At 43.4% G+C, this 72,089-nt stretch overlaps 2 protein-coding genes and 1 pseudogene across 4 annotated transcripts; all 3 read right to left on the bottom strand.

Moving 5' to 3' along the window:
* Positions 1-40,030: 40,030 nt before the first annotated feature.
* On the bottom strand, positions 40,031-42,113 carry LOC100276578 (uncharacterized; annotated as a pseudogene). The gene has a single exon (NR_159931.1). The product of NR_159931.1 is annotated as an uncharacterized protein (transcript).
* On the bottom strand, positions 41,678-42,115 carry LOC113633878 (uncharacterized; the record flags this gene model as incomplete). The annotated part of the gene is given in 2 exon segments (NM_001150333.1): positions 41,678-41,718; positions 41,720-42,115. Coding segments are annotated over 2 exon segments (241 nt in total), but the record flags the coding sequence as incomplete, so codon positions are not given.
* Positions 42,116-42,752: 637 nt separating this feature from the next.
* On the bottom strand, positions 42,753-49,684 carry LOC103654090 (tricalbin-3). Of its 2 annotated transcripts, XM_008680890.4 has the most exons (8): positions 48,842-49,684; positions 48,487-48,728; positions 47,694-47,712; positions 46,913-47,142; positions 44,104-44,213; positions 43,919-44,017; positions 43,294-43,744; positions 42,753-43,142 (listed from the first exon to the last, which is right to left on the bottom strand). In XM_008680890.4, the coding sequence occupies exons 1-8, from the start codon at positions 49,561-49,563 to the stop codon at positions 43,054-43,056; spliced, it is 1,962 nt and encodes a 653-aa protein (XP_008679112.1). In that variant the 5' UTR covers positions 49,564-49,684; the 3' UTR covers positions 42,753-43,053. The 2 variants fall into 2 exon arrangements, with proteins under 2 accessions (XP_008679112.1, XP_020408276.1); XM_020552687.3 differs by lacking the exons at positions 46,913-47,142; positions 47,694-47,712 and having other exon boundaries at positions 48,842-49,682.
* Positions 49,685-72,089: the final 22,405 nt, after the last annotated feature.

The raw sequence follows: 72,089 nt of genomic DNA, 5'->3' as shown, positions 1-72,089 counted from the left end.
TGGCTACTTTGGCGAAGCTGAAAAGAAACTTGTTCGATTTGCTGGAGAAAAAACCACCCTAGCGCCGAAGGATGATGAAGTGGTGGTTTTCAAGAGTTTTTTCATAACAGGATTACGACTTCCTCTGAATGAGATGATTGGGGAAGTTTTGAAAAATTTCGAAATATATCTTCATCAACTGACCCCTAACGCCATTGTTAGGCTTAGTGTTTTCATCTGGGCCCTCCGAAGCCAGGGGGTGAGCCCAGATGCCGAAGCATTCTGCCGGGTGCACGAATTACACTATCAGACGAAGGCCAGGGCAGACGGTCTACATGAAAATTTTGGCTGCTACAATTTTGCATACCGCAAGGATACGAAGGCTCCAGTTCTTAGCTACTGCACCAAATGGCCAACCGGTTGGAAAAGTGAATGGTTTTATATCAAGGCTGATGAGAAGAAGAGGGGGAAACTGATGACGATGGTCATGAGCCCGCTGACTTTAGGCTTCGGAATGACCAGACCCCTATGCAATATGCAGATAGGGTCAGCATGCCAGCTGACCAAGGTAGAATTCAGGGTAGTGGCTGAACAGATCAGCACCAGGGACTTGGTGCAGGAATACTTAGCCAACCGGACGTACCCAACGTCCAGTGATTGGGTGATGCCGAAGATGAAAGGAACAAAGAAAAAATATGAACTTGTTCAATTACCTTATAAGTTTAAATTTGAAGTTCAAGCAACCTTGTAAAAAATGACTGGAAATGATTGAAACTATGTGTAATGAGAATTTGGGGAACTACACCAAAAAAGAAGACCAATTAATGACAGCCGCCTTCGGCACCCGGCCAAAACGAAGGTTAAACTGGGTAATGGACGCTCTAAAATTTGAATACCCTGATTACGAGCAACTCAACAAGGGTGCCGAAGGGTCAAAAAGGAAAAGGATTGTTAGTATTCTGAACAGACAAGCTGCCAGAATGGTGAAAGAAGATGAGAAAATTTTAAAGAAGAGGAAATCCAGTCCCGAGCCGAAGGTGGTGGCTTCGAAGAAATGAAAGGCTGCAACTCTAGATCCGAAGGGTGGAAGAGGAAACTCCTTCAACACCCCTTGCTGCCGAAGTAGAAGAGATTTTAAAGGTAATGACTGAATCTTTACCTATCAAGCTGCTAAGTCCTCTGGGACCAGAACTGATGAAGCTTTTACAGAAGAAGGACAAGCCCTCAACTACAAAAAAGGTGGATGGGCAGAAAAAGCAAAGGATCGGCACCGTAATGGAGGCCATTGAACGGACACCACCATCGGCCCCGGCCAGTGTCGAAGCAAACATTTCTGCCAAAGCTGTAACTGCCACCGAAGCTGCCAACTTGGAGCCCACCCTATCAGGAACTGATAGATTTATATTGGGTATGCCTACAGAAGAAACAGTTGCGGTTGCAGAACAGGTCATGGCCCCAGTGCCTAACAAAGGGAAGAAAATTGTCGAAGCTGCTTCGGAAGAAAAGGGTTTCGACCTTCGGAACCTGGTCGGACAAGAACTATCTGAGGCCGAAAAGAAGGAGCTACCGGAATATGGCATTTCCTGTGGCTACCAGCCAGGAGCCATGCTCTTTGGTGGAATTGATGAAGAGGCCTTGGGATGTGTTCGCGACTATACCGGGGCAAAAGTAGTCGACACTCTATTGAAGAGTGTCGGTTTCTGAAGCTCGAAGCCAATATTAGCAGCTACCGACGAAAACATATTGTCGGTAGTTTGTTTTATTCCAACTTTAAGGTAAAATTCTTGTGATGGAGCAAAATTTTACTTTTTATTTTTGCAACGAAGCAAGAATGTCGATGAAGGTTTATTTGTACAGAGTATGTTGTTAAGCAAAGCACTGCAAATGCAACAAGACCTCGAGGATAAAATGAATGAAATTATAATCGAGGGTTTAGAGAACAAAATCAAAGAAAATGAAGCTTCTCTTGAGAAGAAAGATTTCCTACTCCAAGCAATGGAGGGTTCCCTTGCAGAAGCGCAAGCCGAAAATGCTAGATTAAACAGGGAACTCCTGCAAAAATCAGAGAGCTTCAAACAAGAAAGAAAAAACTTGCAAACGAAATACGAAGCCGAAGCTGCCGAGAATATGAAGTTGCAGCAATCTTTGAAAGAACTTCAGAACATGTGTCTGGATTTTGGCAGCCGCTGCGTACAGCGACTGAAGAAGGTTTTTAACTTAGTTGGGGCCAGCGCTGAAAAGTTAATCCCTTCGGCCGATAACATATCAAGCACCTTCGAACACATTGAAGGCGAAGTGGAGGCGCTTGACGAAGTAATAGTTGGGCACGGTGACTTCTGTGCCCTGCTAGCTTCTCGTGGCACAACTGCAGTAATTCTGAAGGCTGGCTGTACGCATGCAAAAATCGTAAATAGGCCAAACTTCAGTCTATCTCCATCAGACTTGGTTGACATCCCTAGTAAAGTCCGGAGCATAGGGAGCAGATTTATAACATAGATTTGGGCGAAGGGTGGTTGAGAGTTGGCTAGTGACGAGGCCCGAAGCTTGCTTAAGCCGGTACAATGCTTATACCTATTGCTTACTCTCTTGTAATTACTCTTTACCTTATACTGCTTTGTTGTGTACAGGATGACGATGCCGAAGGTCAATAGTCCGAAGCACATTTCGAAGATTGCTGAAGCTGCTGCATAAAGCTTAGAAACATTTGTATTATCTTTGTAAAAAACATTGTAATCGAGGATTGAACACTACTCTGTATATTTGTCCATACCTTGTAATATATTTTTACCTTCTCCTCCATGTGTAAATTGCTTTGCTGTGGATGAAACCTGTATCTTTTGAGCCGAAGACGAAAAACACCTTCCCTTCTTTTCGTACACAATGAAGCATATCTTTGTTTATTCATGCTCATCGAAGCATTGTTATCAAAGCTGAAGTATCTGTTTGTGCTTTATGTTATGATGATGATGATCATATGAATGTCTATATGAATGGATATGAATGCAATGAATGATGTAATGTAATGTGCAAATGAATGTCCCAAACACACACACGAAACCACACCCAGACTCTGCATCCCCTTAGGAACGACTTTTGAGTCTTAAGCTCTGCATCCCCTTAGGAACAACTTTTGAGCTTCTTCACCTTCTATTTTGGTGGCATTTAAGTTCTGCATCCCCTAACGACTTTTGAACTTCTTCACCTTCTATTTCGGTGGTATTTGGCTCTGTATTCCCTTAGGAACGACTTTTGAGCAGAAAACTTACGCTGCGCTCCCTTAGGAACGACTTTTTTGTAGCTTCATCATGCTTTTGGCTCTGCATTCCCTTAGGAACGACTTTTGAGCAGAAAACTTACACTGTGCTCCCTTAGAAACGACTTTTTGTAGCTTCGTCATGCTTTGCATCCCCTTGGGGACGTCTTTTGAGCTTCTCCCTGTTTATCTTTTTGCACTCGATGGTGCATGCTCAGATTTTACATATTACATCATTTGGGGGATTCTGCCCTCGTAGGGCTAAATAAGAATGAAAAATTCTAACTAATCTAGCGACCTACGGTCACATTGCTTTGATACCACTTCTGTCACACCCGTTTCTATAGAGGGCAGAGCCGGGTGCATAGCATATGTGTGACAGGATCTATTTCCACACATATGTTGATGTCACAATTGTAATATATCAAAAGAACAATGCATAAAAGCGTAAATAACGATTATATTAACATATTACACTTCGAACAGACATAATGTCTTAACCTTTATTCATCAAAGTACAGTGAAACAAGGACATCCATCCACAGAAAGATGACCGGGGGTATCACTAGACTAGCATCCATGGAGCTCAGCATCATAATTTCATCTGCAAACTTCTGATCAAAATTAAGCAAGGGTGAGCTCACTTATGGTCGGGGCTCAGCAAGTGGGGGAAAAACTAATGCAAGTTTAACAAGGTGAGGCTAAGGTTGAGCAATAAGCATTTTAGTTGGTCAACATTTCATTAACAACACATGTCTTACTAATAAGTGTGAATTCCAAGTATTCCCATTAAACAAAGGTATAAGAGTATATCAAAAACACTTAAGTGAAACCACTTAAGCAATCCATTGGCAGATCATCGGATCTCGATTTATTTCCATCTTCAAGTTCAATTATCATGTGAGGAGTCCAGGCCGCTCATAACCATGAGCACGGCTGATATATCAGTTTTGCACTCTTCAGAGGTGACGCATCTTTACCCATGAGTCGCGATTCCCTTCTAGCCCGGGTTATCTAGACCCGTATTCACTTCCGAGGTGAATGGCCAGGGTCTCACTACGAGGCTTCTCCCTAGAGTCCTCATTACGCAAATGTTGGGAATGGTCAACTGCATAAGGTACACCTACCGTAACCAACTTATAGTCCAGACTACAGGGTAAAGCTTTGGGAACTATGTCCGTATCCAATCTGCCTGAGCCGGAACTATAAGCGCTTGCCAGATGCCCCCATTCTGGTCGACCACGACCAGCACCCAACATAAGACTTCCCTAGTTATTTAGCCAAGACCAGAGTCATGATAGTTCTCATGGTAGCACTATTTTCCCGGGTGGTCACTCCATGTTCCAATTAATATGCAATAGTCTTGTTTAACCATCGGGTTAACAACAATAAAGTAAACTTACCATTTGGAACATTAATATCATAAACAGGAGTGACTGCACAAATTTAAAGTTGTAGCAATAGCATAGCTACTTGATTAGATCATAATCCCAGGTTGAACAAGGAGTAAGGTTGGAAAGGTTAGGGGTATCTAAATAGGTAACCCATCAAATTATGCATATATATCCAAGAATAAACTTTATTAAATGTATTGTTTGGGATCAAAAAGAGTATGTAGAGGGAGAAGTCCACTTGCCTTGCTTATTGAAAACTTGAGGTTCTTCCACGTATAGGAATAGATCTTGATTCTTAACTACTAGATCAACCACTTAATATCACACAAACAAACAAGAAGAACAAACACCACTCAATAACATACAACATTCATCATACGTAAAGCTAAAAAAAAGCCTAACGAAAAGAGCATTCGCTTTTCAAAAATGTCGCAAGTAATGGTTATAATAAGAAGGTATTCTTTTCAAAAATGTGTGATCTATATTTTATAAAACAAGACATGAGCTTAAAGTATCTTAATTAAAATATACAAATATTAGGTTCACCAAATTAATCTTTTATAAAACGTCATACGTGATATGTCTAATATTAAGGGTTTATAAGATGATAAAACACGTTATAACAATATTAAACCTTTTTAACCTTTTATAGAAGATATATGTTATATATCTAAGGTTAATGAGTTATGAAACACACTATTAGTTTTTTAGAAGCATTATGGAACATATTATAATTCATTGTTAAACCTTCACTTATGATAAACTAAGATATAAGTATAAATAGGTTTTATATGAAAAGATCATTATTATTAAATACCTATTTTATGAAAAACTAGGTTATAGGCCCTTAAGTGGATTTTCATGCAAAAGATAATGAACAAATAACTATCTTTTATTTTCATTAGAAAACACATAGCCTATATTATTATATTCGAAGTTAATATATAAATTAACATTTTAAGTTTAAACGAACTTAAACTTTTATTACTTTATTTTATCCTTTAGAAAAAACTAAGTGATTCGTATATAATATGGACTAAATTCTATGAAATCATTAATCATGCCATAAATCTAGTTAAGAACAAATTGACTATAAGTTTGATTAATAAATTATAATAAAGGATAATTAATCTATTAATTATCTTTAATTCTAGATTAGGAACAAATGGTCTAAATGATCTAATTCATTAGAAAGGAAATTATGTATAAACTATCATTTTAGTTTATAAAAGCAATGACCCTTGTTATCTTTTAATTAAGAAAATATAAATAATCTATTAATTATATTTAGTTTCAATTTAGGGACATACGACCTAAATTATTTGAAATGAATACTATATTCATTGGTATATTATTAACTATCGTTTTAGTTATGATGGTGTGAGTACTTAATTAAGCCATTATATCATTATTAGAAAAGTTATATGACATATTACTATTGTAAAGCATATAATTATGGATACTTGTTGGGGACTTGTTCTCAAATGCTATGAATCAAGAACAAGGCAACATAGAAACTGTTAAATGTTATAGTCCTTCGTCCTTCGAAGCATTATTTCCCTCAGGATATAATGGATTCCGGACGAAGGTTATACCTTCATAAACACGACAAATAATGAGGAAGGGTAAAAAATATATAAAATAATTTAAATACATGATTATTATTATTAACTTATTTCTATTTCATTATTGTAAAAATGATAACAAATTACAAATGTACCTTCGGCTTGAAGGAAAGCAAAAATACCAGTGTGAAGCAAAAACAAATGCCCAATGCGTGATTACAGGAAAGCACGTGAATAGTACAGGGGTACTGTTCACCTATTTATAGGCACAGTTCACACCTTGTATATAATTACATTTATACCCTTTACAATGAACTACAATAATGACACAGAATATTATGGGTTTTTAAGTTATTTCATCTTTAAGTCGGTTCACCCCTTCGTCTTGAGACATATCACTGTGCCGAAGCTTTATAGTCGCTAGCTTCGGCGCTGCTTTGGAGAGGATCTGCCGAAGGTGTTCATTTCTTTTGGATCTTTGGCTACGAAGCATACCCCCAACAGTAGCCCCTTCGTGGCGCTAGATCGTTTTTCGTAATGAGCTTGATCCGTGAAAAATCTTCTAAGCTTCGGGATGCCGAAGATCCAAAAAAAACCTTCCCTGAGCTCGTTGGCGAGAAACAATTAAAATAATCGTCGGGCGCGCGATCCATCTTTCAGTGAGTGCGGGTGACTGTTTGTTCGGTGTTGGAGACCTTGCCGATTCACCTTCCCACCTGCAGCACTATATAAACAGACGGGTAGGTGTGAAGTTGCCACAGCATTCATTGCTATTGTACTGTTTTGCTGCCAAATTTTTAGTCATAGCCGAAGCTTGATCATTGCGCTCATACAAAATCTGCTTCGGCGCAAGTGGAAGAGCTTCGAAAAAGTCAAAAAAGCCAATTGAAAAAATTTCAAGTAAATCATAATCAAATGGCTAGAGTTCGCTCTACTGCAAGAGTTGATCGCGAGGGAGACGAAACCGAAGCTATGGAAACTGTTCCTATCTCAGAAGCAATGAAGCGATCTGGGTTGGTGGCACCGGAAGACGTCCCTGCTGCTGAAGCAGAGTAAGCAGATATTGAAGAGACCGATTCTGAAGATGATTACAACATCGCAGTGCCGAGCAAGCCTAGCCACCTGGACTTCGGAAAGTCGACCATCTCCAAAGCTGATTTTCCTAAGATGGTGAAGTCGGGCTACTTTAACAAAGATAAGAAAGAGTTGATTCGCTTCGGTGGAGAAGAAACTACTCCGAAGCCACAAAAAGATGAAATAGTGATTTTCAAGAGTTTCCTTAAAGCTGGTTTGAGATTTCCTTTGAATAGGATGATTGCCGATGTGCTAAAGAAGTTTGGGATCCACTTTCATCAACTAACTCCTAACGCTATTGTTAGGCTTAGTGTTTATATTTGGGCTCTCCGAAGCCAGGGGGTGGAACCGTTTGCCGAAGGTTTCTGCCGGGTGCACGAGCTACATTACCAAACCAAGGCCAGAAAGGATGGGTTACATGAAAATTTTGGTTGTTACAATTTTGCCTATCGGAAAACTACAAAATTTCCTGTGATCAGCTACCGAAGCAAGTGGCCGGCAGGCTGGAAATCGGAATGGTTCTACGTCAAAGTTGACGATGACAAGGAGAAGCTGGTACAGAGTCCGCTTGAACTGATCTTCGGAGAAACCAGACCCCAATGCAATATGACACCAGAAGGTCCAACCCAAACTGCGTTGGCTGAATTCAGGATTATCGCAGAGCACATTGGCACTAGAGATTTAGTGCAGGAATTTCTGGCTTTCAAAATATTTCCAACTATGTAGGAATGAGCTATGCCGAAGCTTGAAAGAGAGAAGAAAGAGGGGGAGCTTGTCCGACTGCCCTACCATTATAAGTTCAAGAAATATTTCAAAACACCCTGCCAAGAATGGCTCGAAACAATTGAAGTAATGAGCACTGAAATTCTTGGGAATTATTCTAAAAAAGAGGATCAATTGATGACAGCAGCCTTCGGCACCCGGCCGAAACGAAGGCTAAACAGAGTGCTCGATGCTATAGGCTTTGAATATCCTGATTATGAGCGGCTCGACAAGGGTGCCGAAGGGCAGAAAAGGAAAAGAGTAGCTGGCGCTTTGATCAAAGACGACGAAGATCAATCAAAAAAGAAGAAAGAAAAGTTTGAATCGAAAGTGTTAACTTCGAAGAAAAGAAAAGAATCAATCCCGGAACAAAAATCAATTGATGAAGAAGAGAAGACTTCTGCGACATCTTCTGATGCTGAAATAGAGGAAATTCTAAAGGTAATGACTGAAACTTTGCCTGTCAAACTAAGTCCGTTAGGGTTTCATCTGACGAAGCTTTTTCATAATGAAAAGGAGCCCGCAAAGACAAAGGCATCTAGGCCAAAAAGACAAAGGATTGTTACCGTGACTAAAGTGATTGAAACAACACCACCAAGAGCTCCAACTCTGAAGATGCCGACAATTGAAACCATGACAGCTACTGAAGTTGTACCTTCAGAGGATGCCGCAGAAGAGGCTAGAGCCGAAGATGCTAACTCCGAAGGTATTAATTTAGAGAGCATAGCCGCTGATATAGATAAAATGCTGCTAAACATGGCCGCTGAAGAAACTGCTGCAGCCACCGAAGAGACCACGGCTGCCAAACCCGAGAAAGGAGGAATAACCGAAGATACCTCGGAAGATGAAACTTTTGACTTCCGAAACTTAGTTGGCCAGGAGCTGACTGAAGCTGAAAAAGAGGAATTGAAAGGGTATGCTATATCTTGTGGATATCGGCCGGGGGCGCTTCTCTTTGGTGGTATTGATGATGAAGGGTTAGGCTGTATACGAGACCAAACTGGTGCGAAGGTTGTCGGTACTTTATCGAAGAGTATCGACTTCCCGAAGCTTGAAGCGGATATCAGCCGCTACCGTCGACACCATATTGTCGGCAGTTTATTCTATTCTAATTTCAAGGTAAACATTTTGTGTCTAACTCTTATTACTTTTGGTACGAAAATATTTTCTAACGAAGGCTATTTATCCACAGAGCATGCTTTTGAGCAAGGCATTAAAAATGCAACAAGATTTAGAGGATAAAAGGCAAGAAGTTATAATTGAAAATTTAGAAAACAAAATAAAGGAGCAATCTGCTGCCATTGAGAAGAAAGACATCGAGCTACAAACAACCGAAGGCTTATTAGTGGATGCTGAAGCAAAAATAGCAGAATTAAATTCGAAGCTTCTTTCCCAGTCAGAAAATTTTGAACAAGAGAAACTGAAGCTTGATGCAAAGCTTGAAGCTGAAACTCAAAGAAACTTGGAATTGAAAGAATCTTTGAAAAATCTTCAAAATAAATGTTTGGAATTCTGCACTCGATGCATTCATCAGCTAAAGCAAGTGTTCCATTTTGTCGGAGCCAGTAGTGAAGAGTTTACTCTTTCGGCCGAAGACCTGCCTGGTGCTTTCGAGCATATTGAAGGTGAAATTAATGATCTTGACGAAGTTATAGCTGGGCATAGCGACTTTTGTGCCCTGGCAGCTTCTTGGGGCACAACTATTGCTTTTTTGAAGTCTGGCTGTGATCACAGCAAGATTGTTAATAGACCCAACTTCAGCTTGTCACCGGCAGACTTAGATGATGTTCTGAATCTGGCTCGAAGTATTTCAAACAGATTTATAAAGTTAGTATGAACAAAGGGTGGTCGGAGCAAAGCTGGTGACGAAGCTCGGAGCCACCTCAAGCTGGTAACAAAATCATACCTTATGCTTACCTTTTCCTTTGAATTTTTGAATTTAGCTTATAATACCTTCGTGCAGATTGACCAAGCTGAAGCTAAAGCTGTAGAGTAGAAGAACGAAGCTCCAGAGATAGTATCGAAGCTTGAATAATCTGTAAAAGTAGCTCAAAAACTTCTGTAGTAACTTGTATAAAGTATGATGTAATCTGAGTCTTACTTTGTAATATAATCTTACTTTTCCGTCCGTATATGAAATGCTTTGGTGTGGACGAAATTAATACTTTTAAGCCATAGGTGAAAAACACCTTCCCTTCTTTACGTACACAGCGAAACATAAAATTGCCTTCCTTTTGGGACCGAAGCATGATAATCCTATATATGTCTAAGTGAATGTTTATGAATGCAAATGTCATGATGTGATGTATTGTGCAAATGAATGATCAAATACATATTCGAAGCCATATTCCCTTGAGAATGATTCAAACCTTCTTTGCCGCTTATTTTTTGGCTTCAGCGTTTATTTTTCGGTGTATCAGCGCTGACTTTTTGCTGTAAGCCTCCCTTAGGAGCTTCTTCGCCTTTTACTTTCGGCGGAATCAGCGTTTATTTATTGCTGTAAGCCTCCCTTAGGAGCTTCTTCGCCTTTTACTTTCGGCGTAATCAGCGTTTATTTTTCGCTGTAAGCTCTGCATTCCCTTAGGAACGACTTTTGAGCTTCTCCCTGTTTTCTTTTCTTTTTTCCTTTGCACTTGATGGTGCGTTGTCAGCTTTTACATTTACATCTTTGGGGGATATCACTCTTATAGAATTGAAATAAGGAAAAGAAAAATTACATGTTGTGGCCCCATTAAAAACCTTTCTCCCCCTTTGGAAAGGAAAAGGGTGCCACAAGAAAGAATAGAAAAAATTACATCAAGCTAAATATAATATCGCCGAAGCTCGTCCGCATTCCATGATCTAGGAATGTCATTGCCGTCCATATCCTTCAACCTGTAGGAACCGGGTCTTGACGAAGATACTACCAGAAAAGGTCCTTCCCACTTCAGCTGTAATTTGCCTACTGTCTCTGGGTTGGCTACTCTTCGAAGGATCAAATGTCCTGGTTCGATGTTCTTTAGCCTAACCTTTCTATCACACCATTTTATTGTTTCAGCTTGGTATTTGTTGATGTTTTCCACAGCTTGAAGCCTGATCCCCTCTATAGCATCTTTTTCCACTGAGTAATCAGCTTCAGCTTCGCCTTCTGCCGAAGCTACTATTCTTATTGATCCTGCTTTGGCTTCTTCCGGAGTTATTGCTTCGTCACCAAACAATAGTTTGAATGGCGTAAAGCCTGTTGATCTTGATATTGTTGTGTTGTGGCTCCACACCACTTTGATTAATTCGTCTGGCCACTTTCCCCTGGGCTGATTGAAGATTAACTTCATTATTCCTGTCATTATGATGACATTAGCTCTTTCAACAAGTCCATTTGACTCCGGATGTCGAACTGATGCGAAATGGATCTTCGTGCCAATTTGATCACAAAATTCTTTGAAAGCTTCGGAATCAAACTGTGTCCCATTATCTACAGTAATAGCCTTCGGTACTCCGAAACGACAAACAATATTTTGCCAGAAAAACTTTTGAATAGTGACCGAAGTTATTGTGGCTAAAGGCTTTGCCTCAATCCATTTAGAAAAATATTCCACTGCCACTACAACATATCTTAAGTTCCCTTGTGCTGGTGGTAAAGGACCTAACAAATCAAGGCCCCACCTTTGCAACGGCCAAGTGGGTTGTATTAACTGAGTTAGAGACGAAGGTTGTTTTTTTATCTCTTGCACATTTCTGACAACCTTCGCACTTTTGGACTAATTCCGCTGCATCTGAAGCTGCCTTTGGCCAATAAAATCCTTGACGAAAAACTTTTCCAAGCAAAGACCTAGATCCAATGTGAGATCCACACAGGCCTGCATGTATTTCCTTCATCAGTTCTATACCTTCGGTTCTGGATAAACACTTGAGTAACGAAGAACAGACCCCACGCTTATATAGCTCCCCTTCTATTATAACATATGGTCGAGCTCTTGCCTCTATCCTCCTGTTATAACTTATAAGCTTCGTCATCTGAAAGAAAGTTACCCTGAAGGAAAGAGATAATCTCAGTTCTCCAGTCTTCACTATAGACAGGGGATATGTTGAGGACTGCTCTTTCAAGAAGCTCAACCGAAGGTGCTTTTATTGTTTCGAAAAATACTTCCGAAGGTAAGGGCAGCCCCTGTGGTGCTGACTTGGCTAATAAATCAGCATATTCATTTTCTCCACGAGGAATATTTTTAACAGAAAACCCCTCAAAGGAAGCCTCAATCCTTCGGACCGTGTCTAAATATTTTTCAAGCTTCGGATCTCTTGCTTTATAACTTTTGTCAATATGACCAGAAATAACCTGGGAATCAGTTTTAAGAACCGCCCTTCTGATTCCCATTGCCTTTAACTTCCAAAGACCCAAGAGCAAAGCTTCGTACTCAGCAATGTTATTTGTGCAACTGAAATCAAGTCTTGTTGCGTAACAAGTTTTAACTTTGGAAGGTGCGACCAACACAGCAGCTGCTCCTGCTCCGAAGGTTCCCCAAGATCCATCGCAAAATATTGTCCAAACTTTGGCATCTTTACTTGTTTCTTCTTCCTGAGCCCCTAGCGTCCAGTCAGCAATGAAATCTGCCAACGCTTGGGACTGAATCGAAGATCTATGCACATAATCAATACAAAATTCATTGAACTCCGCAGCCCATTTCCCAACCCTTCCAGTAGCTTCTCTATTTCTCATAATATCCTTCAACGGTTGTGAAGAAGGAACAACTATATTGTATGCTTGAAAGTAGTGCCGAAGCTTCCTGGAGGCCATCAAAACAGCATATAGCACCTTCTCCAATTCTGTATAATTTTTCTTTGATAAACTAAGAACTTCGGATACAAAGTATATTGGGGCCTGCTTTTTGACTTGGCCTTCAAGCTTCTCCTGAACAAGTGCTGCACTCACCGCTGAGTGCGAAGCTGCCACATATAGCAACAGAGGAGCCCCTGGCGTTGGTGGAGTTAGTGTTGTTAGGTCTATCAAATATTGCTTCAGCTCTTCGAAGGCTCTCTGATGAACTGGTCCCCATTGAAAAACTTCGCCTGACTTCAGCACTTCGAAAAATGGTAAATTTCTCGCTGCTGATCTAGATATGAATCTGTTGAGAGATGCCAATCTTCCTGTTAATCTTTGAGCCCCCTTCTTTGTACTTGGTGGTTCCATTCGAAGGATAGCTTCGATTTTATTTGGATTAGCCTCAATCCCTTTTGTTGAAACTAGACAGCCAAGAAATTTCTCTTTCTTCACTCTGAAGACACATTTTTCTGGATTCAACTTTAAACCGACCTGTCTAAAATTAGCGAAGGTCTCCTGCAGATCAGTAATGTGATTCTCTTGCTTCGTGCTTTTTACAATGATATCATCAACATAAGTTAGCACATTTCTGCCTATCTGAGATTGAAGAACCTTCGCTGTCATTTTGCTGAAGCTTCCTCCAGCATTCTTGAGCCCCTCAGGCATCCGAAGGTAACAATATGTTCCACTAGGGGTTATGAAGCTGGTCTTCGGCTCATCCTCCTTCTTCATCCAAATTTGATGATAGCCTGAATAACAATCCAACAGACTCATAAGCTCTGATGAAGCTGTTGCATCAACTAGGGAATCTATCCTTGGCAATGGAAACTCGTCCTTCGGACATGCCTTGTTGAGATCAGTAAAATCGATACACATTCTCCATTTACCATTGGCCTTCTTTACCATAACAGTGTTAGCCAGCCATTCTGGGTATTTTACCTCTCTGATAACTCCGGCACTGAGGAGTCTTTTCACTTCATTCCGAGCACCTTCGGCCTTGTCATCAGACATCTTCCGAAGCCTCTGCTTTCTAGGTCTGAAGGATGGATCAACATTGAGCGAGTGTTCAATAACATCCCTGTTAACTCCGCAAAGATCATTAGCTGACCATGCAAAAACATCTTTGTTGTTGAACAGAAACCTTATCAAGGTTTTCTCCTGTTCCTCGGACAGTTGAGATCCGAACAGCACCTTCTGCTCTGCTATGTCCTCGCATAAGAGCATGGGCTTCGGCTGATCGGCCGAAGCAGCTTTCTCCCTTCTGAACTTGTATTGCTCACAAGCTTCAGCTTCATCTATGTTATGGATTGCTTTTGAGTCTGTCCAGTTTCCTTCGGCCCTTCTGGAAGCTTCCTGACTTCCATGAATAGCAATGGGTCCTTGGTCTGAAGGTATCTTCATGCAAAGATATGCTGGATGAAGAATTGCTTCAAAGGCATTGAGAGTACCATGACCAATGATTGCGTTGTAAGGGTATTCCATGTCAACAATATCGAATACAACTTGTTCAGTCCTTGTGTTGTTGATATATCCGAAGGTTACTGGCATTGTGATTTTTCCGAGTGCTACAATCTGCCTTCCTCCGAAGCCACAAAGGGGATGTGTGGCATCATGGATCTTGTCTTCGGGCTCTTGCATCTGTCTGAAGGCCTTAGCAAATATGATATCAGCTGCACTGCCTGTATCAACCAAAACATTATGGACCAGAAATCCTTTGATCACACAAGAGATAACCATAGCATCATTGTGTGGGTAATCCTTGAGCTGAAGATCCTCTTGAGAAAAAGTAATTGGAATGTGAGACCATCTTGATTTGATGAAGGGTCCTTGTACCCCTACATGTTGTACTCTTCTCTGTGCCTCCTTCTTCTGTTTCTTGTTGGCCGGCTCTGAGCATGAACCACCTGTTATCGGGAGAACCAGCTTCGGAGCCGAAGTAGTTCCATCTTGATTCTTGATCGAAGCCATCAGCTCAAAAAAGTGGAAGTGAGTTCACCAGAGGTGGGCGCCAATGTTGGGGACTTGTTCTCAAATGCTATGAATCAAGAACAAGGCAACATAGAAACTGTTAAATGCCTTCGTCCTTCGAAGCATTATTTCCCTCAGGATATAATGGATTCCGGACGAAGGTTATGAAGGTTATACCTTCATAAACACGACAAATAATGAGGAAGGGTAAAAAATATATAAAATAATTTAAATACATGATTATTATTATTAACTTATTTCTATTTCATTATTGTAAAAATGATAACAAATTACAAATGTACCTTCGGCTTGAAGGAAAGCAAAAATACCAGCGTGAAGCAAAAACAAATGCCCAATGCGTGATTACAGGAAAGCACGTGAACAGTACAGGGGTACTGTTCACCTATTTATAGGCACAGTTCATACCTTGTATATTGTTGGGGGCCTTCGGCTTCCGAAGGTCCTCAAAAACATGATTTGACAATGTTTTCTAAGTATGCGAGCAGGTATCTTCGGAACCAGGTTGCGGGTATACAAGAGCATGGTCAAGATGAAGCTTGACTGAAATGGAAGACGATCATGACGAAGGATGAAACGATCATGAAGCTATGTGCAGAAAAGCTTCGGCATGACAGCAGAAAAGAGGAACCGACTTAAAGATGAAAAGCCAGATTAGACCTCCAAGAATTACTATAGAGTTATTAATAAAAGCAAAGGGCATTAATGTAATTTTACATGGGCTGCGTCCCGTGCCTATAAATAGATGAATAGTACTCCCGTACTGTTCACGCTGACTTGGCATTAGCATCACGCTTGTACCCTTACTTTCTTCAAGCCGAAGGTACATTTGTAATTTGTTGTTGTTTATATAAGTAAAATAAATAGAAATAAATTAATAATAATGTTCAAAGTAATTATGTTATTTTCCGTGTTTTGTGTATAAATCTCTCTTTTATCTTTTATTATGATTATGAAGGTGTGACCTTCATAACCTTCGTCCGAAATCCATTATATCCGAAGGGAAATAATGCTTCAAAGGACGAAGGGCTTTGATATTTAACATTTTATGTTGCCTTGTTCTTAATTCATAGCATTTGAGAACAAGTCCCCAACATTGGCGCCCACCTCCGGTGAACTCACTTCCATTTCTTGAGCTTTGAACATCTTCGGCAAGCATCACCTTCGTCATGCCGCCGAAAAAAGCTCCAGCGACAGGGGCTGCCACTCTGCAGCCGCTGGACCCCAATCAGGATGTCCTTTCTCTTAGGGAGGCCCGAAGCCAGAAGAGGAAGGCCACCAGTCCAACGCCTCCGGAGGACGACTTGGACCAGGAAATCCAAAACCTGGAGATGCTCCATCAACAGGTGCAACGAAAGAAGGAGAAGATGGCTCGTCTAGCTGACCTTCAGAGGCAGATAGATGAAGCTTCGGAAGAGGTTCGTCATCTTGCTCAGGATGACCAGAACCGAAGGCCTCCGCGCAGAGAGCTTCATCAGGAGGGCCTCTACAATGAGGACGACTGGTATGAAGATTTCCATCATGGAAATTTTGCTTTTGATGATGCTTCTCCTCTATCAATAGAATTGCAGGCTACACCATGGCCCCAGTCTTACAAGCCACCCCAGCTCCCCATGTACGACGGTCATTCAGACCCAAAGCAATTCTTGATGAGCTATGAAGCAACCATATCTTCGTATGGTGGCAATACTGCAGTCATGGCAAAGTCCTTTGTCATGGCCGTCAAGAGTGTCGCTCAAACCTGGTACTCCTCTCTTCGGCCAGGGACAATCACCTCATGGCAGAAACTGAAGGATATGTTGATAACCAGCTTCCAAGGGTTTCAGACGAAGTCAGTTACTGCTCAAGCTTTATTCCAGTGTACCCAGGACCACGAAGAATACCTTTAGGCGTATGTCCGAAGGTTTCTGCGTCTGAGGGCACAGGCGCCAACAGTGCCCAATGAAATTGTCATTGAGGCCATGATTAAGGGACTTCGGCCGGAACCTTCAGCGCAATACTTTGCCAGGAAGCCACCACAAACTTTGGAGAAGCTGCTCCAGAAGATGGACGAGTATATCCGAGCTGACAATGACTTCCGCCAAAGAAGGGAGGAAGCATTCAGGTTCTCTGAAATGACCAGGGGCTTCAGAGGAAGATTTCATCCGAGGTACGTCAGGTCAATTCATAACACCACTCAAAGTGATGATAGAGGGAGCCAACAGCAAAGGCCACAATACTCTTCGCAAGCTTCGGGGCAACAGCAAAGCTCTGTTCGGCCGCCAGCGCCAAGGGGCAGAGGCGCCAGGGGCTTCGGGGGAAGATTTGGGGATCAGCCAAGAAGAATTTACTGCCTATTCTGTGGTGAAGACAAGGGCCATACCACCAGGATGTGCCATGTCACCATCCAGAAGCAAAAGGAGATAGCAGAAGCTGCAGCACAACAGAGTCAGCCGAAGCAGGCATGAGTTGCCGAAGCATAAGAATTTATGGTGGCACGAAGGACCTTTGAATTATCAAAAATTTGTTCTAAGAAACACAGTGCAATTTATTCGAAGCAGTAAAAAGTCATTCCTAAGGGAGCGCAGTGTAAGTTTTCTGAGCCTACAGCGAAAAATAAGCGCTGATTCCGTTGAAAGTAAAAGGCGAAGAAGCTCCTAAGGGAGGCTTACAGCGAAAAATAAACGCTGATTTCGCTGAAAGTAAAAGGCGAAGAAGCTCCTAAGGGAGGCTTACAGCGAAAAATAAACGCTGATTCCACTGAAGTAAAAGGCGAAGAAGCTCCTAAGGGAGGCTTACAGCGAAAAGTCAGCGCTGATATAAAAAGATTGTGTGCTCTATTGCATGGATGTGTGTATCTTAGGCACAAATATCATTTTACATAACATAACATCATCACATCATTTTGCATAACATAAGCATCATACAACATATTGCATGTGGAACAAGAAGGGGACACAATATTGATCTTCGGAGAATGTTTTGAAAAAGAGAAAATCGTGCTAAGGCACAAGATAAATTGAGAAGAAGTGTAGCTTCATTAGAGAGACAACATAAAACTTTTTTATAGCTTCGGAGAATGTTTTCACGACGCTTGGATATTCTTCATCAGAGAAGTATGGAAATTCTTGTGATATATAAAAGATTTTCTTCACGAAGCATGAAAAGAAGGGAAGGTGTTTTTTCGCCGAAGGCTCAAAAAACGGTATGTATGCAAAATTTCATGCATCGTAAAGAATTGAACCATAAGTAGATTATATATTGCATTCAAAGTTACAAAGTATTACGCATGTTACATTCCAAATGTTTTTACAATAGCATTTAATCTTCCCTAAGAACTACTTCTGCAGCTTCGTTCAGTAGCTGATCGACAACTTTGTCCATGATGGCTTCGGCCATTTTTCTAATTTCGTCGTCCCCCTTTGGGTGGGGGCCCGAAGATGCCTCAGCAGGTTCTGAGGGAGGAGAAGATACGACTATATTACTATTACAAACCGCGAACAAAGTTTGAAATCAAAAATTACAACAGAATAAAAACCACTAGTTAATACTTATTTGCCCTTCGGGCTCTGCGCTTTTCTCAGCAGCCTCTGCTACCTTCCTGGCATCATGGATGCCTTTTTCGCTTTTTTGAATGATTTCTTGAGCCATTTTTTGGCCGCCATTGTCCCAGATGTCGGTGAAAAATTTTCCACCAACCAGGCTTGCTTCGGCCGAGGGGTCCTTTATATCTTCGGAAGACAAGGCAGTTTCGGATTGCGCTAAAGATTTCACATGATCACAGCCTTTTCTTTCCAAAACAGTTGTAATCCCCCTGGCGCCTGAAAAAGCACATATGTCTCCGCGGCTATTCAAGATTTCCTCGAAGGCCTCAGCTTCGTGACTGATCCATTCAATCGGGCCTTCTGGATTCCCCCTTGTGAAATTTTCTTCGCTAGAGAATGCGCCAACGCTGGCGAAGCTGGATTTTATCTTCTTAACACACTCTATGGATTTATCATAGCACCTTTTCTTGGAAGCACGAAGCTCTTCAACATTTATTTCCAAATGATTTGCCCATTGATCACTAAGTTCTCGTTTTGTTTCTTCAAGTATACGTTCTTCTTTAGCTCTGGCCAGCTGTTTCCGAAGATCCTGAATCTCGCGTTTTTGGGCTTCAGCTTGAGCCTTAGAGGTAGCTTCGTTTTCCTTTATTTTATACCAATGTAAGCAGAATTTTATCTTTTTCCAAAGCTTCGTTCCTCAGCTTAATAACCTCTGTTCGTAGGTTGTTGAAAGCAATATTGTAGATCTCGTCTTCGGCATTCTTTTGCGCTCTCAAGGCGTTGCTCAGTATTAAACCCTATATGAAAAAAGAATTAGTATAAGAATAAAAAATGATTCAAAAATTACAAATTTTCAAATATACAATTCTCATACCTTCAGACTATTATATGCAAGGCTATCTGCAAGATCGTCCTTCGTCATAGCGCAGAGCCCAGCTTCAAGCTTCGGGAACCCCATACTTCTAGCCATCTCCCGGCAGACAGTTAATTCTTTGTTGTCTGGGAGGCAGTATAAGAAGTCATCTTCATCTGTGTCGTTGAATACTAAGGCCCCTTTTGGATACTTTAGTTCTCGGGCATAGTGATTAGCTTCAAAAATTTCTTCTTCAGATAATCTCTTCCCCGAAGCATGTCGTATAATATAATCATGTATTTTGGAAGATGCTTCGGGGGCAGCAGTGCCAGTTTCTTCACTCAAAATTTGTTCTGTCATTTCTGTTTTTTCAGCTTCCAAGGATTTCACCTTGGCGGGCTCTGAAGGCCCGGCTTCAGTTTCAGACTGTGGCTTTGAAGCTTCGGCGTCAAAGGTTTCAGTGTGCACTTCGGAAGTCTTAGCAATTTTCTTTGGAGTTGTGTTTGAAGATTTGATTGTCTCTAAAACATCTAGCACATTAACCATCCTTTTTCTTTTAGGGGTCACTGCTGGACCCTTTTGGCTCTTTGCCTCAGTTTTTGCTGGAGGACTCAAGATTTCTGATGTTTTTACTTCTTCAGCCCTCGTTTTTTCAGCCTTCGTTTCTTCAGCCCTCGTTTCTTCAGCCTTCGTTTCTTCTATTTTTTTCAGTCACTGGCACTTCGGCCAACACTTCAATATTTGGCAGGGGAGCTGTCTCTTTAGCTTTAGTGGCCGAAGGAGTCCCATCGACAAATGCAGGCACTGTGGCCGGTTCAATATAACGTGGCTGGTGTGTGAGAACTTTTACCCTTCTCCTCTTCGGTGCCGGCTCGCTAGGAGCGGCTGGAGCAGTTTCCTTCGCCGAAGACGTATTCTTTCTCTTTTCACCCCGCACTGGATAGCGGTAGTCGGGGTAGACAAACCCAATTGCATCAAATACTCGATTGAGCCTCTTCCTCTTTCGACCTCCGAAGGCCGCTGATAATGCAGTATCTTCGGCCTTTGAGTATACGCCAAGCAATTCATCACTGATGGCCTCAATACTTTTTAACCAGTCATCATCCGGCTCAACGAATTTATCTCCGTATTTAAATGTGTATTTCAGTCTGACTAGTCCACCTTCGTCAGTTTCTTTAATGGTTTCATTCGGCATTTCCCATTTTTCCACAAGTGGCCATACTCTGAAGGCAATGTGTTCTTGGACCAAATCCCTTGTCCCAATAAAAGAGCAAACAACACCGAAGGCTCTCTGCATTCTTCGGCTGCTTCATTCATTTCCACCTTCGGCCTCCGCAGGCCGAAGCGTTGCCAGATGGGACGCATAATGATCCTTTTTATATCTTCCCGTGATTTCAAGTCATTCTTCACGTAAAACCATTCCGTCATCCAGTCGCCAGGCCACCTCTTTCGAAAGGTTGGCATGGGGCAGCTTGACCCAGACCGGGAACCGAAGCTGTAGCAGCCGAAGTTGTTGTGATACTGTTCTTTACCCCAGGGCTTTGTCTCGTACAATAACTCATGTATGTTGCAGAAACTTTTTGCATCTAGTTCTAAACCTTGGCTCCTCACGACCCAGACGAAGATGCCCATCCTTATGATTGATTCCGGAGTAAGTTGATGAAGGTAGATTTCAAATATCTTTAGTACTTCCACGACAAAACTGCTCAAAGGAAATCGCAGCCCAGCCTTCAAGAAGCTTCGAAAGATTACGACTTCGTTCTCTTCGGGAATAGGCGTAGTCTTCTCCCCGGCATCTGCCCTCACAATAGACATGTCTCGAAAATACCTTCCCTTCATGCTATCAAGATGACTCTGCTTGATGCTCGATTTTCCGAAGACTGTGTGACTTGGTCGCCACGGTCGATCTTCGAACTCTTCACCACCGCTATCCGCATCAAAACTGTCACTGTCACCGGTATCTTCAGATAAACCCTCCAAGATTTCCTTAGTAATCTTCTCTGTATTAGTCTTTGACATTGATTGAAGAAAGCCCAAATGCATTTCCTCAGAAAGACTTAGCTTCGAATCACCAACAGCTTTTTTATCTTCAGACATCCTTGCAAACGCTGAGAAAGTGCTCTCGAACCCGAAGCTTAAAAATCTAAAAGGCCAAGCAAGTGTTGTTGCGCGCAGGCTAAAAGTTGGGTGAGTAAAAAGCAGTTGGCAAGAGAGCATGCCAAATAAACTCGTAATGAGCTCTTATTTATACACCTAGTGCGTTGAAAACTGGAGGGTCCCGCTTGTCAAAGACTGTTGCTATTCTAGCAAAGAGAAGGTGTTTTTTCGGACCTTCGGCTTAAGGCCTTCGTCCATATCGCAATATGAATTTATCATTACAGCAAATTAATATTGCGAGGGGCTACTGTTGGGGGCCTTCGGCTTCCAAAGGTCCTCAAAAACATGATTTGACAATGTTTTCTAAGTATGCGAGCAGGTATCTTCGGAACCAGGTTGCGGGTATACAAGAGCATGGTCAAGACGAAGCTTGACTGAAATGGAAGACGATCATGACGAAGGATGAAACGATCATGAAGCTATGTGCAGAAAAGCTTCGGCATGACAGCAGAAAAGAGGAACCGACTTAAAGATGAAAAGCCAAATTAGACCTCCAAGAATTACTATAGAGTTATTAATAAAAGCAAAGGGTATTAATGTAATTTTACACGGGCTGCGTCCCGTGCCTATAAATAGATGAACAGTACTCCCGTACTGTTCACGCTGACTTGGCATTAGCATCACGCTTGTACCCTTACTTTCTTCAAGCCGAAGGTACATTTGTAATTTGTTGTTGTTTATATAAGTAAAATAAATAGAAATAAATTAATAATAATGTTCAAAGTAATTATGTTATTTTCCGTGTTTTGTGTATAAATCTCTCTTTTATCTTTTATTATGATTATGAAGGTGTGACCTTCATAACCTTCGTCCGAAATCCATTATATCCGAAGGGAAATAATGCTTCGAAGGACGAAGGGCTTTGATAGTTAACATTTTATGTTGCCTTGTTCTTAATTCATAGCATTTGAGAACAAGTCCCCAACATATATAATTACATTTATACCCTTTACAATGAACTACAATAATGACACAGAATATTATGGGTTTTTAAGTCATTTCATCTTTAAGTTGGTTCACCCCTTCGTCTTGAGACATATCACTGTGCCGAAGCTTTATAGTCGCTAGCTTCGGCGCTGCTTTGGAGAGGATCTGTCGAAGGTGTTCATTTCTTTAGGATCTTCGGCTACGAAGCATACCCCCAACAATACTTAAATATGAGACTAAATGAGTTTTATGTGAAGGGATAATAACTGATTAGCATTCTGTTAGGAAAACACTAAATCTATATTTGTTGAGAAAACTACATTCAAACTCTATTCTTTTCTGTTTTCTCCTTTCTTTTCTAAATAGAAATTATATGTATAACTAAATATTGTTTATAATTCTTCTAACATTAATTTTCTGAGAATTGATTGTAAATTACTAAATGAGACTTTTAATAACATATTCATGGTTATTATGATATAAATAAATATCTTACTAATTCTAAGTAATTAAGTACTATACTTATGATTATACTTTTATTATGACTAGTAACATCTATATTTTCATTTGACCGGAAATACGTGGCTTAATTCCTATTTCAATTTCTTATATCACTAAAATTATACTTATATCAATACTAACCAATTATCGCTCCACACACTAAAGCGAAATCAATTATAAACATTTCTAGTATGAACATCACTGAGTTAGTGAATAGTGACCGTGTTCATTTTTTAGAATTATAAAATCATACGCATATTTAAAATATTGTCGCAGGGTTCGATTTTGGTTACACGTATACATCGCAAATCTCTAAAATCATACACGTGAATCGGCGAATCACATCATCTCAAAATTACAACAATAATTCACAAAATTTATAAATTCAAACATGATAAAAATGAATTCAAATTGTTTTGGGTTGTTTTCAACCTTGGGGTGAACGGATGACGGTGAACGGCGTGGGCACTGTCGCCGGGGTGCTGCGTGGGTGAGCTTCACAGACTTCGGGATGGACGGCGACGAGTAGAGAGGGTTCGACGGTCAAGGGAACGAGCGCGATCGTCGTGTTGCGCGGATGGAGCTCCAGCGGGGGACGCGGACGGTGAGCACGAGCTCCGACGAGGCTCCACGGATGGCGGCGATGGCTCTAACGACGAGGGGAGTGAGAGAGATGGGGGCGAGCTTGGGTAGGGAGGAGAACTCTATGGGTGCGGCCTCGGCTTTATAGGAAGGGAGAGGGAGAGCCGGGGAGAGGGAGAAACGACGGGTTCAAGGCGCCATTGATGAGAGGGGGTGATGGGGGAGTAACAGACGCAATGAATCTCCATTAACGTGGGGAGAAGAACGGACGGTCGTGGCGGCTTCGGTCCTTGGGTTGCTCAGGCGTGGTCACGATGCTTGGGCGCTGGCGGGGCTCGACGCGGTGCAGGGGCTCGGCCGGTCGGGTGGCGCGGCGTTGTGTGCGGGCTTCGGTCGGGCGCGTGCTACGGTCCTGCTCGGGTCGGCCAAGCGCGGCTGGGCGTGGGGCGTCGAGCGGGTCGCGCCGTCGGCTGCAGGCGCTGGTGTGTGCTAGCGACGTTGGGCGCAGGCCGCGGTGTGCGCGATGTGTGTGCTCGGCTCCTGCTTCTGGGCGCGGCGTCGGGTGAAGCAGGGGCGTGGGGCTGGCTGCAGGTGCTTCTGGCGTCTCCTGGCGGCGCCTGGGTGGTGCTGCTCAGAGAGAGAAGCAAGGGAGAGGAGAGAGAAAGGTGGGGAGAGAGGAGGAGAGGCTTCCTGGCGGCGGCTAGCAGGGAGAGGAAGGGGCAGCGGCCACAGGGAGGAGCCAGGGCGTGGCCGATTAGGGTTAGGGGGAGCAGGGAGCGGCGGCTTTATGGGCCTAATGGGTCAAATGGCCACTAGATTAGGGTTTCTTTTTTTTTCCTTTTTTTTCCGAATTTCTCTTTAGGGTAACAAATATATATATATATATATATATATATATATATATATATATACACACACACACACACACGCTCTAAAAATTATAATAAATCCAAAAATAATAGTTTATAAATAAAATACATAATTTTAGAATAGATTCCATTTAAATCAAACGTGTGTCACAATAAAACAATAAAAGTGAGATTTTTGCAAATAATTTTATACAAAATGATTAACCATATCAAAATACATGGTTTCCTAAATATTTTTATTTTTGGACCAATAATTATGTTATTATTTACCAGGATTTTCATTTAAGAAGAAATGCTATTGAATATTAAAAAAACCATTCATGTGCAATAAAAAATTATTCCAAATGAAATAAATAACAAACACTTGAAAGAAAATTCATTATCATAATTACCATTAGTAAACTAACTGTATTATTTTTATTCGATGATTTTTTAGTGTTACAGTACGCATGAGTGAGGACAAAGTGCACACAAAAGACTTGTGTTGGTCTGTGGGGACAATATATGATCCTAGCGAGCTGCCAAGAGTATGTACCACCGGTCGAGGGTGCGCATGAGTGAGGACAAAGTGCGCACAAAAGACCCATGTTGGTCTGTGGGGATGATATATGATCCTAGAGAGCTACTAGGAGTAAGTACAGTCGGCCTAGAGATTGGTTGGGGTGTTACAGTTCTTGTGGTCATGTGAAGAATAAGAGCTACTAGCCATAAGAGCCATCCCTTTCTCCTTGTTGAGATTGGAGGTCCTTTGGCTTGTTAAGTTCTTGGTTCCCTTTTGGAAACCAAGTCCATCCTTAATAGAGGGGGTGCCTACCAATGGTGTAGGCATCCCTGGCAAATTTTAATTTCTCATAATCATCCTTGCAAGTTTTAAGTTGAGCATTAAGACTTGCAACATCATTATTCAAATTAAGGATGGTGGAAGCATGTTTATTGCAAGCATCAATATCAAAATCTTTACACCTATTGCAAATAACAACATGCTCCATGGTTGAACTAGCAACATTCACCTTTTCTAACTTAGCATTTAAATCATCATTTAAAATTCTTAAGATTAGAAATAGAATCATTGCAAGCAGATATCTCAGAACATAATAGTTCATTTTTCTTAGTTTCTAGAGCAAGAGATTTTTGAACATTAATAAATTTATCATGTTCTTCATAAAGAATATCTTCTTGCTTTTCTAGCAACCTATCTTTCTCATTAAGGGCATCAATTAATTCATTTATTTTATCTTCTTTAGATCTATCTAATCCCTTAAATAGATCACTATAATCTACCTCATCATCAGAAGATTCCTCATCACTAAAAGAAGTGTACATAGGTGTATCTCGTGTATGTACCTTCTTCTCCTTAGCCATAAGGCACATGTGACGTTCGTTGGGGAAGAGGGAGGACTTGTCAAAAGCGGAGGTAGCTAGTCCTTCATCGTCGGAGTCGAATGAAAAACAGTCAGAGTCCCATTCTTTGCCAATGTGTGCCTCGCCCTTTGCCTTCCTGTAGTTCTTCTTCCTTTCCTTCTTCCCTTTCTTTTCTTGTGCCTAGTCATTGTCATTATCGGGATATTATGCTATAAAATGACCAGACTTACCGCACTTGAAGCAGGAGCACTTTCCCTTTGACTTGTTCTTGTTGGGATACTCCTTGCGTCCCTTCAAGGCAATCTTGAAACGCTTGATTACAAGCGCCATTTCGTCTTCATTTAACCCAACAGCCTCCACTTGTGCCACCTTGTTAGGTAGCGCCTCCTTGCCAGATGTTGCTTTGAGAGCAACGGGCTACAGTTCATAAAGAGGAAGCGGTCCATTTGCAATATCATCTACATACCTTGCTTCCTTTACCATCATGAACTCGCTTACAAATTTTCTGAGAATTTCCTCGGGCATCATCTTGGTGTACCTAGGGTTTTCACGGATAAGGTTTACAAGGTGAGGATCAATAACAGTAAATGACCTGAGCATGAGTCGAACGACGTCATGGTCCGTCCATCTTGTGCTCCCGTAACTCTGGATCTTGTTCACCAGGGTCTTGAGCCTGTTGTATGTCTCGATTGGCTCCTCTCCCCTTTTGATGGCGAATCTCCCAAGTTCACCTCCACCAATTCCATTTTGGTGATCATCGTGACATTGTTTCCCACATGAGAAATCTTGAGGGTGTCACAAATTTGTTTGGCGTTGTCCAAGCCGCTGACCTTGTTATACTCATCCCTACATAGAGATGCTAACAAAACAATAGTAGTTTGGGCATTTTTATGTATTTGCTCATTAATCAAAATGGGATTATCAGTACTATCGAAATACATTCAATTTTCCACTATTTCCCAAATACTAGGATGGAGAGAGAATAAATGACTACACATTTTATGACTCTAGAAATAATAATCTTCTCCATCGAAGTGAGGGGGTTTTCCAAGTGGAATAGACAATAAGTGAACATTCGAATTATAAGGGATGCGAGAATAATCAAAAGAGTAATTTTGATTAACCGTTTTCTTCTTCGACGAAGAATCTTCGTCGTCGTCATCCCTTGGTGAAGAGGAGGAGGCGTCGCTGTTGTAGTAGATGATCTTCTTTATGCGCCTCTTCTTCTTCCCATCCTTTTTCTTGTGACTCGAGCCTGAGTCAGTGGGCTTGTCACCTTTTGCTTTGTCAACGTAGAGAGTCTCCTTCTCCTTGTCGTTGATCACCATCCCCTTGCCTTTAGGATCCATCTCTTCAGGCGGTTAGTCCCTGAATGAAGAGTACGTCTCTGATACCAATTGAGAGCACCTAGAGGGGGTGAATAGGTCATCTTGTAAAAACAGCTTAACAAAACAAACTTGGACTAATATTAGATTAGTGAAAGCTAAGGCCAAGTTCGAGAGAGGAGAATGAGTAGAGACAACTTCTTCACTTAATTGCTCTTGACAAGATGAGTATTAAACTCAGAGCAATTATGAAGCGAATGGAAGTAGAGAGAATCACACAAGAATAAAAACAAGTGACACAGCGATTTTTATCCCGTGGTTCGGCCAAGTAGAGCACTTGCCTAGTCCACATTGTGGCGTACCAATGGATGAGGGTTGCACTCAACCCCATTCAAGTGATCCAAAGATCAAATTGAATACCATGGTTCTCTTTATCTCAAGTTTATCCCTTTGTGAGGAATCTCCACAAGTTGGAGCCTCTCACCCTTACAAGATTGATCACAATGAAACCACAAGAGTAAGGGAGGGAATAGAAACACACGCAAGAGCTAGAGTCGCAGCAACGACACGCACACAAGTCAAGAAATGAGCACACAACACAGTGCAACAAGTTCACAGCTCAAACAAGTGCTCAAATCTCAAACACAATGAATCAAATGTGTGCTTGCGGAGTCTAGACGTCTTAGGATGTTCAAGAGGTGCTTGGTGTTCTGCTCCATGCGCCTAGGGGTCCCTTTTATAGCCCCAAGGCAGCTAGAAGCCGTTGGAGCCCCATTTGGAAGGCAATAGTTGCCTTCTGTTCGTGGACGCACCGGACAGTCCGGTGCACCACTAGACAGTGAACAATGCGCAATCTCCTTCCTTTTCTAGCGAAGCTGACCGTTGCAGCCACGACCCCCTTGGCACACTGAACAGTCCGGTGCGGCCTGGTGCGTCGCCCGCTGATTGCGCTGCCGACCGTTGGCGCGGGCGCGACTGGTTCACCGGACAATCTGGTGAATTTTAGTCGCAGCGTCCCCAACTTTTCCCGAGAGCAGCGAGTTCGCCGAGCACGCCTTCCTAGGCACCAGACAGTCCGGTGCAACCGCAAACTGGTGCAAGTCTGGCTGAGCACTGCCAACCTTCTCCAATCCAATCTCATTTGATTTGACAAGGTTTCTAGCACTTAGAGGAATATGTTAGTACAAAAAACAATTCACTAAGGCTAGAGACATACCTTTATTCTTGATTTGCATCTCTTTAACACTTTAGTACATATCAACTAAAACAATATGTGTTGAGCATCTAATCACCAAAACTTTTATAGAAATGATTCAAGGGCACATTTCCCTTTCACATGCCCAAAACAGTTATTCTTCCTCAAAGCAATACTAAAATCTTTTGCAGAATCAACTAGGCTCCGTGTCAACTACCAAAAATCCAACATATATCCAATCATTGTACCAGCTGACAAGATGATCATACTAGCAAAAACATTCAACTGCAACATTGGGAGCCTCCCCTTCACATACCTGGGTCTACCTATGGGGATGACCAAGCCAAACCTGTCCTCATTCATGCCACTAATTCAAAAAATTTGAGAAATGGCTCACTTCGACATCTATGTTCTTATCTTTGGCAAGAAGATTGCAAATGGTAAACTTGGTATTCTCGTCGTTGCCCACATACTTCTTATGCACCCTCAGAATCTCCAAAGAAATCATAGCCCAAATTGACAAGTACAGAAAGCATTGCCTTTGGAGGGGGCAGACATGGAAGACAGAAGACCAGCATAGGCAGCTTGGCGATTGGTGTTGAAAGGGAATTAGGCTTACACCTATTTTCCTAATTGATTTTGGTGGTTGAATTGCCCAACACAAATAATTGGACTAACTAGTGTGCTCCAGTGTATAAGTTATACAGGTGCCAAAGGTTCACACTTAGCCAATAAAAAGACCAAGAAATGGGTTCAACAAAAGGAGCAAGGGATAACCGAAGGCAACCCTGGTCTGGCGCACCGGACTATCCGGTGTGCCACTGGACAGTGTCTGGTGCACCACCGGACAGTGTCCGGTGCACCAGGGGACTCCAAGCCAAACTTCGCACCTTCGGGAATTTTCAGAGGCGCTTCGCTATAATTCACCGGACATGTCCGGTGCACACCGGACAGTGTCCGGTGCTCCAGAGGAGAGCGACTCTGAACTCGCCAGCTTCGGGAATCCGCTCCGCTATAATTCACCGGACATGTCCGGTGCACACCAGACTGTCCGGTGAGCCAGCGGAGCAACGGCTACTTCGCGCCAACGGTCACCTGCATAAGCAATTAATGCGCGCCAGAGCGCGCAGAAGTCGGGCACGCGCGAAATGGCACACCGGACACTCTACAGTTCATGTCTGGTGTGCCACCAGACATCCAGGCGGGCCTAGCAGTCAGAGCTCCAACGGTCGGAACCCAACGGCCTGGTGACGTGGCTGGCGCACTGGACACTGTCCGGTGGCGCACCAGACTGTCCGGTGCGCCATGCGACAGCAACCTCCACCAAACGGCTTGTTTGGTGGTTGGGGCTATAAATAACCCCAACCACCCCACATTCAAGTCATCCAAGTTTTTCACCTTCCAACCACTTACAAGAGCTAGGCATTCAATACAAGACACACCCAAGTGATCAAATCCTCTCCCAATTCCACAAAAGCTTTAGTGTTAAGTGAGAGAGATTTGTTGTGTTCTTTTGAGCTCTTGCGCTTGGATTGCTTTCTTCTTTCTCATTCTTTCTTGAGATCAATACTCACTTGTAACCGAGGCAAGAGACACCAATTGTGTGGTGGTCCTTGCGGGGAAGTTTTGTTCCCGGTTGATTTGAGAAGAGAAAGCTCACTCGGTCCGAGGGACCGTTTGAGAGAGGGAAGGGGTTGAAAAAGACCCGGCCTTTGTGGCCTCCTCAACGGGGAGTAGGTTTGCGAGAACCGAACCTCGGTAAAACAAATCCGCGTGTCACACTCTTTATTCGCTTGCGATTTGTTTTGCACCCTCTCTCTCGGACTCGATTATATTTCTAACGCTAACCCGGCTTGTAGTTGTGATTAACTTTGTAAATTTCAGTTTCGCCCTATTCACCCCCCTCTAGGCGACTTTCAATTGGTATCAAAGCCCGGTGCTTCATTAGAGCCTAACCGCTAGAAGTGATGTCGGGAGAACACGCCAAGAAGGAGATGGAGACCGGCGATAAGCCCACTACAAGCCATGGGAAGGCTTCATTGGGAGAGTCCCGCAACAAGGGAAAGGGGAAGGAGAAGAAAGCCTCTTCCCACAAGTCGCATCAGAGTGGCGACAAGAAAAAGAAGATGAGGAAGGTGGTCTACTACGAGACCGATACTTCATCACCTTCCACCTCCGGCTCCGACGCGCCCTCCGTAACTTCTAAGCGCCATGAGCGCAAGAAGTTTAGTAAGATCCCCTTACACTATCCTCGCACTTCTAGACATACTCCATTACTTTCCGTTCCATTAGGCAAACCGCCAACCTTTGACGGTGAAGATTATGCTAGGTGGAGTGATTTAATGAAATTTCACCTAACCTCACTCCACAAAACTATATGGAATGTTGTTGAGTTTGGAGCACAGGTACCATCTGTAGGGGATGAGGATTATGATGAGGATGAGGTGGCCCAAATCGAGCACTTCAACTCCCAAGCCACAACTATACTCCTCGCCTCTCTAAGTCGAGAGGAGTATAACAAGGTGCAAGGATTAAAGAGCGCCAAGGAAGTTTGGGACGTGCTCAAGACCGCGCACGAGGGAGATGAGCTAACCAAGATCACCAAGCGGGAGACGATCGAGGGGGAGCTCGGTCGCTTCCGGCTTCGCAAAGGCGAAGAGCCACAAGACATGTACAACCGGCTAAAAACCTTGGTGAACCAAGTGCGCAACCTCGGGAGCAAAAAGTGGGATGACCACGAGATGGTTAAGGTTATTCTTAGATCACTTATTTTCCTTAACCCTACTCAAGTTCAATTAATTTGTGTTAATCCTAGATATACACTAATGACTCCTGAGGAAGTAATCGGGAATTTTGTGAGCTTTGAGTATATGATCAAGGGCTCAAAGAAAATCAATGAGCTAGATGATCCCTCCACATCTGAAGCACAACCGGTCGCATTTAAGGTGACGGAGGAGAAGAAGGAGGAGTCTACTCCGAGTAGACAACCAATCGACGCCTCAAAGCTCGACAACGAGGAAATGGCGCTCGTCATCAAGAGCTTCCGCCAAATCCTCAAGCAAAGGAGAGGGAAGGATTACAAGTCCCGCTCCAAGAAGGTTTGCTACAAGTGTGGTAAGCCCGGTCACTTTATAGCAAAATGTCCTATTTCTAGTGACAGTGACAGGGGCGACGACAAGAAGGGGAGAAGAAAGGAGAAGAAGAAATACTACAAGAAGGGTGGCGACGCCCACGTATGCCGCTAGTGGGACTCGGACGAGAGCTCCTCCGAATCCTCCTCCGACGAGGACGCCGCCAACATCGCCATCAACAAAGGCCTTCTCTTCCCCAACGTCGGCCACAAGTGCCTCATGGCAAAGGACGGCAAAAAGAAGAAGGTTAAATCCAAATCCTCCACTAGATGAGTCCTCTAGCGATGATAATTCTAGTGATGAGGAAGATAATTTGCGTACCCTTTTTGCCAACCTAAACATGCAACAAAAAGAAAAATTAAATGAATTGATTAGTGCTATACATGAGAAGGATGATCTATTGGACTCCCAAGAGGACTTCCTTATTAAAGAAAACAAAAAGCATGTTAAGGTAAAAAATGCTTATGCTCTAGAAGTAGAAAAGTGTGAAAAATTATCTAGTGAGCTAAGCACTTGCCATGAGACTATTGACAACCTTAGAAATGAGAATGCAAATTTGTTAGCTAAGGTTGATTCAAATGTTTGTAATGTTTCAATTCCCAATCCTAGAAATGATAATGATGATTTGCTTGCTAAGATTGAAGAATTGAACATTTCTCTTGCTAGCCTTAGAGATGAAAATGAAAAATTGCTTGCTAAGGCTAAAGATTTTGATGTTTGCAATACTACCATTTCCGACCTTAGAAGTAAAAATGATATATTACATGCTAAGGTTGTAGAATTAAAATCTTGCAAACCCTCTACATCTACCGTTGAACACACTTCTATTTGCACTAGATGTAGAGATGTTGATATTAAAGCTATTCATGATCATATGATACTAATTAAGCAACAAAATGATCATATAGCAAAATTAGATGCTAAAATTGCCGAGCATAAACTTGAGAATGAAAAATTTAAATTTGCTCGTAGTATGCTTTATAGTGGGAGACGCCCTGGCATTAACGATGGCATTGGATTCCAACAGGGAGACAATGTCAAACTTAATGTCCCTCCTAAGAAATTGTCCAACTTTGTTAAGGGCAAGGCTCCCATGCCTCAAGATAACGAGGGTTACATTTTGTACCCTGCCGGTTATCCTGAGAGCAAAATTAGGAGAATTCATTCTAGGAAGTCTCACTCTGGCCCTAACCATGCATTTATGTATAAGGGTGAGACATCTAGTTCTAGGCAACCAACCCGTGCTAAGTTGCCTAAGAAGATAACTCCTAGCGCATCAAATGAACATAACTTTTCATTTAAGACTTTTGATGCATCTTATGTTTTAACTAACAAATCTGGCAAAATAGTTGCCAAATATGTTGGGGGCAAGCACAAGGGGTCAAAGACTTGTGTTTGGGTACCCAAAGTTCTTGTGTCTAATGCCAAAGAACCCAAAACCATTTGGGTACCTAAAGTCAAGAACTAAACTTGTTTTGTAGGTTTATGCATCCGGGGGCTCAAGTTGGATCATCGATAGCGGGTGCACAAACCACATGACAGGGGAGAAGAAAATGCTCTCCTCCTATGAGAAAAACCAAGATCCCCAAAGAGCGATCACATTCGGGGATGGAAACCAAGGTTTGGTCAAAGGATTGGGTAAAATTGCTATATCACCTGACCATTCCATTTCCAATGTTTTTCTTGTAGATTCTTTAGATTACAATTTGCTTTCCGTTTCACAATTATGTCAAATGGGCTACAACTGTCTTTTTACTGATGTAGGTGTCACTGTCTTTAGAAGAAGTGATGATTCAATAGCATTTAAGGGAGTGTTAGAGGGTCAGCTATACTTGGTAGATTTTGATAGAGCTGAACTCGACACTTGCTTAATTGCTAAGACTAACATGGGTTGGCTCTGGCACCGCCGACTAGCCCATGTTGGGATGAAGAATCTTCATAAGCTTCTAAAGGGAGAGCACATTTTAGGATTAACAAATGTTCATTTTGAGAAAGACAGGATTTGTAGCGCATGCCAAGCAGGGAAGCAGGTTGGTGCTCATCATCCGCACAAGAACATCATGACGACTGACAGGCCACTAGAGCTCCTACACATGGATCTATTCGGCCCAATTGCTTATATAAGCATCGACGGGAGTAAGTACTGTCTAGTTATTGTGGATGATTATTCTCGCTTCACTTGGGTATTCTTTTTGCAGGAAAATTCTCATACCCAAGAGACTTTAAAAGGATTCTTGAGACGGGCTCAAAATGAGTTCGGCTTAAGGATCAAGAAAATTAGAAGCGACAACGGGACAGAGTTCAAGAACTCACAAATTGAAGGCTTCCTTGAGGAGGAGGGCATCAAGCATGAGTTCTCTTCTCCCTACACGCCACAACAAAATGGTGTAGTGGAGAGGAAGAATAGAACTCTATTAGACATGGCAAGAACCATGCTTGATGAGTACAAGACTTCGGATCAGTTTTGGGCCGAGGCGGTCAACACCGCCTGCTACGCCATCAACCGGTTATATCTACACTGAATCCTCAAGAAGACATCATACGAACTCCTAACCGGTAAAAAGCCCAATATTTCATATTTTAGAGTCTTTGGTAGCAAATGCTTTATTCTTGTTAAAAGAGGAAGAAAAACTAAATTTGCTCCTAAGACTGTAGAAGGCTTTTTACTAGGATATGATTCAAACACAAGGACATATAAAGTCTTTAACAAGTCCTCTGGACAAGTTGAAGTTTCTTGTGACGTTGTGTTTGATGAGACTAATGGCTCTCAAGTAGAGCAAGTTGATCTTGATGAGATAGGTGATGAAGAGGCTCCGTGTATCGCGCTAAGGAACATGTCCATTGGGGATGTGAGTCCTAAGGAATCCGTAGAGTCTCCAAATGCAAAGATCAACCATCCTCCTCCACGCAAGCATCTCCACCAACTCAAAGTGAGGATGAGGCTCAAGTTGATAAAGGAGAAGATCAAGCAAATGAGCCACCTCAAGATGACGACAATGATCAAGGGGGAGATGCAAATGATCAAGACAAGGAGTATGAAGAACCAAGGCCGCCACACCCAAGAGTCCACCAAGCAATCCAACGAGATCACCCAGTCGACACCATCCTCGGCGACATTCATAAGGGGGTAACCACTAGATCTCGTATTGCACATTTTTGTGAGCATTACTCTTTTGTTTCCTCTATTGAGCCACACAGGGTAGAGGAAGCACTTCAAGATTCGGATTGGGTGGTGGCGATGCAAGAGGAGCTCAACAACTTCACGAGGAATGAGGTATGGCATTTAGTTCCACGTCCTAATCAAAATGTTGTAGGAACCAAATGGGTGTTCCGCAACAAGCAAGACGAGCATGGTGTGGTGACAAGGAACAAAGCCCGACTTGTGGCCAAGGGATACTCCCAAGTCGAAGGTTTGGATTTTGGTGAAACCTATGCACCCGTAGCTAGGCTTGAGTCAATTCGTATATTATTAGCCTATGCTACTTACCATGGCTTCAAGCTTTATCAAATGGACGTGAAAAGTGCCTTCCTCAATGGACCAATCAAGGAAGAGGTCTATGTTGAGCAACCTCCCGGCTTTGAAGATAGTGAGTACCCTAACCATGTTTATAAACTCTCTAAGGCGCTTTATGGGCTCAAGCAAGCCCCAAGAGCATGGTATGAATGCCTTAGAGATTTCCTTATCACTAATGGATTCAAAGTCGGAAAGGCCGATCCTACACTCTTTACCAAAACACTTGAAAATGATTTGTTTGTATGCCAAATTTATGTTGATGATATTATATTTGGGTCTACTAACGAATCTACATGTGAAGAGTTTAGTAGGATCATGACACAGAAATTCGAGATGTCAATGATGGGGGAGTTGAAGTACTTCTTGGGATTTCAAGTGAAGCAACTCCAAGAGGGCACCTTCCTAAGCCAAACGAAGTATACTCAAGATATTCTAAGCAAGTTTGGGATGAAGGATGCCAAACCCATCAAGACACCCATGGGAACCAATGGGCATCTCGACCTCGACATGGAAGGTAAGTCTGTGGATCAAAAGGTATACCGGTCGATGATAAGCTCTTTACTCTATTTATGTGCATCTCGACCGGATATTATGCTTTTCGTATGCATGTGTGCAAGATTCCAAGCCGACCCTAAGGAAGCTCACCTTACGGCTATAAAACGAATCTTGAGATATTTAGTTTATACTCCTAAGTTTGGGCTTTGGTATCCTAGGGGATCCACATTTGATTTGATTGGTTATTCGGATGCCGACTGGGCGGGGTGTAAGATTAATAGAAAGAGCACATCGGGGACTTGCCAGTTCTTGGGAAGATCCTTGGTGTCTTAGGCTTCAAAGAAGCAAAATTTCGTCGCTCTTTCTACCGCCGAAGCCGAGTATATTGTCGTAGGCCATTGTTGCGCGCAATTGCTTTGTATGAGGCAAACCCTTAGGGACTATGGTTACAAATTAACCAAAGTTCTTCTCCTATGTGATAATGAGAGTGCAATCCGCATGGCAGATAATCCCGTTGAGCATAGCCGCACTAAACACATAGCCATTCGGTATCATTTCTTAAGGGATCACCAACAAAAGGGAGATATCGAGATTGCATACATTAATACTAAAGATCAATTAGCCGATATCTTTACCAAGCCACTTGATGAACAAACTTTTAACAAACTTAGGCATGAGCTAAATATTCTTGATTCTAGGAATTTCTTTTGATATCTTGCATGTATAGCTCATAAGTATACCTTTGATCATATCTCTTTTATATGCTATAACTAATATGTCTTCAAGTGAATTTCAAATCAAGTCATATGTGTATTGAAAGGGAATTGGAGTCTTCGGCGAAGACAAAGGCTTCCACTCCGTAACTCATCTTTCGCCGTCGCTCCAAGCAACTCTCCGTCTTTGGTATAATCTTCACTCATGTTTTATTTGCCAAAGGGGAGAAAGTAGTTAGGAAAAGGCTCTAATGATTCCGTTTTTGGCGATTTATGCCAAAGGGGGAGAGAGCATGAGCCCAAAGCAAAAGGACCGCACCACCACCAAACTAAAATTTTGATTTTAATTTTAGAAAGAAGTTTTTCAATTGATATGATTTTCAAGTTGATATCTCATTGTGTTCAAAAGGGGGAGAGAATAGTATTTCCAAAATCAATATCTTAAAACCCTCTTGAACACTAAGAGGAGGATTTTATCAAGGGGGAGTTTTGTTTAAGTCAAAGGAAAAGCATTTGAAACAGGGGGAGAAAATGTCAAATCTTGAAAATGCTTTGCAAAATCTTATTCATTTACCTTTGACTAATTGCAAAAGAACTTTGAAAAGGATTTACAAAAGAATTTGCAAAAACAAAACATGTGGTGCAAGCGTGGTCCAAAATGTTAAAAATGAAGAAACAATCCATGCGCATCTTATAAGTATTTATATTGGCTCAATTCTAAGTAACCTTTGCACTTACAATTATGCGAACTAGTTCAATTATGCACTTCCATATTTGCTTTGGTTTGTGTTGGCATCAATCACCAAAAAGGGGGAGATTGAAAGGGAATTAGGCTTACACCTATTTTCCTAATTGATTTTGGTGGTTGAATTGCCCAACACAAATAATTGGACTAACTAGTGTGCTCCAGTGTATAAGTTATACAGGTGCCAAAGGTTCACACTTAGCCAATAAAAAGACCAAGAAATAGGTTCAACAAAAGGAGCAAGGGATAACCGAAGGCAGCCTTGGTCTGGCGCACCGGACTGTCCGGTGCACCAGGGGACTCCAAGCCAAACTTCGCACCTTCGGGAATTTTCAGAGGCGCTTCGCTATAATTCACCGGACATGTCCGGTGCTCCAGAGGAGAGGGACTCTGAACTCGCCAGCTTCGGGAATCCGCTCCGCTATAATTCACCGGACATGTCCGGTGCACATCGGACTGTCCGGTGAGCCAGCAGAGCAACGGCTACTTCGCGCCAACGGTCACCTGCAGAAGCAATTAATGCGTGCCAGAGCGCGCAGAAGTCGGGCACGCGCCACCGGACATCCAGGCGGGCCCAGCAGTCAGAGCTCCAACGGTCGGAACCCAACGGCCTGGTGACGTGGCTGGCGCACCGGACACTGTCCGGTGCGCCATGCGACAGCAGCCTCCACCAAACGGCTTGTTTGGTGGTTGGGGCTATAAATAACCCCAACCACCCCACATTCAAGTCATCCAAGTTTTTCACCTTCCAACCACTTACAAGAGCTAGGCATTCAATACAAGACACACCCAAGTGATCAAATCCTCTCCCAATTCCACAAAAGCTTTAGTGTTAAGTGAGAGAGATTTGTTGTGTTCTTTTGAGCTCTTGCGCTTGGATTGCTTTCTTCTTTCTCTTTCTTTCTTGAGATCAATACTCACTTGTAACTGAGGCAAGAGACACCAATTGTATGGTGGTCCTTGCGGGGAAGTTTTGTTCCCGGTTGATTTGAGAAGAGAAAGCTCACTCGGTCCGAGGGACCGTTTGAGAGAGAGAAGGGGTTGAAAAAGACCCGGCCTTTGTGGCCTCCTCAACGGGGAGTAGGTTTGCGAGAACCGAACCTCGGTAAAACAAATCCGCGTGTCACACTCTTTAGTCGCTTGCGATTTGTTTTGCACCCTCTCTCTTGGACTCGATTATATTTCTAACGCTAACTCGGCTTGTAGTTGTGATTAACTTTGTAAATTTCAGTTTTGCCCTATTCACCCACCCTCTAGGCGACTTTCAGGCGTGCAACTCAAAAGCACATGGTGGCCTCGACATCGTTCACCTCAGAAAGCACAACGAAGCACTTCTAATGAAATCTTTGTATAAATTCTTTAATAGACAAGACTTTTGCATCTGAATTATTGGGTAGCTTCCGGAATCAACATACAAATGTCTGTCTCTACATCTTCCTCATGCATGTCTCTCTCTCTCTGTCTCCAGGCTTGACAGTGAGACTTTGGAGAGATAACATTGAGATTTTTACAATATACGCATTTATTAAAGATACAAACACTAAGATTATTATCTATATATATAGCTAGTCAAACTTTGAGGATTCGGCTGATGACTTCATGCGTGCATGCATTATTTTGATGGATGGAGGATTCTGTTACAATATTTTGTGACCAATCCAAGGGGCTCGACAAACACATCCCTAAGGGATGACCCATGTCATATGTATATAAATCTGTCTTTCCTGCAATAAAGCGAACACAACTGTCATTTTGCACTATTCCTCTCCATTCTCTCGAATCTCGTTTTCACTAAGTTACAACATGTTATCAGCACGCTCGTGAGATCACAGAAGAAAGAGTTTCGAGGGAGCCTGGCCGGGCAGGCTACTTTGCCTCGCTCGGCATGGCAATCGGTAGGCCGCAGGCATGCGGGGAGCGGTGCTCGTTTACCGTTCAGCGGCACTAGAAGATGAAGCTTCCTGCGAAGTTTCTCTGGCCAACGGGATCTAGCAGCCGGTGACACGGCTCGGGCCACATGCGTTGGCCAAGATGTGAATTCCTATTCGACATTAACAACATGTCTGACGGAAGGTAAAATGCAAATCCATCATTTTTCCATACGTAGTGGAGTTTGCAACTATTTTTTTCGTTGCCTTGCGTGTTCCTCTGCAACCGCCGCGACAACAAGCCGGGTCGCGCGCCCGCGCCTGGGTCGGGGTGGCCACGCCCAAGCCGCTGCTTGCCGCACGACGACAGAGCCGCGCCTGGCTGGCCATGCCTGGGTCGCGCTCGCGCGTTCGCGCCGGACACTCGCCTGGGCTGCACCTCGCCGGAGGAGCTAGCCGCCAGTGTCGCGCCGTGGGTCCATGACGTGCGCCGCCGGGCCGTTGCCCGCGCAGGGGGCCACGCGCCCGCGCTACTGATGAAGTCCCGCCCAGGGGGCTGCGCACCCGCGTCGCGCCTCGCGCCGTCGGGGCTAGGGGCACCGCGCCCGCCGGGAGAGGCCAACCCAGCCGCGGGTCGCGCCGTGCGCCGGCTGCGCGCGCCAATCTGGCCGGAGGCCGCCGCGCCCTGGGGTGCCGCGCATGGGCCGCCGGTGCCCCGCCACCGTGGGCAATCGCGCCGCCGGGGTGGCCGCGCCCATGCGCGCAGGGGGCCGCTCGCTAGCGGCCGGGCCGCCGCGCCTAGGCCTGCGCTCGCGCCCGCCGGGGAAGGCCACGGCTAGGACCGCGCCACAGGGGGAGGCCCCGCCCGCCCGCCTGTGTGCTGAGGCTGCGCGCCCGCGCCACAGGGGGAGGCCGCGCACGCCCGCCTCCGTGCTGAGGCTGCGCGCCTGCGCCACAGGGGGAGGCCGCGCCCTGTGCCGCCGCCCTGCGCCGGGTAGCCGGGGCCACGCCCGCGCGCGCCGGGCGGCGGAACGCACGCCGACGGGGCTAGGGACCGCCGCGCTGCCGGGCCGATCCCGCGCGCGCCCAGGGTGTGCGCCGCCGAGGGGCCGCGCCGTCTGGGGCCCGCGCACTGAGGCTGCTGCCCACACGCCAGGGCCGGTTGCTCGCTCGACCGCGCCGCCATGGCCTTGGGCGGCCGCCACCAGGAAGGAGAGACGAACGGTTAGGGTTGAAACCTTAACTGTTTGTTCATATGGACTCGTCTAGATGGGCCTCATGGGCCACCTGTCTGGGCTGTACAAATTGGGTCTGTCATTTTATCATTTTAGCATATTTTCTTTTGGAGTTCAATATGAGTTTTACTCATAATCCAAAAGACATTGTGTACTCCTTATTTTTCCCACAGGGTTTTTGAGGAGATAATATCTTGGAAGACAGCTGACAGATGATCAAATGGACTTGGATCAAGGGGGAGTGTTACAATATTTTGTGACCAAAGGGGCTCGACAAACACATCCCCAAGGGACACACCCCTTAGGGATGACCCATGTCATATGTATATAAACCTGTCTTCCCTGCAATAAAGCCAACACAACTGTCATTTTGCACTATTCCTCTCCATTCTCTCGAATCTCGTTTTCACTGAGTTACAACAGATTCTTTCAGCTGGTCACTGCATCGACCACGTCAGCATCCGCAGCTTCAGCTTCAGCCTGGAGCACCTCCTCCTGTGTCTTCTTGCCTTTCTTGGACTTGTAGTGGGCGCTCATGAAGGTCCCTACGGCGCCGTACTTGCGGCGGCAGTGGTGGTAGTGGGAGGCGTCGAACATCCTCCAGAAGTCCTTGCCGCTGAGCTCAGACACGGCGTACTGCGCCTGGTAGCCGTGGTTGCTGATGACCCACTGCTCCAGCCGGTGCACGGCTTGGGCGCCGTCGAAGTCCTCGCCCCGCAGAACAGGGGCGGGGGCGTAGTAGAAGCCAACGTCGGTGAACATCTGCGCGTAGCTGGTGTCACCCTTCCTGCGATGCTGCTCGAATCCTGGCTCCGGCCGCACCATCGTCTTCACGGGGAGCTTGAACAGGCGATGCGGGCACAGCCACACTGGGTAGACCTCCAGCTCACGGTGAGCAAACTCCAGCGCGTCGCTGAGCCTGTGAAGGGGCAGCAGCACGTCTCCTGGATGACGTGCCTGTCATGGTAGTAGTTCCTGATGGCTTCGCCTTGGGTGATCTTGAGCAAGGAGATCTTTGGCGGCATGAGCCAGCCGAGCAGGAGCCTGAACCAGAGCTGGTCGCCGAACGGGATGATCAGCTTCCCTTCCCAGTACAGGGACCTGGTGTGGCGATGGTAGTACTCCCTCGTGGGGATGTACTCCACGAACTCGCCCCTCTCGAGAGCCGTCTCGGCGTGCTGGTAGAACCAGGGCTTGAACCACCAGCCCACACGGTTGATGATCCTGCCGCTGCCCTTCGTCCTCCTCGCCTCCTGTTCCGAGGCATACACGCCCGTCATCATCACGCCCTCCGAGGACGAGTACACCATCCCTTCCACAAAGTCAGGGACCTTTGCCGGCAGGAACAACGAATCAGCATAAGCCTCCGCGATCTCCTTGAGGGTGCCCCTGACAGGAGTGTACGTGAGCCTCATGTACTCCTTCACACGAACGAGCCTGATCTCAGCCGAAACCAGGAGCCCGATCGTGCCTTGCGACCATGGCATGCCATAGAAGAGGTCGGAGTGCTCGTTGTCCATGGTGGCTCTCACGACCTGCCCATCCGCAAGAACGACCTCCATGGAGACAACCGTGTCAGAGAAGAGGCCGTAGACGTGAGAGCTCCCCGAAATCCCGTAGCCGTTTATCAGACCACCGACGGTAAGGTCGTCCAACTCAGGAGCCACGGCGAGCGAGAGGTTCATGGGGCAGGTAGCCTTGGTTATCTGGGCCATGCTGACGAGAGGCTCCACCCTGGCGACCATCCTCTCCGCGTCGATCTCGAGGATGTTCCTCAACGCGGAGAGGTCGACCTCGAAGCGTCTGGCGCGCTTGTAGTCCACGTTGCGCATGCCCACGACCACCCACGGCTTCCTCGCGGTGCAGACGAGGCCGTCCCTCTTCGGATCCCTCTCCTTGAGACGCTTCACGACCCTCTACGTTCTCCTGGTGTTCCTTCTGTCGACGCTTCTCGGATTTCATGGCGGACCACGTGTTCACCAGGAAGACGCTCAGGTAGATCAGCGCAGATATTGGAAGGGCCACGAAGAGGGCAGGAATCCATCGGAGTCGCACCAAGTAGTCCGCTAAGACCTTCTTCCTTTTGGGTCGCGCTCGCACCAGAGGATCCGCCATGTATGTCTCTAGTAGCTCTAGCTAGCTACCATTGATCCTCCAAATTAAACTGAGAATGTGCAGTGGAGTGGCATTTTTCCAAGTGCAAAATTCCACAAAAAAAAACAATAATTAACTAGAAAGACATTGAATGGATGTATGTAGCAGAGAGAGAGAGAGACGCACCTTGCCTGCGTGCATCCCTGGAAATTAATGGAGTGAGTGCTAGCAGCACCCTCTGTTTATATATAGCCAGTGGCCCCTGTACATGCAATCCATCTATGCTTATCACGTAAAAAGTACCGGTATCCAACACCAAAAAGAATTAAACGTTTCATGAGATAAATGTGATCCATCAAACATTGTACCGGTAACCACCAACAAAGAAAAAGTAAACGTTTCATGTTCGCAGAAAAAATAAGATACATGTGATCCATCTAGCGCTGTACTGGTAGCCACAATATTATCAATAAAAAAAACGAATTGCAATTTTTTTGTTGGAACATATAAAGTTCCATTACATTTTTTTACTGGAACAATATGAAGTTCTGTTTAATTTTATTATGGAGTTGTTTTGTTAGCTTCACTCCTACAAACAGCTTTACCAATGAAATTAAACCTCTTTTGTTACAGTATTTGACAAAACAGTTCTACATGTAGAATTTATGGTCTCACGAAATCTCATGAGTTCATTAAAACATATTATATAGGATCCACAAGTGTGAGTTAAAACTGCAAAAAATGTTTTTTTAAACTTGATCTCATCACGTTCTTATTCCTATGTGAGAGAATGATTAGCTATTCGCAAAAAGGCCTGTTTAGCCAAAAAAAAAAGTACTTCAAACAGCTCGTCATAATCATAAGCTGATGCCTAACAAGGCAGCCTTAAATTTTCTTGGTATATTTTTTAACGATACAACTACAATCGCATTTGCCTTGGAAACAGTAACCGATGGCAATGACCCCTGCCGCGACGCGAGCAGGAGAAATCCTGGTCCATGTTCAGCAAATCGGAAGGAGGTGACAGCAAAAATGAATATACACAGTTGCCTCTCTTCACTAGCCTTCCAAAAGAAAAGAAAAAAAAAAGAACAAGAAGAGAACTCTCTTGTTGTCACCCTTACAAGTTACAGCCAGTGTTGCCTTCACTCACGGTCACGGGTTGAAGTAGCCTGAGCCACCGAGGTTGGAGGACACCAGCACCATCACACTCGTTATGGCCGCCAGCCACACCAGAGCCGTATCTGCACGAAAGCCACCAACCCAACCAACGTCATACCGTTCAGTACCAAGCAAGTTAGGTAAGCTAGATTTGAAGCCCAACACATGAGCCCCCTAGTCACTATGGTAAGCAGATCATGCATGATATAAAAGACCACACAACATTAGCTTCACCTGTGGAGCTGTTTGGCACGGTGGATGCCTCCGTATCAGCCGCCGCAGCGCTAGTAGGGACAGTGACGCTGTCTGTGCCTTCTGGTCCACTGCCTGCCTGCTCACCTTCTCTTGACGAGCTTCCTGTTTCGGATGACACTATGCCTTGGAACTCCTCGCTCACCAGCAGCGCGGCGAGAAGATCCATGAAAGTTTCCCTTTCTTTACCCACGAAATCAGTCCCCTTGCTCATGCCACTAACGTAGTCCAGCACATCCTCGTCTGAGGCGTAACCCGCACCAATCTCGCTTCTCACCGCCTCGTCTTCTTCCTCTTCATCCTCGACATATGCCTTGTATGTCAGCCGAAGTAGAACTTCCCCAGCCTCTCGCTTCCCAAACAAACCCCATCCTCCATATAGAGTCACGATTTTGTCCGTAGGTACTGTATCTTTAAGTGACCCTAGCTCCACCTGACAAAAATACTGTCAGAAACCCCCATCCCAACTTATCAAAACATGCCCAGGGTGACAAGGAAAACCAGACCTATTCACCTGTCTTCCATCTATGCATAGTAGACACAGTAGTGTATATCAAATATAAATGGCATTGCAAAAAGGAAGCCTTCTGCACACACTCAAATTTACCTCTCCGGTGCCAATAGTGATGTCAGTTAGACCAATTGAATCCTTCACTTGAATGGTCAACTTCTGTTTGCGAGGATTTGCGACAAGCATATGGAAATCCTGTTTGATGTTGTATCTATAAGCATGATATCGTGCATGAAATATGTCTTCAGAAAACACACGTGTTCAGAGAGTTGAAGCTTTACTTGATTCCAAATTGGTTCTCCCGGTAGTCCAATCACAGTTGTTTGACTGTTCTTCTTGCTCTTTATTACTTGATCATCAATAATCATGACAACATAAGGATCTGTCTTGCCTGCACGAGAAGTAGTGTCAAACTCGACATGAAAATGGTAGCATAGCAAAAGGAGTCGACTTTTCTTACTTCTGCTTTATCCAGCTTGTACAGGTATTTTTTATCGCATAATTTTGGCTGAACTAAGAGCTACCATACTTAAGGGTAGTACCACTCAGATATGTGCTTCTTTCAGTCGAGATATTAACCTTTCAACCAATTCCTTAGCAAATATAGCCAGCTGAAAAAGATGCTATGCTACTTTGGACAGGATTAAAACAAACCTTGCCGAACCTAGAAAATATGTAAGTCATTTTACGTCGGCCCAAAAAAATGTTGGGCCTTGTACTCTACTTTTGGACTTCATTTACCAAAAGAAAATTTTCCATTCACATCATTTTCTTACTTAATACAACAATTGATGAGCTGGATATCGGCTCTTAAGTCTTAACTACTCCCTCCGGTCACAAATAAATAGCATTTTTAGGCTGTTTGAAGTCAGCCATTCCAGAGTTTGGTTACAAAATATTTCTATATGTTGAGTTTAGATATAAAAAAATCATCTATATTGTCTCAACATAGCAGGTCCCAAGCCCTGGTAAAGGAGAGTTATGATAGCCTTGGCAAGCTAATGTTAAACCTAGCATTTCTAATTGAGACAGAACCCAAAAATGTTGGGGTATAACCCTTTTAGCGATGCACCATATTGGAACCCAGGGTATGGTACTAAATGGGCAAGGGCCAGATCAGCACCCTCTTGGTGACAAATTGTGTCGTGATTTGGGCACGGTGTCAAATGAGCAAGAATCGGATCGCTGCTTTCTTAATGGCGCGCTACATCATCGCCCTAATGTAGTGAAAAATGAGCAAGGGCCTTCACATCATTGACGGGTGCAAAAGGTAAAGAAGTTAGTCGACCATTTAGGTAGTTGGAATGTAGGGCCGCTTACTGGTAAGTTAAAGAAGTTAGTTGAAGCAGCGACTAAGAGTTTATCTTATGTGTCCAAAAGACTAAATAGAAGGGTCAGAAAACGAAGGAGGTGGACAATATCAACTCCAAGCTTTGGTACATAGGGACAAGTGCAAACAAAAATAAGGTAGGATTTTTTTTATGATAAGAGCCTCAAGAACGGTGTGGTTGATGTGAGAAGGCAAGGAGATAGAATTATCTTAGTCAAGCTTGTCGTAGGTGATTTGATCTTAAACGTAATTAGTGTGTATACCCCCAATGAGAGTGCTAAGTGACTTTTTGGGGAGACTTAGATAGCATTGTTAGAACTATACCTATTAGTGAGAAGTTTTTCATGGGAGGAGACCTCAAGGGGCATGAAGGTGTTGGGTATGGTAGTAGGAATCGGGAGGGAGAGAAAGTCTTGGACTTTGCGGTACCTTTTGACTTGTTGACAACGAACACTTTCTTTAGGAAGAGAGGAATCTCATCTACTGACATATAGTAATGGCCAATACTCTCAAGTTGAATTGATGTCCTCACAAGAAGAGAGGATAAACAAGCAGAACGAGCATCCTTGGATTGCAAGGTGATACCTGGGGAATGTGTTGTCTCTCAACGTAAGCTTGTGGTGTCGGTCTTTTGTTTTCAAGTGTGTGCTCGTAGGGATAAACAAGCCAAGATTGCGAGAACAAAGTGGTGGAAACTGAAATAGGAGGCGTCAAAAAAGGGCAATCAACGAGGGCACTTGGAAGGAAGAAGATAACACAAATAATATGTAAGGGAAGATAGAAACCTTCATTTATAAGGTCGCCTCAAAGGTGTGTGGAGCAACCAAAGGGAGTGGATGTGAAGCTAAAGATACTTGGTGGTGGAACAAGTCCAAAGGATTATTAAGGAGTAGAAAGAATGAATGCTCTAGATGTTTATATCATGACAGGATATTAACGAGGATGTTAGCCATAGCAACAAAGCAGGGGGGTGAAATAGCATCAAACATATGGCGTTCTACATGGAAAGAGGCTAACACAGAAGCTAAAAGGCAAGTTTTATAGGACGACGTTTAGACCTGCTATTTTGTATGGTGCAGAATGTTGGCCTACAAAAGACAACATGTCCAATAGATAAATGTTGCAGAAATGTGTATGTTGTGTTGGATTTGTGTCCATTAAAGAAGGGATCGAGTCTGAAATAATGATATGTGTGATAGGCTCGAGGTAGCACCAATTGAAGAAAAACTTGTCCAACACCGATTGAGATGGTTTAGACATGTTCAAGAGACCTCTAGAGGCATTCGTGCATAATTGGATCTTAAGGAGCGATAGCAATGAAAAGAGAGACATGGAAAGCCCGAAGTTGACATGGAAGAGACATAAAAAGATCCTTGAAAGGATGCAAAATACCTAAAGATTTAACCTTGAATAGCAGTGCATGGAAAACAACAATCCAAGTGCATGAACAATGACTTGTGGTTTTTGTTCGGTTTCAACTCTATCCTACCCCAACTTGCTTGAGACTAAAAGGCTCTGGTTTTGTTGAATTCTGATATAAAAAATGATATGAGTAGTTTTTTATATAAAAATGTTCCATAATTGCAAATTTTGCAATATGTTTCAAATATATTATAACAAAAGTTAGCAGTCAAAGTTGTGTCCTGGAAACAGTGTCACTGTGGTCGAGACGTCATTTATTTGTCACTGGAGGGAGAATAAGCAGATGCTAAATCTCTTCATGAATCGTAGAATTCAAGTGGCAAACAAAGACCTCTTACCAAACAAGACAAAGCTAAGCTTTCTAGCATCAACTAGTGTCACTGATAGCTCTCCAACAAAGTCCTTATTCCCCTCTTGGATCAGGTCAGTTGCAACATTTTGAATTATATCACTTGCAACACTTCCTGAAACAGGTCCCATAGCTCTCCCCTTTTGAAAATCAAGGACAATCTTTTTGGGCCGCACAAAGAGACGTGGCAAATCTTCTGTCAGAAGTTCTGTGAGAAACCTGGTGATTGTAATTTATCAGGTCATGGCTAGATGTGAACAAGACCTTTCTATGTGAAATACAAGCATACAAAATTGTTCAAACAAGAGTTGTTCCAAAGAACATTGCATTTAGGAACAACCGCGGACTTCCTGATACATGATACAAACAAAATACTGAATATTATCTACATCACATGTATATCAGTTAACTACATTGAAGTTGTAGGCAGGCATGCAATTTCATATGAGCTATATGTTTTAACCATAAATCCTTAGAGATATTTCAAGGAATCCATGAGTCGTATTCATTAAAGGAACTAGGTGATATCCAATTAAGCAACCAAGCATGACCTAGAATAACCATGTTAGGAGGATCAAAGATGGGGACAGGTGTAACAACAATAATCTTGTAGTTGCAAAAAAAAAAGCCTAAATAGCAACTGTGATAAGAATAAATGCACCAACAGTAACTGCGAGTTGTAGGGAACATTTGATTACTAAGAATAAATGTTGGACCAGCACAATGCACAGCATTGAACAGTGATAACGTTTAAAGACAAACATGCTTACATAGACAGAACAGGAATCGCTGGTGGAGATAAGCACCATGTCCATGCAAAAGATGTGAGCATATAGTTAGCCAAGTGTCAAATTTGTAACACATGATGCTGTAGAAATATCAATAAAAGAAAGAACAGAAAAGGTCCACAATCAGAAACAAATAATAACAACACCTACTAGCTACTACACACGAAACTGAATGTTGACCAAAAAGAGTCAATTTGAATTAAAAAATTTTATTTGTGGCTTATCAACGGGCTGATTATGATTGAGAGTGGCTTTTGAATTTGGGAAGAGATTTATTTTTGGTAAAGGGTAACAGGTTTCTGACTTTGCAAGGAGTTCGCCAACCATCCAAATACTAGAGAAATGGAGGATATTGATACTATTTTGATCTTAATATAAGAAGCACCTTTTATGTTGTAATTTCATTTAATAGTTAAAAACTATGTGACCATAATGACATGTAACAATAATGGAACCTATGTGATAGTTTCATGACCAATTGCTCACAAGTATATGGTGTTTTACAAAAACTGCTTATAAACCTGAAACACCCGATAGTATCCCAGAAATAGCTCCAGACCTACGTGCAGAACAAAGTAATATGGTGTTTTACAAGGACACGTTTATATATAACAGTCTACCAAAGTCATGCATCTCGCATAAGAGAATCAATAGTCCAAATTCATAAGTACATTCAAGCTAGAAGGCACCAACTATGCTCAGTTTCCAACAGCAGGGATGATGAAATTTTAGTTGCAACTAGAAATGCTAACAGTTTGGAGGAGGAGGTGTATACCCATAAGATTGAATAGCCGGAACAGCGAAAGCTCAAACTTAACCTTGGGAAGGGACACAAAAGCCCAAGATACGGCTCCCACCCACGGTTCTGTTGGTATGAGCCTTAGTTTAACCCACAACTCCCCATCGATATCAAAATCTCGAACCCAGACCGGCACGACGACCGGTACTTTGGTGAACTTCAAGTAGAGTGCCAATGCCATGCGTGCTCCACCGGCATAGCGGATGCCAATCTGGTACCTGGGTGGAACCAATAGCTAATCCATTGGAGAGAAAGAGAAGATACTAGTAGAGACACTAGTAGTGATAAACAACATTACTATGATACTAAGTGGTGGGGAAGGGGAACTGACTGCAGGTCGTTGGCCCGCCTTGAGGTGCGGCGCTCGACGTTCCTGACGGAGAGGGGCTCCTCGCCGAGGTAGAACTGCCTGATTTCGACCCTGTTGACGTAATCGGGCTTGTGGAGGTTGTCGATGACGGGCTGGAGCAGGCCGACGATCCAGTTCTCGATGCCGGTGCGGTAGACCTTCCAGAGCTTGCCGAGCACCATGTTGACCCACTCGACGGACTCCTTGCGCTGCAGGTCCTTCTCGAGGAAGAGGGAGAAGCTCGGGGTGGGCACCTGCGGCCAGGAGCCGTTGACCTTGAGCTCGCGCTCGGCGCGACGGCGCTTCCGCAGCGTCCAGAGCTTGTCGAAGGCGGCGCCGACGAAGAAGAAGAGGGCGAAGAGGCCGACGACGGAGCGGCTGATGGGGGGCGCCGGGAGCGGGTGGATGACGCCGAGCTGGGTGCGGAGCTTGGAGACGAGCGGGTCCTCCCCTCCCCGGTAGGTCCCCGGGGCCGTGACCGAGAAGGGCGCCGGCGCCTCGACAGCGGCGGAGGTGGAGGGGGCCTCGGGCGGGAGGGTGGTGGTGGGGACCGGCGCCGAGCGCTTGGGGGCAAAGCTGGAGGAGGCTCGGGGGACGGGAAGGCGTCGGCATCGTCGGGGAAGGTAGAGGAGAGAGTAGGACGTGGAGGGGCTGCTAGCTGCGGAGAGGGAGGGCGGCGGTATGCCGGCCGAGGGGGTCAGCATCGGCGACCACCGCCAGAGACACCCACCCAGTCCACCACACCACACCGGACCGGACGAGGTGGAGCTGCGGCGCTTCCCACCAGTAACCAGTTCGGGGGTGACTTTTTCCTTCAGTCCTTTCTTTCTTGGGAAATTTGGATCCATACCATTAAAAGATCACCACTTTGGATCCATACCATTGCTATCTCACTTACATGTGGGTTCACATGAGTCAATGACATGTGGGGTCCATGGTATATATCTAAAGTTTGGATCTTTTAATGGTATAGATCCAATTGTTCCTTCTTTCTTTCTTTCTTCTATTGGGCTTCACATTTAAGTACGTATAAACAAGCCCACGAAAGCTCGATCAAATCAAACCCAGCTCTGCCATACCTAGTGAGCCTCCCTATCCTTACACTGTAGGGGTGCGGGAATTCAGGTTTTACGGCCCGAGGATGAGAGTACAACGGTCGCGACCGAGGCGAGCGGGCGGTTGACTGGGTTCGGCCACCGCGCGGATATCACGGTGCTCGGTGCGCAACGGCACCAAACCCGGTGATGCTCAACAGGGCCCAGCTGGGAGAAATGACTAACAGTTATGGCCCACGAGCAAGTGACACCAAAGAAGGAGAAGGGTCTGTCTCACGGGGCCCACATACCAGCATGTGAAGCGCTGATCGCAGTGGCCCGCGGGCAGTGGCACGCGCGTGAGTGAGAGACTACCAAACCCCGGGCCTGCCTGTCGGCACTGGTTGGCGCGAGGTAGGAGTTGGGCCGCGAGGATTGATTTGCGCGGACTGGAGTTGGGCCAAGAGGGGGATTCGACACAGGTCGGTTCTGCCAGGTTTTTCTTTTCTTTTATTTATTTTGTCTTGGATTCTTTCTCAAATCCAAAGCTTAGTATTTGAATTCAATTTTGGTGTGAGTTTCACATATAGTATAAATGCACAAAAAATACCAGCATGAATAAGTGGTTTTATTATTTTATATATGTTTTTTGCCTTCTTCATAGTGTATATTGTTTCCCTTTTCTTCTCTTTCCCTTTTCTATTTCATTTTCTTTTCCAAATTCAAATATTCAAGCCAAATTCAAATTTTAAATTATGATTCCTTTGTTTTGATAGAAAAAATTTTCAAATGTCTAAATCTTTATCAAAATATGATTTAGCTAACATTATTTTATTATGACCATTTGCTTTAGAAAGGGGTGAATTCTAAAGTGTAATTATTTATCAGGAGTGCTTTAATTTGATTATTTTTTTGTCTAACTGATTTCCTTATATCACATGCTTAGGATTTTGGGTGTTACAAGATCCTACTTCAATAGTTTAGATTAGATTGAACCGGTACATTATATGGGCTATTGGATCAGAGATCTATGCCCCAGATTTTAAAATGCTAGGTTGCTTCCCATCCGACTAATTTGGATCGGACGACATGGATCCGACCACGAAGGGGTACGACACCGATCTAATCGTGGCCACCCATCCGAGGATCAACGATAGTCCGCTCCCTACCCAAAACCGACGCCGAACACCGGCGGCGCAGAGCATGCATGCGGCGGCGCCATGGCCAGCGCGTGGATAACTAGCGATTCTAGCCCAAAATCGGCCAGACAAGGTTTTCTACGTGTGTAAGAGAGGATTGCGAAGCTAGGGGATGTATTTTTACCAGGGATTACGCCGACTACAATGCTAGCCACGGCGCGGCCATGGAGGTATACTCCGGTGAACGGATTCCCTGAGCTTCGGTTGATGTTTTCCTGAAGCAAGTGTGTATACCCTTCCGCCGTGGCCCGACAATGCTCTAGATACCCCACCCGGGGGCAGTGGCGCTGCACAGCTCGATTTCCACGGCGGTAGTGTTCTTCCTTGTTTCTCTTGGTCCGACGATGCCTTACACGTATTGACGCGCGACGAGTCGATCCCTAGCAGCCATGGTTTTATAGCGACAAGAAATGCGAAAGGAACGGTAGCAACAACCACCACTACCTCCACCACCAGCACCAACTCCACCCCAAGACAAGCACCGAGAATTCATGAGTCACAAGCCGCCCACATTCTCCAGCTCTTGAGATCCTCTACATGCTTATGATTGGATGAAGTCAGTGGAAAAGATGCTCAATATTGATCAATGTATTGATCGAGAGAAGGTGCTCTATGCATCGGGTCGTCTCATTGACCCGTTGCTGATTGGTGGGACTCCTACTGTGTTGCCCATGCTGCTGCCAACACTATTACCTGGGTAGAATTTTCCACACAATTCAGAAACTATCATATTCCTGTTGGCCTAATGAAAATAAAGAAGAAGGAATTCTTATCACTCAAGCAAGGCAATATGACAGTGAGTGAATACCGTGATAAATTCATTCAGGTGTCAAGGTATGCTCTAGAGGAGGTTGCTGATGACAAAAGGAAGCAGGAGCAGTTCATGGAGGGACTCATTGGGCCACTCCAGTACCAGCTAGTATCTCATACCTTCCCGTCTTTCTAGAGGCTTCTGGACAAGGCCATAGCTGTTGAACACAAACGTGTTCAGCTGGGCGAGATGAAGAGATAGGCTATTACCTAGGGACAAGGGAGCAGTAGCATTCGTCCTCGCTATGTTCCACCCCTGGGTACACCAGCTCATCCTGGAGGGAAACAATCCTACCAATGACCTACTCAACATACACCACAGGCGACTCCACATACTCGTCAGGCTGCTCCTATTGGCACCCTGGCGAGACCTGCTGGCCAGGGCACTACTACAATCACCACTTGCTTCAAGTGTGGTGAGGTTGGGCATTATGCCAATGCTTGTCCAAAGAGGAATCCCAACACACCTGCTCAAAGCAATGTTCAAGGCAAGCAACAAACTCCGGCTACTGGCAAGGGGTTCAGTATTGCTAGAGTCAACCAAGTCAGTGCTGATGCTACTGCTGACGGTTCTGATATTGCTATCGGTGCGTTTTATATTAATTTAGTTCCTACAGCTATATTATTTGATTCTGGAGCTACGCATTCATTCATTTCTGCTCGCTATGTCAATACAAATGAGTTACCACTTCAAACTATGCAAAACCCCCTGATAGCAATAACCCCTAAAGGGCCTATTGAAGCAAATTATATGACCAACAGATTTACATTGACAATCGTGGGGAGGGAATTATGGTCTATGCCTATAGTATTAGAAGAGAGCAGTATAGATCAGATTCTTGGTATGTCATAGTTAAGGAAAGCAAATGCAGTTATACATTGTGCTAGGGAAACCGTGGGACTCACCAGTCCAAAAGGAGAAAGATTTGAAGTCATGATTACCATAACCCCCTCCACCAGACCTGACATATATCTAGTAGATGGTAAATTTGTGGGCAGAAAACATCTGTGTGGTTAGAGAGTTCCTAGATGTTTTTTCAGAGGAGCTACCGGGATGCCACCAGATAGGAAGTTGAATTTGTTATTGATCTCTTACCTGGAACCACTCCTATTTCTAAAAGGCCATATAGGATGTCAGTGGAAGAATTAAAAGAACTAAAGAAACAACTAATAGAGTTACAGGAGGCAGGGTACATTCGTCTGAGTTCCTCACCTTGGAGAGCACCGGTTCTGTTTGTACAGAAGAAGGATGGTTCACAAAGGATGTGTGTTGATTACAGATCACTTAATGATGTCACAATTAAGAATAAGTATCCTTTACCTCGTATTAAAGATTTATTTGATCAAATGAGAGGTGCCAAGGTATTCTCTAAGATTGATCTCAGATCGGGTTATCACCAAATGAAGATTAGGCCTTCTAATATTCCCAAGACGGCTTTCTCTACCCGATATGGTCTATATCAGTTCACGGTTATGTCGTTTGGCTTAACTAATGCACCAGCCTACTTCATGAATCTGGTGAACAAGGTGTTCATGGAGTATCTTGATAAGTTCGTTGTTGTATTTATCGACGTCATTCTGATTTATTCCAAGAATGTTAGTGGTCATGAGGAACATCTGCGATTAGTACTGCAGAAGCTGAGGGATAATCAACTCTATGCCAAGTATAGTGTGACAGAACCTCCCAAGTCATTAGGCCCACCTACAGTTGTCCTTGTCCATTGGACCTCGGACAACCCTGCAGGTGCACCTGATCACTTGACAAGTTCGGTATCTGAATTCTTTACCTTGCCCAAGAGCGTTTCACCCATCACGCAAATATTACAACACATCGGAGGAACGAATATGCAGAAGCAGTTACAGTGACTTATTTTATATTAAAGTATGGAAAGAGTATTATTATTACAGACCAGTAATATATATAAGAGTGCAGGAGTAATATTATTACAAACCTGGGAGGCAAAAACCCCTCCCGCTTAACAGTAAAAAGTTTTTAAAGGAGGTCACTTCCTCCCGAGGCTTCAATCCTGGTTTTCTTCCTTAGGCACCACCTTGGAACAAAATCAACAAAAATTTGTTGCTTCCTCACCTACAACAACATGGGTTCGAAAACCCTGAGCACGAAGTGTACTTTCGCAAGTCTTACCCATCAAAATAAAAGACTCTCAAGGATATGCTGGCTTAAGGGAGTCAAGGTAAGGCTTAATCAATAATCAAGACTCTGTTTGCAAAAATGCTTACTAATAGTGGATCCTTAAAATCCAGTTTTATTAGTAAGTTAAGTTATTACCTGAATCTAGAGTTCTTTCTACCCTAGTTCAAACACTTGGCCTATACTAGCCATTTTCTTATCAACCCTTCTTGTTCACTGGAATGCTACGTGTAGGGCAGTGACCAAGTCTTCATGTCCGAGAAGTAACGGCGATCCGAATCGATTAATACCCAGCTAGGGATCTCCAATCACACGACATATGTAGCACTTAACCCTTGCATATGTCAACTCGCCACCGGGGTTCTTAAGACCAGATCAGGTTCACGCCAACCGAGAGCACAGATACACCACCGTCCAACCTCTTGCCACGGAGGGTACACGCTACTCTCGCCATCTCTCCACTCCCATTGCGTGTTATCTTATTCTGGTATTAGTCTACCCGAGGCAAAGCTTACCCATGACGAGGCATGTGACCAGTGAAAAGGTCCTCGATCATCAAGCCTACATCGAGACGATCCTTAATCGACTCAGACGGAGACACTACACCGAGACTTTCTTCTCGTGCAAGTCACCCGCCCGGTCTCAGCTTTATCATTTTAACCCAAAGTTTGGTACCTGACAGAGGTACATCTTTTCCGATGTTGAACCCATCACGGCCATGATGGATCCACCATCAAGTTTTATTTTGAAAACATCCCATCCCACTTGAAGCATCATCTTTTGTCAAAACAAAACCTTTTAGTTTTCTAGAGCAGGACTAAGCATAAGAAAAACCTTTTTATAAAACAAGGGATCAAGGAAAGGTAATCAAATTCTCAAGGAAGGAAATGCATTAATTTGTTTAGCACACAACTCCTATCACCTAATGCATCAAACAAGTAAGGAAGATTTTAAAATAGCAAGGAGTGGCAAATGCACCGGGGCTTGCCTCGTGTTATAGGAGAGTCGGGCTCTGCTCCACAAATGTCAAAATAAAAGCAGTTCCCGGCCAGTGGGTCTTCAGGTGGTGGTGTAGCTCTTTCTTCTTCAACTTCTACTTCTTCTTCGTTTTCTATATATATCACATATATAACCATGAATGCTCATGTAATGTTTATGAAAATGAAAATATAATAAAGGTACATTATCTTAGGTCTTGAATACAATTTTTCTTCATGGAACTCCAGGAAACTAGGGGTTTTGGAGTCAGAACTGTAATCCCTAGGGCAGGCATCACTAGAAGACTAGGGTTTTAGGGCTTAGGCATCAAACAATGTCCATATCATGCCAAACTTTACCTAAGGCTTCTAAATAATATTTAAAGTTTGTCTAAAAATTTTAGTGATTTTTGGAGTTATTAATCAATTTCTAAAATTCCAGGATTATAGATTTTGGCTATTTTAAATACTTCATAATTCCTTATTTAGACTAAAAATCATAAAACTATTTTTATTAAATAGTATAGAATTTTAGGAGCCTATCAAAATTGGTCTTGCATTTTTAGCATTTTTCTATAATTTTCTAGGAATTCTCTAATACCAGAAGAAAAAGGAAAAAGAAAGCTATGAACAGCGTTGGGCTAAATTCAGTCCAAACCGGCCTGCAGAAAATGGGAAAACGCGCGCGCCCGCGTTGCCGTTCTTGCGAAAAGGCCCTTGATGTTTTAAATAACTAGAAAAGCGTCTCACGAACTATTCCTAGAGTCACAGACATCTATAAAAACACCCCTCTAGTTCTAATTCTTCACAACCCGTGGTCCTCGACGACGAGCGGCAAAGAACCGAGCTCCAGCGAACCTGTTGTAGGATCTAGGACACCGACTAGAGGGGGGTGAATAGACGGTTTTGACTAAAATCAAAAACACTAGAGAAAATTAATCAATATGATAAGAGGTATAAATTCTCTAGTGACAACAAGTAAACAATCTATGAGAATCAACTATGGTGATTGTATACTCGAAGAACAATATGCAAAATACTAATCACTTGCACGGCAATAAGTAATGCAAGAAAAGAAAGACACCAGATTTTATCCCGTGGTATCAGTGATTTGCCTATCACCCCTAATCCACATTGAGGTGGACTTCAAGCTCTCACTTGCTCCTCTATCATGACACGGCTTGATCAAAGCCAAGTGGACAAGAAATCACTCAATACCTCGTTTCCACTAATGTCACCTTTGCCGCTCCGATGAGGTAGGCGCGAACCCCTCACAATCAACACCGCGGCTCCTCCACAATCTTCATGGAGAGCTCGACGGAGACAACACCCGAGCCGTCTAAGAGGCGGCAACCTCCAAGAGTAACAAGCCGATAAAACTTGCTCGGTGTACCACCTAGTGCCTCAAGAATCACCAATGGATGCAAATGCACTAGGAACTCTCAATCTCTCACTAGAATGCAATCTCAAGCAAGGAGTGTGAGAGAATGTGTGGGAGGATCACAAATGAGCTCAATGTGTGCAAGGAATAGCCAAGAGAGGTCTCATAGACGAGCTCCCCTTCTATTTATAGTACACCTCACAAATCCAACCGTTATGTGCAAACAACACACATTCTGCGCACACGCGGACGGTCCGCGCCTGAGGCCGGACGGTCCGCCGTACATATAACGGCTAGTTTTCCCGTTTGAAATCTGTCAGAGCTGTCAGAAAAGCGAGGTCCGAACAGTCCGCCAACCTTGGTCGGACCGTCTGAGACCTAGCAACTTGGAGCACCAGTGCTCTGACCAAGAGGAGTTAACACATGCGGACCGTCCGCCCAATAAGGTCGGACGGTCCGTGACCTGGGAGTCAGTATTGTCCGGGCTTATCCTTCGGACAGTCCATAGTAGAAACATCCAAAAACACACAGTCCCTACCCAAATCCATTTGGCACTCGCGGATGGTCCGCCGACCCTAGCCGGACAGTCCGCACAATAAAACAGGGACTGTGCAGAGAGCAATCTTCTCTGGTCAGGACTGTGGATGGTCCGGCCCCAAGGCCTGGACGGTCCGTAGTACAAATGAACAGGACCAGTTCGAAGTAAACATACTTCGAACCCCATTGGAAGATCGCGGACGGTCCGCCCACATGTCCCGGATGGTCCGCCTATCCCAAGACTTAGCAATTTTTCAAACACGCTTTTGAAAAGATTTTTAACTCTTGAAATTGGAAACGTTGTTAGTCCTCATGCAAATGCAACCACTAGATGCTCTATGAGGCACTAAGTTTTACACAAACCAAAATCATTGACCCCTCTTAATAGTATGGCCATCTAGCCTACTAATCCGGTCAAATATCTTCTCTAAACTCCTGGAGACTGGCAAAAACAAAAACATATGTTATACCTTTGCCTTCACGTGATCCATAACCAATGCTTATAAATCTTCAAGATTTTCTGTTCTATGTGGTCCAACCCTGCATTCTTATTTCTCCAAGAACCGTTAGTCCACAAACAGTTGTCATTAATTACCAAAACATCACTAAGGGGCCTAGATGATTCACAATCTCCCCCTTTTTGGTAATTGATGACAACACTACACATTATATCTAAGAGAAGTTTTGTTTTTCAAACCTCCCTCGTACCTTAGGTATAAGAAGGATTTTTAGAGGTGAGTTTCATAAGACTTATCTTGATTTGAAGTTCCGTCCGAGAGATAGATAAATCTCAATAAAACTCAGAGTGTAGGAATAGCTCCCCCTATGTGTGTGCATGATATTTCTAGTTGAAGATACAACACACATAATCGATCGAAGTTTTGATGGAGATCTTCCTACAGTCATGGTTATCGAGACATACAAGAAGTAATATGTAAAATAAGCGCAGCAAATTTAATTATTCCTCGATCAACCATTCACAGAATAATTTGAACTAATTTAAACATAAGATTTAACACACATAGATCAACCCACACAATATTACAAATATTTGTCCAGAACCATAAGACATAGTTCACCAAATGCATAAGACATAAAGTTCAAATAGTAACCAAGTGCATAAGACATAACATAGTAAACATGCACATGCATAGTCTCAATGTCCACATGAGCGAGCTCCCCCTGAATATGACATTTCCAACTTCTCTTCTCTTCTCTCCCCCTTTGGCATCAATTGCCACAAAGGTGGTGCCTCACTGACCACCAGGTGGAGGATACATGCTGTAATAATGAGTGATGAAGGTGTCAAAGAGAGAGGAGAACTGCTCAAAGTCCTGCTGGAGCTGCTGCTGCCTCTGACTTATATTTTGAATGCTTTCATTAGTAGATAGATTGTCAAACTGACTAGACAGAGCCCCCATATTGTCCTAAAAACTCTGCCGCATGTTGTTTAGTCTGGTCATGATGGGATCAATGATAGTGTCTTGGATGTGACTGTGAAACTCAGAAAGCTTAGAATTTATCGCATCCAAGTTATCATCAAAGCGAGATTGCATGGCATCCATGCGCTGGTCCATATGGGTCATCATGCCCTGGAAGCGGCCATCCATGTGGGTCTGGAGCCCTTGCTGCATGTTCTGAAAGTAAGGGTCAAAATAGCCTGGACCAGGCTGCCAGTACTGCTGAGGCTGAGGAGGAGGTGGAGGAGGAGGCATCTGCTCTACATCAGCTTCATGAGCTTCTCCTGCATCATCATGAGCTTCTTCCTCATCATCTGGAAGGGAGTAAGAGTCCTGGTGAGGAACCCAATCTCATTCTTGAAGGGCCTAAAAGGAGTGTGAACTATCTCACAGTGCCCCTCAAATCTGGTCTTAGCTTTGATAAGAGCCATAATGTATGGAGCATAGGCTAAGTTCTGGTTCTTGTCCATTTTGAGGTCATTTAATTATCTCATCATGAATAGCACAACATGCATTACCTCACCATTCATGACATGGTGGATAATGTTCCAGAACTTGTCTCTAATTTTGCTCTGATCTCCACTCTTGGGAAGAATTGTGACTCTGGCAATTTTGTTAATCACAGCAGGATGATGCCTCAGTCCTGCTGTCTCACCAAACCTTCTAGGAATTCCCAGTCTTGCTGGCTCATAGAATTGCACAAATTCTTCAAAGTTATCCTCAGTGTACAAATCAATCCCAGCTGAAATTGTATCATAATCCAAACTGTTTACAGTAGCAAATTCAGCAAAAGTTGCAGAATACCTCTTGAAGCCAGTCATCCAAGTGATGGATTCCTCATCAATATCAATCTCAGCAGTGGCCAGGAATTGTTTCACAACCATCTCACTGAAGTCGGTCCACTGGCCCATAAAATGATAAAGACCACATGCCTCGAATTTGGGAATCAGGTCCTCCATAACTGATTGACCCAGCATAAAAGTTCAATCTATCACTTGATGCTTGTGAAAGTTGGTATCCATTAGTGTGCCCTAGAAGACATCAAATTGAAGCTGAGTGTGAAAGAACTGAATATTGGTGTCTGAGGGCAGAGCATATTGATTGACTGTCCTCCTGGAGCAATATTCTGCCATAGAGAATCTCCTCTTTGGATAAGTCCATCCTGTGATGTCAATCGGATAGTCAGGATGAGCGTGTGGAACATCTTCTGTGTCCATAGAAACGCTACCCCCAGCTGAAGATTGGGCCTCTGAGTCTGTGGTTGGATTATAGTCTGCATCGTCTGCACGAGGGTGCTTTGATTTGAAACGACCGGCAAGCTTCTTCCGAAGACCATCCAGACCACTACAATATATGTGAGAAATAACCATAGGTGAATTGTTGATAACACCACAACATAGAGAAAACAAGTGTAACTTTCTATCAGGGGCCGGACTGTCTGCGCTGGAGGGCCGGACTGTCCGCGCCAGGGGTCCAGACTGTCCGCGCCAACCTGGCGGACGGTCCGCGATCGTCCAGGGGCGATTTTCTAGAACCCTAGTCGCCCCATCCATTCAATCGTCGATTCAACAGAAAATAACCATCCAAACTCGTTCAAATTTTGCACAACATTCACAATGAGTAACACTAGCAATTCCACCAATCATATTTATGAATCCACTGCTCAATTCTAGATCAGAGAGAAAATCCGAAGAATCCCCAAATTTGAAGAAATCAAATAAAGTTCATGAGATTTTGAAATATCGGGATGAAGACATGATTGTTGAACTTCCAACAAGCTTCCGGATAGTCTATTCGCAAGTTCGCTTCACGGTCCGCTCACAGTCGACAAGAGTCTCCTTTAGACGTGTGGAGAGTGTGAGAGGAGAAGGCAACGGATGAAAGTGACAATCTGACTGCCTCTGCCCGACTTAACTGCCTGTCGCGGACGGTCCGCGCAGGGACGGCGGACGGTCCGCGCCCTGTTAATTCAGACTGTCTGTTCTGCTGTCTCGGACTGCCTAGATCCTGATACGGCGGACGGTCCACGGTCCTTACCCAGATGGTCCGCGACCTAGTACTCAAATCTCCAAACTTTGTCCACTTTCTGATTTTGAATTTCAAATCTGATTTGATGCTCATATATGGACATTTCGACCAATCCAAGGGTTAGTATGCATGCATATACACATTATGTATTTGAGGAATACACATTTTCATATCAAACTACTTAGATCAAACGAGAATGAAAAATTCATCAAAAAAATACCCAATAAATAGCCTAGAGAGCATATTTAGAAGCGAAATGCAATACTACACATGTGTGTTCAACCTCAAGCCACATTTGAGAGATCTATCACATTCATTTCACTTCTTAATGTGCAAAATCTCGTTTCATCCAATGGCTTTGTAAATATATCGGCCAATTGATCATCTGTGCCAATTGAATATATAGAGATGTCTCCCTTTCCAACATGATCCCTCAAGAAGTGATGTCGTATATCAATATGCTTAGTTCTTGAGTGTTGGACCGGATTTGTAGCCAATTTTACCGCACTCTCATTATCACACATGAGAGGCACATTCTTAAAAATGATCCCATAATCCAATAGAGTTTGTTTCATCCATAATAATTGAGCACAACAATTACTGGCCGATATATATTCTGCCTCGGTGGTAGAGAGAGCAACAGAATTTTGCTTTTTAGAAGACCATGAAACAAGAGATCTTCCAAGAAATTGACAACAACCGGAGGTGCTCTTCCTATCAACTTTGCAACCCGTGTAATCCGAATCTGAATATCCAATTAATTCAAATTGAGCACCTTTGGGATACCATAGACCAATATTGGGGGTATACTTCAAATATCTTAGAATTCTTTTTGCTGCCTTCAAGTGAATCTCTCTGGGTGAAGCTTGAAATCGAGCACACATGCAAACACTAAACATAACATCAGGCCTAGATGCGGTAATATAAAGAAAACTACCAATTATTGAGCAAAAAAAATTTTGATCAACCATAGTACCTCCCTCATCTAAGTCTAGATGACCATTCGTTGCTATAGGCTTTGCATTCTCTAAGCCAAACTTCTTGAGCATATCCTTCAAATATTTTGATTGACTTATAAAGATTCCATCTTTCAATTGTTTGATTTGAAGACCAAGGAAGAAGCTCAATTCTCCTATCATAGACATTTCAAATTTTTTTGACATCATTTTTCCAAATTCCTCACAAAACAATTCATTAGTAGATCCAAAAATAATATCATCAACATAAATTTGACAAACAAACAAATCTTTGCCAATTCTTTTAGTGAATAGGGTAGTGTCAACCTTCCCAATTTTAAAGTCTTTGGAAAATAAGAAATCCCTAAGCCTTTCATACCAAGCGCATGGGGCTTGCTTAAGCCCATAGAGAACTTTAGAAAGCTTGAACACGTGGTTGGGTCTTTTGGGGTCCTCAAAACCAGGAGGTTGTTCAACATACACTAGTTCACTAATCTTACCATTTAGAAAGGCACTCTTTACATCCATTTGGTAGAGCTTGATATTATGAGCACAAGCATAAGCAAGAAGGATCCGGATTGCTTCCAATCTTGCCACGGGAGCAAATGTCTCACCAAAATCCAATCCCTCTATTTGAGTATACCCTTGTGCAACTAATCTTGCCTTGTTTCTTACTACTAATCCATCTTCATTGTGCTTGTTGCAAAACACCCATTTTGTACCAATAACGTTGTGGTTCTTTGGTCTCTCAACAAGCTCCCAAACTTCATGTCGAGTGAAGTTATTTAATTCTTCATGCATTGCATTCACCCAATCAACATCAAGTAGAGCTTCATCTACACGGTTAGGTTCCATACAAGATACAAAAGAGAAATGTTCACAAAATGAAGCTATGCGAGAGCGAGTTTGAACACCCTTACTAATATCACCCACACTTTGATCAACCAGATGATCCTTCACAATAGAATGATGAATTCTTGATACCGTTTGATAATTGCTAGTTGAAGCATGAGGAGGAACCGAATGACTTGAAGTATCTTGATCATGAGTATCCATAATTTCATCATTTTGTTGGCTTTGGTGATTTTCTTCATTTAGGGTTGAAGAGGATGGAATGACAACCACACTATTTTTATCATCATCTTTCTTTGGCTTTATTTCACCAATGGCCATTGTTTTCATAGCATTTTTCAATTGAGTTCCACCAACATCATCAAGATTATCACTTTCATCTTGAGACCCATTAGTTTCGTCAAACTCAACATCATATGCTTCTTCAATAATACCATGAGTCTTGTTAAAAACTCCATAAGCCTTACTATTTGATAAATATCCAAGTAGAAAACCCTCATCACATTTCTTCTCAAATTTAGAGAGCCGGCTTCCCTTTCTCAAAATATAGCATTTGCAACCGAATACTCTAAAATATGAGATATTTGGCTTTCTACCAATGAGCAATTCATAGGGAGTTTTCTTCAAAAGCTTGTGACAATATAGCCTATTTGATGAGTGACATGCGATGTTTATTGCTTCGGCCCAATAAGAATCCAACACATTATATTCGGCTAACATAGATGTTGGGGACTTGTTCTCAAATGCTAGGAGTTAAGAACAAGGCAACATAAAAAATGTTAATCGCTAAAGTCCTTCGTCCTTCGAAGCATTATTTCCCTTAGGATATAATGATTTTCGGACGAAGGTGACGAAGAGCAAGCCTTCGTGAATTTACTATATAGTGACGAAGGATAAAATGTAGAAAATATGAAAGATAACATAAATAATTATATATTATTATCAGAAATGGACATAAACACCTTTTAATTACAAATGTACCTTCAACTGGAAGGAGATGATATTACAAGCGTGACGCAAAAAAGCGAATGCCAAGTCAGCGTGAACAGTACGGGAGTACTGTTCACCTATTTATAGGCGCGGGACACAACCCATACAAAATTACATTCATGCCCTTTACAGTTGATAATAATTCTATGGTAATCTGTCGAGGTCTAAATAACCTTTTCATCTTTAAGTCGGTTTCACTTTCTGCTGTCACGCCGAAGCTTTCCTGCTCACACCTTCGGCGCTGTACCAGCCTTCGTATTATTCTGGTCTACTGTGGTGCCGTCTTGAGTCCGAAGATACCTGTTCACACATTATACTCCAGAAATACTGTTAAATCCTGTTTTTGAGGACCTTCGGATGCCGAAGGTCCCCAACAGTAGCCCCTCGCAATATTAATTTGTTTAAAATAATAAATTTAGATTGCGACATGGATGAAGGCTTTACGCCGAAGGTCCGAAAAAACACCTTCCCTTTGCTAGAATAGCAACATTCACTGACAAGCGGGGTCTTTCAATTTTCAACGCACTTGGCGTATAAATATGGTCATACCGCAAACTCATTTGACACGTTCTCTGGCCAACTGCTCCCGCTTACTCAATTTTTAGCTCTTGTGCACTAAGATTTGTTAAGCCTTTAGTTTTGAAGCTTCGGCTTTGAAAATAGTTTTTAGTGTCTCCGAAGATGTCTGAGGATAAGAAGACTGCTGCTGAGATGAAGCTAAGCCTAGACGAAGAGAAAAACTTGGGGTTTCTTATAGCGATGTCAAAGACCAATACAGAAAAAATCACCAAGGAGATTCTGGAAGGTTTGTCTGAAGATACTGGTGACAGTGACAGCTATGATGTGGACAGTGGTGGTGAAGACTCCGAAGATCGTCCCTGGCGACCAAGCCATTCAGTTTATGGTAAATCAACTATAAAAGAGAATCATCTTGTCAACATGAGAGGAAGGTATTTCCGGGATTTATCCATTGTGAGGGCCGACGAAGGGGAAAAAACATGCCCACACCCTGAAGAGAATGAAGTCGTAGTGTACCGAAGCTTTTTGAAAGCTGGACTGCGATTTCCCTTGAGCAGCTTCGTCGTGGAGGTGTTGAAAATCTTCGAAGTCTATCTTCACCAACTCACTCCCGAAGCAATCATAAGGCTGAATATCTTCGTGTGGGCCGTGAGAAGCCAAGGTCTGAAGCCTGATGCAAAAAGCTTCTGCAATATACACGAATTATCATACGAAACAAAGCCTTGGGGTAAGGAACAGTATCACAATAATTTTGGCTGTTACAGTTTCGTTTCTCGGTCCGGGTCAAGCTGCCCCGTGCCAACCTTTCGGAAGAAATGGCCCGGCGACTGGATGACAGAATGGTTTTATGTGAAGAATGATTTGACAATACGAGAAGATATCAAAGGTATAATTATGCGTCCTATCTGGCAAAGCTTCGGCCTTCGGAGGCCGAAGGTTGAAATGAATGAAGCTGCCGAAGAATGCCAGAGGGCCTTCGGCGCAGTCTGCTCCTTCATTGGAACGAGAGACTTAGTACAAGAGCATATTGCCTTCAGGGTGTGGCCGCTTGCGGAGAAATGGGAAATGCCACAAGAAACCGTAAAAGAGGCCGACGATGGTGGACTTATGAGGTTGAAGTACACTTTTAAATTTGGAGATAAATTCGTTGAGCCAGATGATGATTGGTTAAAAAGTATTGAAAATTTATGTGATGAACTGCTTGGGGCTTATTCGAAGGCCGAAGACACTACAATGTCAGCAGCCTTCGGAGGCCGAAAAAAGAAGAGGCTGAATCGGGTATTTGATGCAATCAGGTTTGTCTACCCTGACTATTGCTATCCCATTCGAAGACAGAAAAGAAAAAACACAACCTCTGCAAAAGAAGAAGCTGCAACTGCTCCTAGCGAGCCAGAACCGAAAAGAAAGAAGATGAAGGTCCTTACACATCGGCCACGCTATATTGAACCAGCTTCGGTGCCTGAGTTTACCGGAAAAACTACTTCGGCCACCGAAGCTGAAAAACTAGCCGAACCAACCTTGCTGCCAGAAGTCGCAGAAACGGCCGAAGTGCCAACAAAGACAGAATTAGAACAATCAAAGATTTTGTTATCAGAAACGAAAGAGAAGGCCGAAGCGCCGTCCACAGAAAAAATGGAAGAGGTAAAAGAAGCAACTGAGGGATCCAAAACATCAGAAGTTTTGAGTCCTGCAGCAAACATTGAGACAGTAAAAAGTCAAAAAGTGCCAGTAGTGACTCCGAAAAGAAAGAGAATGGCTAATGTGCTAGATGTACTGGAAACGATCAAATCTTCAAGCACACCTCCGAAGAGAGCTGCTGTCATTCCTGAAACAACAACTGCAATTTCTGATTCTAAAGCTCCAGGGCAAGAGACTGAAGCTGAAGCTGGGCCCTCGGAGCCTGTAAAGATAAAATCCTTGGAAAGTGAGGCAGAAAAAATAACAAAGCCAACTTTTGTTGAAGAAACCGGTGTCATTGCCCCCGAAGCATCCCCCAAAGTTCGTGATTATATTGTTCGTCATGCTTCGGGGAAAAAACTATCAGAAAAAGAAGAGCAAGAGGCCCAGCACTACGCCCAAAAACTGAAATATCCAAAGGGGGCATTAATATTCAATGGCAGTGGAGAAGAAGACTTCTTGTACTGTCTCCCCGACAGCAAGGAAATTTCTGTCTGTCGGGAGATGAGTAGAAGCTTCGGATTCCCAACTTTAGAAGATGGGCTCTCGGTGCTGCCGAAGAACGATCTGGCCGACAGCCTAGCTTACAATAGCTTAAAGGTGCGACAAATGAAATCATTGTATTTTTTGTTGAGTCCAAAATTTTTCGTTTGTTTAAACCTATTGACGCAGACATATTTCTCTTTGCAGGGCCTGATACTTAGCAATGCCCTCAGGGCACAGAAAGATGCTGAAGACGAAGGGTGTTCTATAGCCCTGAGCAACCTTCATTCCGAAGTTATTGAACTGAGGAACGAAGGTCTCGAAAAAGATAAAATGTTGCACTCATTGATAAATAAAATAAAGGAAGACGAAGCTGCTTTCAAAGGTCAAGCTGAAGCTCAGAAGCGGGAAATTGAAGATCTTCGGAAACAACTGGCCAGAGCCAAGGAAGAACGCATACTGGAAGAAACAAAGCGGGAACTCAGCGACCAATGGGCCGATCACCTAGAAATAACTGTTGAAGAGCTTCGTTCGTCCAGAAAAAGATGCTATAACAAATCTATAGAGTGTGTTAAGAAGTTAAAAGCTAGCTTCGCCAAGGTTGGCGCCTTCTCAAGCGAAGAAAACTTTACGAGAGGCAATCCCGAAGGTCCCATCGAATGGATCGACCACGAAGCTGAGGCCTTCGAAGAAATTTTAAATAGCCGAGGAGATATATGTGCCTTCTCTGGTGTCAGAGGGATTGCCACCATCTTAGAGAAGAAGGGCTGTGAACATGTAAAAATTTTAGCACGGTCCGAAGCTGCTTTGTCCTTTGAAGATGCAAGAGATCCTTCAGCCGAAGCTAGCTTAATTGGTGGAAAGTTTTTTACCGATATCTGGGATAATGGTGGCCGAGAAATGGCCGGAGAAATTATTCGAAGAAGTGAAAAGGGCATTCACGATGCTAGAGAAGTAGCTGAGGCTGCTGAAAAGAGCGCAGAGGCCGAAGGTCATTTAGGTACTAACTAATAGTTTTTATTGTGTTGTAATCTTTAGGCTTTAAGATTTGTTTGCGATTTGTAATAGCAATGTTGTCGTATCCTGTCTTACTTCAGATCCTGCTAAAACGTCTTCGGGCCCTCAGCCGAAAGGAGACGACGAAATTAAAAAGATGGCTGAAGATATTATGGACGAAGTCGTCAATCGGCTCCTGAACGAGGCTGCAGAAGTCGTTTTGAGAGAAGATTAAGTATTTTTGTGAAAACTTCTGCAATGTAATGTACTGTAACATTTTGTAACCCCAAATGTAATATACCTATTTTTGTTAGTCAATTCTTTACGATGCATGAAACTTTACACGTACCGCTTTTGAGTCTTTGACGAAAAAACACCTTCCCTTCTTTTCATGCTTCGTGAAGAAAAATTTATCTTTGTCACAACAATATCCAATGTTCTGATGAATAATATCCAGGCTTCGTGAAGATTTTTTCCGAAGCTACACTTCCGAAGATCAATAATGTATCTTTTTGTGACTATGATTTCTCTCTTTTTTCAAAGCGTTCTTCTGTAGATTGATAATGTGTCCACCTCTTGTGCCATGTGCAAAATGATGTATGATGCTTATGCTATGCGAAATGATGCGATGATGTTATGTTATGTGAGATGATGTTTATTCCGAAGATACATACGCATCCCTGCAATAAAACACAATCTTTTATAAGCCTCCCTTAGGAGCTTCTTCGCCTTTTACTTTCAGCGGAATCAGCGTTTATTTTTCGCTGTAAGCCTCCCTTAGGAGCTTCTTCGCCTTTTACTTTCAGCGGTATTCGCGTTGACTTTTCGCGCTTCGCCTTTTACTTAGGCGGTATCAGCGTTGACTTTTCGCTGTATGCTCTGCATTCCCTTTGGAACGACTTTGGAGCAGAAAACTTACACTGCGCTCCCTTTGGAACGACTTTTTTGCAACTTCGGCAAACTTACTCTGCGTTCCTTAGAACGACTTTTTGTTGCTTCGAAGAATTTTCGATAGTTCGAAGATCCTCTTTGTTATCACAAGTCTTTTGAACTTTAATTAATATAAGCCTGTGAAGAAAATATATTTTCCTTGTAGGAATCAACGAAACTAATTACATGAAACCTAAACAATGTCCTTTATTACAGAAAATAAAACTGAATGAAAAAGATTGCTATTAAGGTAGGATATTTGTCAATAGATGTGCTTTGACTCTGGCACAGTGCTATTGACTGTACGAGCTTCGGACTGCTCTCTGAAGTGCCTCTGGTGTGGAGCATACTGGCTCCCTTCTGGCTGCTGGCCTTGTTGCAACGGAGGTGGAGGCGGAGGCTGATGCCAAGAAGCTTGAGGCTGGCTCGCCGAAGCAACAGAAACTGCAGGATGATTGCCCACATATTCTGGAATGTAAGGCGAATGATACGAAGCTGTATGCATGACCTGCTTCAGCTGAGCTTGTTGTGCTGCTGCTTCAGCTATTTCCTTTTGCTTCTGAATAGTAACATGGCACATCCTGGTAGTATGGCCTTTGTTCTCACCGCAGAATAAGCAAAAGATTCTTCTCGGTTGATCGCCAAATCTTCCTCCAAAGCCCCTGGCGCCTCTGCCTCTTGGAGCTGGTGGTCTGAAGGAGCTTTGCTGTTGCCCCGAAGCCTGTGAGGAACATTGTGGCCTTTGCTGTTGGCTTCCTCTATCATCATTTTGTGTAGAATTGTGAATTGATCTCACGTGCCTCGGGTAGAACCTCCCTCCGAAGCCCCTGGTCATTTCAGAAAACCTGAAAGCCTCCTCCCTTCTTTGGCGAAAATCATTATCGGCCCGAATGTACTCGTCCATCTTCTCGAGCAGCTTCTCCAAAGTTTGAGGAGGCTTCCGAGCGAAATACTGAGCTGACGGTCCTGGCCGAAGCCCCTTGATCATGGCTTCAATAACAATTTCATTGGGTACCGTTGGTGCCTGTGCCCTCAAACGCAAGAACCTTCGGACATACGCCTGAAGGTATTCTTCGTGATCTTGGGTGCACTGGAACAGAGCCTGAGCGGTGACCGGCTTCGTCTGAAATCCTTGGAAGCTAGTTAACAACAAATCCTTCAGCTTCTGCCATGAAGTGATCGTTCCTGGTCGAAGAGAGGAATACCAGGTTTGAGCCACACTCCTGACAGCCATTACGAAAGATTTGGCCATGACTGAAGCATTGCCACCATACGAAGATACTGTTGCTTCGTAGCTCATCAAAAACTGCTTCGGGTCTGAGTGGCCATCGAATACGGGAAGCTGGGACGGCTTGTAGGACAGAGGCCAAGGTGTAGCCTGCAGCTCAGCGGACAGAGGAGAAGCATCATCAAAAACAAAATTCCCATGATGGAAATTGTCATACCAGTCATCTTCGTTGGGGAAACCCTCCTGATGAAGATCTTGGTGTTGAGGCCTTCGGTGCTGCTCATCCTGGGCAAGATGACGAACTTCTTCAGAGGCTTCGTCTATCTGCCTCTGCAGTTCAGCTAGCCTGGCCATCTTTTCTTTCTTCCTCTGTACTTGTTGATGAAGCATCTCCATATCTCTGATTTCTTGATCTATCTCGTCCTCTGGTGGTGTCGGGCTGACAGCCTTCCTTTTCTGGCTTCGGGCCTCCCGCAGGGAGACTGTCTCCTGATTGTGGTCCAGTGGTTGCAGAGCTGCAGCCCCAGTCGCTGAAGCCTTCTTCGGCGCCATAACGAAGGTTTATGATCGCCGAAGGTGTTCAAAAAACTCAGAGTGGAAGTGAGTTCACCGGAGGTGGGCGCCAATGTTGGGGACTTGTTCTCAAATGCTAGGAGTTAAGAACAAGGCAACATAAAAAATGTTAATCGCTAAAGTCCTTCGTCCTTCGAAGCATTATTTCCCTTAGGATATAATGATTTTCGGACGAAGGTGACGAAGAGCAAGCCTTCGTGAATTTACTATATAGTGACGAAGGATAAAATGTAGAAAATATGAAAGATAACATAAATAATTATATATTATTATCAGAAATGGACATAAACACCTTTTAATTACAAATGTACCTTCAACTGGAAGGAGATGATATTACAAGCGTGACGCAAAAAAGCGAATGCCAAGTCAGCGTGAACAGTACGGGAGTACTGTTCACCTATTTATAGGCGCGGGACACAACCCATACAAAATTACATTCATGCCCTTTACAGTTGATAATAATTCTATGGTAATCTGTCGAGGTCTAAATAGCCTTTTCATCTTTAAGTCGGTTTCACTTTCTGCTGTCACGCCGAAGCTTTCCTGCTCACACCTTCGGCGCTGTACCAGCCTTCGTATTATTCTGGTCTACTGTGGTGCCGTCTTGAGTCCGAAGATACCTGTTCACACATTATACTCCAGAAATACTGTTAAATCCTGTTTTTGAGGACCTTCGGATGCCGAAGGTCCCCAACAATAGACCTAGCCATATCAATGAGAGTCATATTCTTTCTTTCAACAATACCATTTTGTTCCGGAGTATATTTGGAAGAAAATTCATGTTTAATACCCTTGTCATCACAATATTCATCAATTCTAGCATTTTTGAATTCCGACCCATTATCGCTTCTAACTTTCTTGATATCAAAATCAAATTGGTTTTGAGCCAATATAGCAAATTACTTGAATGTTTCAAACACATTAGATTTATCCCGAAGAAAGTAAACCCAAGTGAATCTAGAATAATCATCCACAACCACAAGGCAATAGGAATTACCGTCGATACTCACAAACGATGTTGGCCCAAATAAATCCATGTGAAGTAATTCCAAAGGCCGATGAGTAGACATTTGACTTTTATTTGAATGAGTATTTGCCACTTGCTTCCCGGCTTGACAAGAGCTACACAATTTGTTCTTCTCAAATTTCACATCTTTCAAGCCACGGACTAAATCATGTTTGGTTAAACGATTGAGTTGCTTCATTCCAACATGACCAAGTCTTCTATGCCATAACCAACCTAGTGAATCCTTTGAGAATAAGCAAGTTGTGAGCTTTGCCTCACTAGATGAGAAATCAAAAAGGTAAAGATTTTCATATCTAAAACCTTTAAACTTAAGATTGCTACCATCAACACTAGAGATAATAACATCATCAACGGTGAAATTGCAACTAAATCCTAAATCACATAATTGAGCTACAGATAGTAAATTAAAATTCAAAAACTCAACCAAAAGCACATTTGATATGGAATGATCATTCGAAATAGCAATTTTACCCAAGCCTTTAACCTTTCCTTTGTGATTATCTCCAAATGTGATACTATCATAATTTGAGCAATCTTCCTCACTCATTTGGGTGAACATTTTCATATCTCCGGTCATGTGTTGAGTGCATCCACTATCCAACACCCAATGATTCCCTCCCGCCATGTAGTTCACCTACAAAAGGAAATCTATCTCTTTTAGGTACCCAAACTCGCTTGGGTCCTTGGATGTTAGTGACCAAGGTCTTTGGCACCCAAATAACTTTCTTTTTGTTGCCAACAATTGAAGTACCAACAAATTTAGCATGAACACCTTTTGCATTATGAGAAAGAACATAACAATGCTCAAAACAAGTGGAGGATACATTCTTGAGCTCAGGACAATTCTTCTTGATATGTCCCTTCTTGTGACACTTGTGACACACTTTGTCACATTCTTTCACAAACAATGTCTTTTGCTTTATAAAAGCATTCTTTCCTTTCTTGGGAACATATCCAAGACCCTCACGGTTAAGTGAGCACCGTTGACTTCCCAATATGAAATCCAATTTAGCCTTTCCATCATATGCCTTCTCCAGATCATGAGTTAGAGCATTCACTCTATCTACTAATACTTTATTCTCAACAATGATTTGTGATTCATCAAGAGCAATATTATCATTCATAAGAGAAATTTTGCATTTATCACAAATAGAGTTAGTAGGTAGTGGTTCACTTGTAGGACTATCAAGTAAGTCACAAGTGACTCCAACATCCTCGGTGACCACCATAACTTCATGCACAATAGATGAGTTTTGAGCTTCCGCAAGCTTCTCACAATTCTCTTTTAGATCGTTGTGAGAGGTCTTGAGCTCCTCAAAAGACACTTGGAGGTTTTTATACAATTCCTTCAAGGTCTTAAATTTTTCTTTTTCTTTGTGCATGTAGTCATCGGCCTCACCTAACATTCTAACAAGATCATC

This window comes from Zea mays, chromosome 4 (assembly GCF_902167145.1).
Source record: "Zea mays cultivar B73 chromosome 4, Zm-B73-REFERENCE-NAM-5.0, whole genome shotgun sequence".
Lineage (NCBI taxonomy): Eukaryota > Viridiplantae > Streptophyta > Magnoliopsida > Poales > Poaceae > Zea > Zea mays.
Note: the sequence above shows the minus strand (reverse complement) of the source record. Positions and strands in the feature narration are given on the sequence as shown.

Bases quoted from the DNA above. Each gene is read 5' to 3' on its own strand.
- LOC103654090 (XM_008680890.4), bottom strand. From the start codon at position 49,563: ATGCTGACCCCCTCGGCCGGCATACCGCCGCCCTCCCTCTCCGCAGCT. The intron at 48,729-48,841 runs GTCAGTTCCCCT...GGTTCCACCCAG, and splicing joins AGGCGGGCCAACGACCTGCA to GTACCAGATTGGCATCCGCT. The intron at 43,745-43,918 runs GTAAATTTGAGT...TATTTTTGTCAG, and splicing joins TCACTATTGGCACCGGAGAG to GTGGAGCTAGGGTCACTTAA.